Source organism: Bos grunniens, chromosome 3 (assembly GCF_055505025.1).
Source record: "Bos grunniens cultivar Pamir isolate PY7600 chromosome 3, Bosgru_T2T1.0, whole genome shotgun sequence".
NCBI lineage: Eukaryota > Metazoa > Chordata > Mammalia > Artiodactyla > Bovidae > Bos > Bos grunniens.
Window position 1 is genome coordinate 7,629,736 of NC_141167.1, and position 72,089 is coordinate 7,701,824.

The 72,089-nt window shown below is 44.4% G+C and overlaps 1 protein-coding gene across 1 annotated transcript; it reads right to left on the reverse strand.

Annotated features, from left to right (window-relative positions):
- Positions 1-27,008: 27,008 nt before the first annotated feature.
- SPP2 (secreted phosphoprotein 2) lies at positions 27,009-54,895 on the reverse strand. The gene is made up of 8 exons (XM_086394203.1): positions 54,578-54,895; positions 54,354-54,478; positions 46,449-46,571; positions 45,240-45,347; positions 38,296-38,350; positions 37,036-37,086; positions 34,562-34,654; positions 27,009-27,121 (listed from the first exon to the last, which is right to left on the reverse strand). Exons 1-7 carry the CDS (start codon positions 54,633-54,635, stop codon positions 34,572-34,574), a joined length of 603 nt encoding a protein of 200 aa, XP_086250329.1. The 5' UTR covers positions 54,636-54,895; the 3' UTR covers positions 27,009-27,121; positions 34,562-34,571.
- Between the last annotated feature and the right edge of the window lie 17,194 nt (positions 54,896-72,089).

Below are 72,089 nucleotides of genomic sequence, written 5' to 3' on the forward strand. Positions count from 1 at the left end.
CTCGGGCTGAGTGTTGACCAGTGGGGGCTTCGCAGGTGGCGCTAGTGCTAAGAACCTGCCTGATGTGGGAGATGTAAAAGACGTGGGTTCCATCCCTGGGTTGTGAAGGTCCCCCGGAGGAAGGCATGGCAACCCACTCCAGTATTCTTGCCTGGAGAATCCCATGGACAGAGGAGCCTGGTGGGCTACAGTCCATAAGGGCACAAAGAGTTGAACACGACTAAAGTGTTCAACGCTCGCACGTTGACCTGTGAATATGGGAGAAGAAACTGTGTCCAGAATAAGAATCACCAAAAGTGGAGGCAGGAGGATTCCCCAAGTCCACAGAGTTGGGACTAGCTTTGTTCCCCTCCCCCACCCCACCCCCTCACCATGCAGAATGGGAAGACTTTGTGACGTATGGGGCCGTGGGTAAAATCCTCACAGTGTTGCTTTAGTATTTAGTAAAGTTTATACTTTACTAAAGTATATGCTTTAGTATTTAGTAAAGTTTCCTGGATGACCCCTAACAAAGCTTAAAAGCAAGCTCAGAAATATCTAACCAATCCCAAGCAATCTAACCAACTGATAGAATAAAACGCAGCACTAATAATAGAATACAGAAAAAAATCTAGCACTCAAGAACAAAAAAATGATAATGCCCTGTGTCCATCAGAAGCTAACAAAGAGCACGAGAAAACGTAATCAGTAGAAACTGAGCCAGAAATGAGAGCCATATTAAAACTAGCAAAAAGGATGATAACGTGGCTATCATCAATAGTCTACACATGTTCAAGAAGGTATTAGAAAACAAGAGTGTGATGAGGCAAGAACTATAACATATCAAAAGACCCAAATAGAACATCTGGAGATGAAAAATAAAATATCTGAAATGAAAAATGCACTAGACAGAATTAATATCAAATAGGTGCTACAGAAGAAAGGATAAGTGAATGTGAATGCAAAGCAACAAAAACTATTTAAAGTGAAACAAAAAGAAAAGGGACAGGAAAAAAAAGTTCAGGCCATCATTTACTATGGAACAAATTAGCTGGTTTAATACACAGGCATGGAATCCCAAAAGAAAATGGCAGAGGGCAGAAAAGATATTTGAAGAAAAAATGGCTATCTATAATGTTTTCCAAATTTGATGAATGGTATAAACCTTCAAATTGATAAAAGCCAAGCAAAATTAACTTGAAGAAAATCATAACAAGGTATATAATAATATAATTTCTAATGACAAAGAAAAATACATATTAAAAAACTGCCTAAGAGAAAAGATAGGACTTCCCAGGGGGCCCAGTGTTAAAGAATCTGCCTGCTGATGCAGGAAACACAAGAGACACAGGTTCAATCCCTGGGTCAGGAAGATCCTCTGGAGGAGGAAATGGCAACCCACTCCGGTATTCTTGCCTGTAAAATTTCATGGACAGCAGAGCCTGGCAGGCTACAGACCATGGGGTCAAAAAGAGTCAGACACAACTGAGTAACTGAGCTCTACCACCAAGTGGAAAGATACTTTTTATGATCAGAGAGAAACAGATAATAATGACATCAGACTTCCCATCTGAAGTTATACAAGCCAGATGACAGTGAGGCAGTATTTTTATAAAGCACTGTAAGAAAAAAATTTTTTTTCAACCCAGAATTTTTCACTCAGTAAAAAAATAAATAAAAAATGTATTTTCAGAAAAACAAATGCTAAGTGAATATATTTCTATCAGAATTCTATTGCAAGATATATTATAGGAAGTCGTTTGTGCAGAAGGTACCAGGTGAACACTTGGTTTTATCAAAAGGAGGACAGAGCACTGAATATGATCATTACTTGAGTAAGCATAAAAGGCATTTTTCTATCTTTAAAATATAATTACCCATTTATTAAAATTAATGACATGCTATTGGCTTGGTAGCATATCTGAGAGTAAAGTGGGTGGAAATGACAACACAAAGTGTAAGAAAGGGACTTCCCTGGTGGCCCACTGCCTAAGAATCCGTCTTTTCACGTAGGGGACATGAGTTCTATCCCAGGATGGGGAACTAGGATCCCACGTGCCATTGGGGAACTAAGCCCATGCCCCACAACTACAGAGAAGCCTGCGCACCGCAACTGGAGGAGCCCAGGCCCTGCAACAAGCGCATGCGTAGCAAAACAAAAGATCTCACACGATGCACCGAGGTCCCTCACGCCGCAGCTAAGACCCAACGCAGCCAAATAAATCCGTGTTTGTAAATGAAAAAAAAGTGCAAGAGACAATGGAAATATACTGTTGTAGGTTCCTGCATTATATGTAAAGAGCATGAGCGCATGCTAAGCAGCTTCAGTCGTGTCCGACTCTACGACCCCATGGACTGTAGCCTGTCTGGCTCCTCTCTCTCCATGGGGATTCTCCCGGCAAGAACAGTGGAATAGGTTGTCATGCCCTCCTCCTGGGGATGTTCCCGACCCAGGGATCGAACCAAGGTCTCCCACATTGGCAGGGAGGTTCTTTAAAACTAGCGCCACCTGGGAAGCCTCATATGTAAAGAGGTATAATATTACACATATTTACCAGTATTACATATTTTTATATGTGTATAAATGTATACATATATATTTTTACATAAGAGAGTAGGCATGTGTATCAGAGTTCATCAGAAAGGGAGAACTACTGCAAGTCTATATATCTGCATGTCTGTATTTGTTTCCATGTATTTCTAAGGATGCGATATTTGTGTTTGGTACTGAAGACTGAGCCAGAAAGGTCGACTGACTTAAAATGGAGGTGATCAAGGCTGCAACCACACAAAGGTAGACAGATGGCAAGTCCTCAGAGAGCAGCGGAAGTCTGCAAGTCATAGACTCACAACATTCTTGATGCCACCAACCTTGTTAGAAGCAGGAATCCTGCAAAAACCAGAGCCCTAACTGAACATGCACCCAGCCAAGGGATCAGAGAAGCTGAAGGAGGATCTCCGGGAAGGTGAAGGGCTTGCAGCCCAGCATCCCTCATGCGGACCAAGTGAGAGGTGAGCCTGCTGCTCAGGGAGGACACACAGGACCTGCAGGATGACTGCTGCATCCTTCTGCCTTCAGAGCCTCCCAAGAACGTCCTCTGTGGTCCTCCCTAATCAGAAACCTGTAGGAAAGGGAATTCTGGGAAATACAGATCAACCTAGCCAAGTTGACACGTTACAAAGCCCCGGTTCCAAATTGTTTTTTAAATTTTACCTTTTTACCTCTAAATACTTCAACTTTTATCCCAAATTCCATTCCTAAATGGTAAGAGAAAACAGCCATATGAGGAATTATCATGACAAATGCTCAGCTTCCCTGTGTCATATGGATTTAAATGTCTGAAACAAGCCCCCATGAACTGATGCAGTCTGATTTTACTCTTATTTAATAAAATATCTGTGCTTTTAAAAAAAGAGTTTGTTCAATTTATCTGGCCCAGTCTAGCATTGAATTTTATTTTGCTCCATCAAACACAGATTAAGATTATCAGGACCATTTTGACAACAGCTAACCTTTTTTCTTCAGGGAAAAAAAAAAACCAAGTTAACATATAATTTCTAATGGGGAGACTGCCACCCAGCTAACAGCTTGAGTTTTAAAATGAATCCATTGACAAATGGCTTTTTCTTTCACTCTCAAGCTGTTACGACAAAAATTTCCATCCCTTACAGAGAAAGCATTCCAAATCATTCTTCTTAAAGATCTGTGTTGGTTCACGTACGAGATAGCTCTGTTTCCAGTTTTGTTTTCATATCTTGGCACTCCTTGGGTAGGCCCTGCTATAGTGAAGATTAAAACCATTAAAAAAATTTTCGTATGGTTGCCTTGTCTCTCAGTAAAGTCAGAATATCCCTTCAGCCTCTGAAATCTCAGCTGAATTAGGAGCAGCAGATGAAGAATTTATAAGCAAGCAAAACTTCATAGCAACAAGTAATTAAAGTTGGTTCTAACTGTAAGACATTTACTTGGTGGTGGTGGTTGTTGTTCTTCTTAAGAAAAATACAGCATGAAAGAATGTCTCAGAGTTTGGAGGCACCCAAGGGGGCGATAAGTAAGACACATTCATGTTACATTCAGTCATTCAAAAAGTGGGTGCATGTGTTATATCTGATTAAAAACTTTGCTTTGAGAATGACAGTAGAATCAGCTCTTCGGTTAAGCCTGGGTTGAACTCCACACATGTGCATCTAATCTGCATGCACCCCGGGTGGATTCTCCCCTAATGATCCTCTCCTCTATCTCTGGGGGTGTGGTTTCCGGAATAGATCACAAAAGCTTGTTTTACCCCCAAACATCCAAATTACAGCTGTAATCATACTGTTTCAACTACATTTAGCTGTGTTGTTTTGCAGCAAGTGAATTCTGAATTCCAAGTTGGATGCCAGGAACACATCTTCCCCAAACCCAAAAGCCAAACAGGCAACTGTAGAGGGTTTAAATTTTACTTAGTAAAATACAACTCTAGGTTAGCACTTCCCAACGCTTCCTCTGTGAAGCCTCGCAAATGAGTGGGGGAAGGTGAAGACTGATCAGATAAACTTGGGAAATTGAGGAGAAGGAAAAATCATTTCTCCTCTACTCATCTGAGTTGAGACCCCTGTAATAAAAGATCAACAAGGGAAGAACAAACTGAAGTCTATTAACATATATATCTCATATACATCGGGTTAGCCAAAAAGTTGGGGTTTTTCCATCAGTTCAGTTCACTCACTCAGTCGTGTCTGACTCTTTGTGACCCCAAGGACTGCAGCACACCTGGCTTCCCTGTCCATCACCAACTCCCAGAGCTTGCTCAAACTCATGTCCATTGAGTCAGTGATGCCATCCAACCATCTCATCCTCTGTTGTCTCCTTCTCCTCCTGCCTTCAATCTTTCCCAGCTTCAGGGTCTTTTCAAATGAGTCAGTTCTTCACATCAGCTGACCAAACTATTAGAGCTTCAGCATCAGTCCTTCCAATGAATATTCAAGACTGATTTCATTTAGGATGGACTGGTTGGATCTCCTTGCAGTCCAAGGGACTCTCAAGAGTCTTCTCCAACACCACAGTTCAAAAGCATCCATTCTTAGGCACTCAGCTTTCTTTAGAGTCCAACTCTCCCATCCATACATGACTACAGGAAAAACCACAGCTTTGACTAGACAGACCTTTGTCAGCAAAATAATGTCTCTGCTTTTTAACACGCTATCTGGGTTGGTCATAACTTCTTCCAAGGTGCAAGCGTCTTTTAACTTCATGGCTGCAGTCACCATCTGCAGTGATTTTGTAGCCCAAGAAAATAAAGTCTTTCATTGTTTCCATTGTTTCCCCATCTATTTGCCATGAAGTGATGGGACCAGATGCCATGATCTTGTTTTCTGAATGTTGAGTTTTAAGCCAACTTTTTCACTCTCCTCTTTCATGTTCATCAAGAGGCCCTTTAGTTCCTCTTCACTTTCTGCCGTACGAGTGGTGTCATCTGCATATCTGAGGTTATTGATATTTCTCCCGGCAATCTTGATTCCAGCTTGTGTTTCATCCAGCCCCGCGTTTCTCATGGTGTACTCTGCATATAAGTTAAATAAGCAGGGTAACAATTTACATCCTCAACATACTCCTTTCCCAATTTGGAAACAGTCTGTTGTTCCATGTCCGTTTCTAGCTGTTGCTTCTTGACCTGCATACAGATTTCTCAGGAGCCAGGTAAGGTGGTCTGGTATTCCTATCTCTTTAAGAATTTTCCTGTTTGTTGTGATCCACACAGTCAAAGACTTTAGTGCAGTCAATGAAGCAGAAGTAGATGTTTTTCTGGAATTCTCTTGCTTTTCCTATGATCCAACAGATGTTGGCAATTTGCTCTCTGGTTCCTCTGCTTTTTCTAAATCCAGCTTGAACATCTTCAAGTTCTCAGTTCATGTACTGTTGAAGCCGAGTTTGGAGAATTTTGAGCATTACTTTGCTAGCTTGTGAGATGAGTGTAATTGTGTGGTAGTTTGAGCATTCTTTGGCATTGCCTTTCTTTGAGACTGGAATGAAAACTGACCTTTTCCAGTCCTGTGGCCACTGCTGAGTTTTCCAAATTTGCTGGCATATTGAGTTCAGCACTTTCACAGCATAAGCTGTTGCAGAAATATAGATGTATATATGAGATGTGCGTGTGCTCGGTTGCTCAGCCGTGTCCAACTCTTTGCAACCCCAGGGACTCTAGCCCACCAGGCGCCTCTGTCCATGAGATTTTTCAGGCAAGAATACTGGAGCAGGTTGCTGTTTCCTCCTCCAGGGGATCTTCCCAAACCAGGGATCAAGCCCGAATCTCGTGCGTCTTCTGCATTGGCAGGTGGATTCTTTATCTCTGAGCCACCTGGGAAGCCTCATAGGTGAGATTTTTGTTCTTGTTGTTCAGTCTCAAAGTCGTGTCCGACTCTCTGCAGCCCCATGTACTACACCAGGCCTCCTTGTCCCTCACTGTCTCCTGGGGTTTGCTCAATGTTCATTGAGTCAGTGACGCTATCTAACCATCTCATCCCCTGCCACCTTCTTCCCCCTCTGCCCTCAATCTTTCTCAGCATCAGGGAATAAATCAGCTGTTCACATCAGGTTGCCAAATATTGGAGCTTCAGCTTCAGCATCAGTCCTTCCAATGAATAGTCAGGGTTGATTTCATTTAGAAGTATGAGATATACATGTTACATATACACACTCAGGGAAAAGTAAGTAATTTCTGAAGGTGGCCTAAGCCACCAGCTTCAATACCATCTGTAGCTAAAGAAAGGGTATGTGGGGTGGGAAAGGCTAGTTACAGAGAAGATCCTTGTTATTTTGAATATTCGGCTCAGAGCCTTCTCCACTGATAGAAGTTTCCTGTGAAAGATTTAAAGCCATCTCTCTCTTCCTGGTAGAGAAAGCGAGACAAATTTATAAATAGCAATTTCCTTTATACATGGAAATTTCCCTTTCAAAAGGATAACTTCCATTCCATTTTCAGAACTTCTGCTGTATCTGCTCTTTCTCAAAATACTCAACTCAAAATAATCCTTATGCCAAAGAGGAATATTTTGGGGTAGAATATTTTGCTACTCTTCAAAATGCTGCATACCCTCTCTTAGGAAATTTCAGTTCATATTAGTAAGTGGTAAAAAGTGATTAAAGAGGACAGTTATGTGATACCAGCAAACTTTATTCATGATGTGGACAGTTTCCTTTTGGAGAACTGCAAAATGAGCAGAAGGCAGGAAGCTTTTACGGGATAAATGATAAAGAACAAGAAAGAGGAAATTAGATAATATCTGATTGACGAAGACCATATAGTAACCTTGTCTGAGGTAAGAAGTTACAAGAAAATTAGAGTTAAGAATGTGCTTGGCTTTGGGGGAATACTGACCAGATACATTGCTCTCTGGTCCAGTGGGGGGACTTATAGAGATGCTAAACTTATCGAAATTTCGGTTTGCTGATGTGGCACCCTGGACTGGAGTGGCTGTATCTTGGACCTAGAAATTTATTTCAACAAATATCAATTCTCCCAGGCATCCCACAATAAAGGCAACTGCTTTACTTTTATTTTTATGTTTCCCGAATATATTTGACTCCAGAATCCCTTTTTTCTAGGGAAAATCTTTCAACGAGCCTTGGCAGGGTCAAAGTTTGAGGAACCAGGGCTCTGTGGAGTGAACCCTGTGAAACAAGGCCCTACAGTCTCTCCCTGGGGGAAACTGAACCGCTGGGTCTCAAACTTGGCCGCACCTTGGAATCATGAAGGGAATTTTCAACACCCAGCTGATGCCCACGAGTCCTGGCTGCCCGGGCATGGGTGTGGTCTGGGCATCAGGACTTGTTCTGGCTCCCAGGCCATTCTTAGGAACAGCAAGCCTTCTCACTTGCTCCATGGGGCAGAGTTGTTGACTTTGGCTCTGACCATCAGTGTTGACAGCCCATGGGCTGCTCCTAAGTGCGTCCAGGCTGCATGAGATGCCTGTCGGGGTTACAAGCAACACTGGCAGATGATGGTTTGTAAACCAAGTCTTTGCTGTTGTTTAGTCGCTAAGTCTTGTCAGACTCTTTGAGACCCCACAGACTGTAGCCCACCAGGCTCCTCTGTCCATGGGAATCTCCAGGCCAGAATACTGGCCTGAGTTGCCATTTCCTTCTCCAGGGTATCTTCCCAACCCAGGGATCATCACACCACATCTTCAGCATCAGCAGTCAGTTTCTTTACTACTGAGCCCCCAGGAAGCCCAAAACCAACTCTGTCAACCAACTAAGTTTTAAATCTCACAAAAAGTACCATTGTTTTGCTTTCTATGATGTCATCTACTAATTCATGACCTTTAGAATGTGACCAAGGCCACATTATGATTTTCATTGGCCTTTACTCCATTAAAGTATTAAAATTCATATTTTACAGCTCCACTGAAATGTGTTAGTCACTCAGTTGTGTCTGACTCTGTGACCCCATGGACTGTAGTCCGCAAGGCTCCTCTGTCCTTGGGGTTTCCTCCAGGCAAGAATACTAGAGTGGATTGTAACGCCCTCCTCCAGGGGATCTTCCCAACCGAGGGATCGAACCCAGGTCTCCTGCATCTCAGGTGGGTTCTTTACCATCTGAGCTACCAGGGAAGTCCCCGATATATTTGAAGTGTTTATTTAATGCTGGAAATTCACCCTAGGGGACAGAAGGATGTGAAAGGAAAAGGCACTGCAATTAAGCCGTCCTTGGAAATGATGAGGTTTCTGGTTTTTTTTTTTTTTTCCTCTCTCTCTCAAATACCTTTACTTTAATGTAACTGAACAGTCTGGTGGCTATGAAGGACGAGAGGCAGGATGCGCCCAGGAGGAGCGGGGCCCTGGGATCTGGCCACTCCACTGACTATAGCAAGGCCTCCAACACAAGAGCCCGAAGCAGCTAGAAGGCAAAGGTCTCCTGAGGTTCCCACATGAAGGCACCATGTGCGTCACTAAAGGGCTCCCCTGAGAGCATCTCTGAACAGGGCTGGGCAGAGCCACTCCAGAGTCTGGCTCAAGACAGTGACCCAGAGAAGCAGTGCCCAGGTCTCGAGGCCAGAGGGGTCCCTCTCGCCCAGCCCAGCACTGACTCCACACAAGTAAGACACGTGGTCGGTCTCAGAGAAAGAGGGACTTGCCACTGAAATAAAGACAACTGTTAATACAATCGTGGCTGAATTAAAAACTAAAACATTTTATCCAACACTAAAAGTTCGTTTTAAATATTTTTTTTCTTCTGGTTTTAACAGAAATGTAAACATTTTCCTGGGTCCCTAAAGTGTCGCGTGCCCTGTGCCCTCTATTGTCTAATGAAGAAACCAAGCCTGATACAACTTCACTGAAGGAATGGGGAAACCACATGTTAGATTATGCGCGGTACATCAGTAATGTGTAACCAGATACGTAACAGCTTATCATTAGGTTGAGTAAACAGGACTCAAAGTCACCATCAATCTGAATTGCAGACTCATCCACTGACCCAAAGGAGGGGCAGAAGACCAGAGCAATACGAACTGGTGTCTTAAATACTAAGAAGTAGAGGCCTTGTTTTGCTTTAGGTGAAGTCATTTAATGAGGGTTTTGCTACTGTTGTTGTGGTGTTAGTGCTTCACTCGCGTCCAACTCTTTGTGACCCCAGGGACGGTAGCCCACCAGGCTCCTCCGTCCATGGGATTCTCCAGGCAAGAATTCTGGAGTGGGTTGCCATTTCCTGCTCCAGGGCATCTTCCTGAGCCAGGGATTGGAACTGCCTCTTTTGTGTCCCCTGCATTGGCAGGCGGATTCTTTACCACAAGTGCCACCTGGTGGAATGGTAGAGATTCCTGGCACTCAAAACGTGGTTTTCCTCCCAGGAGTACCTGGACTCATCATTTGGAAACTTGTCAAAAGTGCAGATCGATGGGGTGAAGGACACGCTACCCTAAAATACGGAACCTTGGCATATTGAGATTTTTTTTTTAGCTGGAGGAGCTTGAGAAAGCAGCAGAAATGGCAAGGTCACTTTGACCTTCCCTCTCACCCGTCTGCCCTGGACACAGAACCTTTATGTGAGAGATGATTTCCCTATGCCTGGAGCAAAGAACATACCTGTCTCCAAAGGCACAGAAACACTGAGAAGAATCTGAACCAAAAGATTTTGCCAAGTTTCTCCTAGTTTGTGTCGTGGTCTGTGTGTGGCTTGGAAAAGAATTTCCAGACAGGAGACAGAATGAAAGGAGAATAAGCTTATTAGAGTGGAGGAGGGGACAGTCGCTGCCAGTATAGTGGGCCAGCTTCCTGACAGTCAGGGAGAACCGACCTTGGATGTGGGTTCTTGGTTTGTTTCTATAGCCAGGGGATAAGGAGTGGGGTAGGGGTCTTGCGAGTCATTTGCTGATTGGAGGAGCTATGTGCACTGGGCGGGAGAAGAGTAAGGCAAATACCTTTCCCTTATATGGGGATCTGGGGTAGAAGGGGAGACAGGCCATACTACTCAGGAGGGTCCAAAAATTCCTCAATAGTTACCACGTGGCGTGGGGCCGGGGGGAGAGCGATAGAATCTGGTTTTCTCTGTTCCTACATTCCAAGACCCTTCTCATTCACCTTGTTCTTTCGTCCTTGGGACACCACAGTTGGTACACTTGCCTCACACTTTTTGATTTATTTCTACACGACTGTCCACTCTTCACCAAACCCAGAAAAAAAAAAGATTCAGGTTTAACTGTCTCTTCGGGTCTTTGCTTCCTCATGAAATTTCCCATGTTACATAAAATTTATAATAAATATATTTGTGTGCTTCCCTCCTGATCATCTGTCTTTTTCAGACCCAGTCAAGAACCCCAAGAGGGTCAACATTTTCCTCCTCACAAAAGAATCTCAAGTGCAAGCTCAGACCTACATGAAACAGGTTTTACATTTTAATAAGAACCCTGGGGTGGTTTGTATGCACATCAAAGTTTGAGATGCACCCTATGAATGAAAAATATTGCTTGCCACATCAGTAAACAAAGGATGTTGTAGCCCAAGTCATCCCATTATAGCCGCCCCAGTGGTGAGCCCTATGGGAACGCGGGATGCAGGCAGTATACCTCCCTCCATCTAGCAATTAGCGGCTGCTGCCATGCCGCATCCCTCCCTTGGTGCATCTGAAGAAATTCAGGATGAGAAAACACAGGATGCTGGCCCCAGATAGCTGAGGTACATATCAATGAAATGATTTCAAAGAGACCAGACTCTTGCATCTTCACATACACAAAAAAGCACTAAGTACCTTAACCTGGGATGTCTGGTTTTCCTTAATTAATAGTAACCTTTTGATGTTCCAACCACCTGGTCTTTGTTGCAAAAACTCCTATGTATCCTGGCTTCTCGCTTACCTCTTCGGAACAGTCTCTTCAAGCTGAGATGCTATGTCCAGGCTTAAACCCTCAGGTTTGTCTGCCAAATAAAAGACAGTTCTCCACTTTTAGGTTGGGCATTTTTTCAGTCAACAACTCTGTGAATAAACCATTTAATGAGGCATAAGAATTGGTGATTTCTTGTTCTAACAGAAAGCAAGAAGAGGAAGAGGAGGGGGAATTTCAGAGACAGAAAACCTATTCATTCAAGTCAGAAGGCTGTAAGGTTAACTTGGCTCACGGAGGAGCTTTGGGTGGTCAAGGGAGTTTTCAATCAGTATCAACCAGAAACATAATGTGAAAATAGCACAAAAACTGTAAAAGAAGGTTGAGGTGTCCCAGTAGGGGATTTTGACCCAATGAGGGGCAAGACATCGTCTCTTCCAAAGGTCTTGACCTCCAGGCTGGGATTCCAGGAGGAGGCCATGATTCCTTGGTTGAGGGGCTAGAAGGAGTCAGAGCAAAACAAACCAACACAGAAGCCCCAGGCAGGGAGCTAAGGGCACAGACGTCACCCAGGCTGCAGCACAGGATACGGCAGGCTCCAAGGGCGGAGAAGGCATCCAGGGCTGAGGCACTGCAGGTCTGGATATGGCAGGCTCCAAGGGTGGAGAAGGCATCCAGGGCTGAGGCACTGCAGGCCTGGATATGGCAGGCTCCAAGGGCAGAGAAGGCACCCAGGGCTGAGGCACTGCAAGTCCTCCCTGAGGCTCAGATGCTATCTGAAACACCCCAGAACCAGGACTAGGGCAGAACTATCAGGAAATGGGCAAGGAAGGCTGGCGTGCTGCAGTCCATGGGGTCACAGAGGGTTGAACAACAACAACAACTTCTACTTGGTTTTCAGAGCTTTTGCTACGTCTGTTGTTTCTGAAAAAATAACCACATTTTGGGGAGACAAACTCTGCTCCCCTTCACCGGCCATGAGGATACACAGGAGACAGGGGTCAAAACCACAAGTCCATAGTAGATGCCACTTGGACCTGAAAAGTCTCCTCAGCCACCACTTCCTCTTAAAAAAAAAAAAAAAAACACCACTACACATTGACATAGTATGCTGAACTTGCAAAAGGATCTTTTGAATGTTTGCCACAAGAAAAGTACCAGGCTAATAGTTACGCCCAATACAAAATTTTACACTTCCTTTGCTTTTCCTTCTCTGCCTTCTTTTCTGGTTTTGTGAGCAATTAGATGGCTTCTCTCCACCCCCATCGGTTGTGGCTGAGATGGTACAAAACTCTGCCTCATCATTTGGCTTCTAGTTGACAGAATAGTAAAGTCGCAAATGTTGGCCCATTTCATGCTATTTTTTTAAATGCATTACTTATTTTTTGTGTATGTCAATGCACCTGGGATGAAATTAAAAGAAAACCAGAAAATGTTATCTAAAAAAGAGTATATCCCTCCTTCACTTTCTCCAGCTACACAGTTCCCATCTTTGTCTCCTGGTTTTCATTGATTCTATAATTTCTAATGCCCGTAACCAAGTGCTTTGGTCTTAACCCCAGAGTGTAATGAATTCAGCCCTCACGGGTGGTCTTTTTGCTGTATTTTTTCCCATTGACCTTTCAAGTAGCTGAATGTCATCTAGTAGTTTCTTTAAAAGCAACTCATGGGAACGCTATTCTCTAAGCTCTTGCAGTTCAAAGATGCTTTTCTGCTGCTTTCATTTGTGACATAAGGCACAGGAGGCTATAAATTCTTGTGTCATGGGGTTTTTCTTTACGACTTTGTAGGCTTTGCTCTGTCACTTCAAGGATTAATTGAGGCTGTGAGTTCTCTGAGCAAGACTGATTTTCCCCACCAAGAGGTCATTTGATCTCTTGGTCTAAGTGTCCAAAGGGTTCTTTCTTTCTAAAGTTCAGTAACTTCACTAAGATGAGCCTCCACATTGATGGTGCAATGTAAATGTTTTCCTCTAGGACAAATGCTGTGATCTTTTGACCTGAAGACCCACTTCTTTCTTTAATTCTGGAAATTGAGCTTGAATTGCAACTTTAAATATCCTTCCTGTCCATTATTTTGTTATCTTCTTTTGAGGCATCAGTTACGTGTGTGTTTGATCTCCTTTGTCTGTCTTGCTTATTTCTCACTTCTCTCCAATTCTTTACAACTCTTGGCTCATGTTGGTTTCATTTTTCCTGTCTTTCTCAATCCTGTCACCGTAAGCTTTGGTCTGCTTTCATTGGCAATGCTTTCTTTCTGTGTGGCTCCCAGTTTGCTTTTCTTTTCTATTGTCAGGTGGAAAAGCTTTCCTTTCTTTTCTTCTAGGTTCTTTGGCTGGTCTAATAATTAAACTGATGTGAGACAGAGTAATGGGGGAAAAAGCAAATTTAATTTCATACACACAGGTTCTAAAAATATAAGAACTAAGGCAATGTGCCATCCTGAGCTAATGAAACAGAACAGAGCCCATGGTCCTTCCCCCACCAGCTGTCCCATGTCCTCAGCCTGCCTTTGTCTGTGGAGAAACTTTCACCAAAGAGTAAGTTTGATCAGAGAAGTGAGAAAATGCAGAAACAAAGGAAAATAGCCAAAGGAGACCAAATAATAATAGCTTAGTCTTTAAGTATAGTCAAGGACCTCCTCAAGGACTATAGATAACATTCTGAGCCATATTCTGTGAGCTCTCCTGAAGGTAATGAAACCCCCACCAGATGAAGGAAGTTAACTACATGATGACCAGACTGTAGCCATAATGGAAGCTGCCATAATTCCGAGAACGGGCCTCACGGAAACGGGAACAAACCAAGTCTGGAACTGAAGATTGATTGCACTTAAAGCAATCAAGATGACATTGGTCAGACCACCAATGATCAATTTCAAGATGACTGTCAGAGCTGACTGTGCTGTTTCTGCATATAGCTCCCTCCCTCTGTCTATAAAAGTTCTTTCCCACGGATTGTCAGTTGCAGGGAGGGGTGCCAGCCTTTGGACAGGAGTCTACTCCTGCCTCCTCACCCCAGTCACTGGCATCCAAAATTAAGCAAACTTTCCTTTCCACCACCCTGGCCTCTCTATTGGCTTTTGGGCAGCGAACAGCCAGATCCCTCTTTCAGTTACACAAAGGAATGGGATCCGGGCCTGGGGCTCCGAAGGGGACGAAGGCCATTCAAAGGAGAGGAGAGGAGCAGACATAATTAGATGTTGCTCTGCCATACACACAGGCCATTCAGATAAGAGAAATGTCCCCATCGATGAACCAAACAGGAGGCCCTCTCCTCCAATGTTCCCCACAGAGACCCACAGCTCTGATGCAATATTAACCAGGAGCCAAACCTGCAACAACCACCCAGCTGGGCCCTGCCCACCTCACTGGCCCCCTGGAAGGTAGGAGGGCATAGTCTTCAAGTAAGACATTCTCTCTCTGTTCCTCTCTGTCTCTCTCTCTCTCCTTCTTCCCCCTCCCTGTCCCTTCCTTCTCCTGCACACAGACCACAGAGATTCTCCCATCTGTTGCTGCCCTGGGCAGAAATGTTCACCAGGGTCTCCACTACAATTTGGTGGACAACCAGGAAGATAATTTTTCCAATCCATCGGTAACAAGACAGGAGCTTCGATTCCTAGTCGATACTTGTGTTTCTAAGTGAAACTATTTCACTCAGAGTACAGAGCACTGAATCATTTGTGCCATTTAAAGCTCAACCGAAAACTGGTTTCTCACTATCTTTGTATCCCCAGTGCCAGGCACCTGACATACGGTAGATGTCCAATAGGTATTTTAAAGGCTGTTTAAATATATGCATGAATGAGTTTCCTCTGGAAAAGTAATGGAGTAGGTCACACAGGGCAGTTGTGTAATAAATATGTCCTAAATGTCAGGTCTGCTGTTGCTTTCCTTTTCCCTTCAGTTCCAGGATTTGAGAGGACAGAGATCTCACCACTGATTTCCCCAAGATACCACAAAAGGAAGTCATAAGATAGCTTAATGTCTTTAATCTTTCATCAAACCTATTTTGGCATAGTTAAAAACATCACATTTCCAAAAATACAGGTGCTCCAGAAAAAGATAACCAAACATGTATTCTTTAATATATATATTAAAGAGAGAGAACATTTTATATATATATTTATATAACTTCTTATTTTGTATTGGGGTATAGCCAATTAACAATGTTGTGATAATTTCAGGTGAAATTATCACAAAGGGACTCAGCCATACATATACATGTATCCATTCTGCCCCAAACTCCCCTCCTATCCAGGCTGCCATACAGCATTGAGCAGAGTTCCATATGGTATACAGTGGGTCCTTGTCAGTTATCCATTTTAAATACAGCAGTGTGTACACGCCCATCCCAAACTCCCTATCTCTTGCCCTCATCTTTCCCCCGGCAACCATGAATTTGTCCTCTAAGTCTGTGAGTCTCTTTCTGTATTGTAAGTTCATTTGTATCATTTCTTTTTAGATTCTACATATAAGGGAAGTCATGTGATATTTCTCCTTTTCTGTCTGACTTAGTTCACTCGGTATGACAGTCTCCAGGTCCATTAATGTTGCAGCAAATAGCATTTTTTCATTCTTTTTTAATAACTGACTAATATCCCATTGTACCAAACATGTAGTCCTAATGGAGGTAACAGTTGGCATCAAGAAATAGGTTTTCCAGGTCCTAGTGGTGTGCTTTTCCCTGTTGTGGCAAAACGCACATCTCAAAAGAGCAGAAGGTAAGAGTTGTGAGAATATTCACACAACGTAGTAAGAAAAATTCCATGTTATGAGTGTCTTTCTGAGGGAAGACAGGCATTCCCTGCTTCCCAAGTATTTCCCCTAGAAATAATTTGGAATATACTGAGGAATTCAGCACAATGATGATATGAGGCATTTAACTCTGAGAAGAGAAAAACTGACTGAGATGAGAACATTTTAAGCTGTGTTCAAGAGTAGTTTCATTATGTAAATAAACTATACCCAGCCCATATTTGGTTCAAAACAATATTCTTTTAAGAAAACACGAATTCTTAATATATAATTGTATTTTTAAGACTCTGGTAACTCAATTGTCAAAACTGTTTTCCTTTACCAAATAAAGGTCAATACCTATAGTTGAAAAAAAAATACACTTTTCATTGCTTGTGTCTGAAAAAATCGCTCGTTTTATTATGATGAGCCCTCGCTCCTTCTTGAGTACCTGAAGCCAGCATCACTGGTCTCCGGAGCTTACCTGAGACCCTCCTGCTGCCCACACACTACCTGCAGCTGGGACCTTGAACCACCATCAGTTCACGATGGACCCTGCCTCAGTGAGCCTTCAGGTGAGACCCCAGCCCCGGCCGACACCCTGAGCGCAGCCTGCGCGGGACAGGTCGAGCCACACTCGGGTTCCTGACTCACAGAAGCTATGAGATGACAAAGGTGTGTTAAGTTGCCAAGCTTAGGTAGTCTGTTTCCCAGAAATAGAGAACAATACAGCATCATTTGGAAGCTCTCTTTTCCCCACATGTCTTATACACTGTATTCATTTTCTAAGATTGTCCTAACAAAGTTCCACAAGCTGGATGGCTTCAAACAGCAAAAGTGTATCCTCTCACAGTTCTGGGGGCTGGAAGTCTGAGATCAGTGTGTCAGTAGGGCCAGGATCTCTCTGAAATATGTAAGGAAATCCTTCTTTCCTTCTGCCTGCCTCCTGGCAGTTGCTGCAAAGCTCAGTGTTCTCTGGCTCGAAGCTGCGTTGCCCAGTCTGGGCTTCCGTTGTCGCGTGGCTTTCTCTCTGTGTGTCTCCGCCTTCACATAGGAATCTTCTTATAAGGACCCCGATCACACTGGACTCGAGCCCACTCTTCTCCTGGATAACCTCACCTCATCTTAACTAATCACATCTGCTGTGACCCTCTTTCCCAAACCACACTACATTCTGAGTCACCAGGGCTTCAGACCTCATGTATCTTTCTTTTGGAGAGGGGGAAACAGACAAAATTCAACCCATAACCTAGAAAAGGATGTTTCTAACTAGCATGATGCCATTTTCAGAGTTAAACAACTCAGAAGCAGCTTAGTCTCTTTTGACTACCACCTTACACAGAAAGTAAAGGTTTGTGTTTTTTCTGGTCTGTGTCTGACTTATTAAGTAGAAAACAAAAATTGAGAATTATCGGGGACAACAACCCCTTATAATATTTGATGACACTCAAAAAAAGAATACCCAGTGATGCAGGGCTGCAGAATAAACGTTTCAGCCAGTGACCTTTCTGATGTTTCCAGTTGACACGGTTATTGCTCAGTGAGGAAGGTGACAGGGCATGAAAGGATGGCATTTTGTCTTTACCACTAATGTGGGTAATAGAAGAGCTGGGGGGTTTATGGATGTGGAAGATGACAGTAGTTGAAGAAGAAATAAAATGTTTGATGTAGTTTCCAGATGAGTGTTTTTATAATGGTACCAAGACCTGACATTTAGATAATGCTGTACACTTTACATTTGTATCTCCCTCCTGGCACTGTGCCTTTTACGTACTGGACACTCAACTAATCTAACTGGTCCCCCGTAACAAGCTGGGGCGCAGCTCAGGCAGAAAATGTGCTGGATGGGGGTTACTGCCTTCATTTTCAGATGAGTGAGCAAAGGCCTGGGGACACCAAGTTTTTCAGAGTGACATTGAAATGACCTGATCAAACCTGTATAGATAATATGGAGAAACAACAAAGCTCTACTGTGTAGTATAGGAAGCTCTATTCAATATACTGTGATAAACCATAGTGGAAAATAACAGGAAAAAGAATATATACATTTATAACTGAAATACTTTTTTGTACAGCAGAAATTAACACAACATTGTAAATCAACCCTACAATAAAATTAAGAAAAAAAAAAAAAAAGAAATGACCTGCTCAAGATCATTTCCAGGTGTTAAAACCAGGTTGTCTGATTCATGACTTAGTAACTTTGTTTGTTAATGTCCAGAACAACAACAAAAAGAGGTGTGTTCATGTAGGAAGGAATCGCGGGTTCCCTGAAAATGAGACAAAAAAAGAGTGGTCTACACTCTTGGAGAAAAGTCTAGGCATGTGGCTGGGAGGGGAGGGGAGAGACCACAGCTTTCTCTTATCTCTTTATTTTCTTCCCTATAATGCACAGGATGGGTTTCCCAAGTATCGCTAGTGGTAAAGAAACTGCTTCCCAGTGCAGGAGATGTGGGTTTGATCCCTGGGTTGGAAAGATCCCCTGGAGGAGGAAATGGCAACCCACTCCAGTGTTCTTGACTGGGAAATCCCATGGACAGAGGAGCCTGGTGGGCTCCAGTTCATGGGGTCGCAAAGAGTAGGACAAGACTTAGTGACTAAATGACAAAATAGTAACATAATATTAAGGAAAAATAAATTTAAGTAATTTAGGTAAATTGTCCCTGGGTCTTAGGATTACAGTGGGCAACTTGAGGACCAATGTGTACTGGCTGTTCATTAACTTCAAAAGGATGTTATGTGGAAATGTCATCTTTATTGATGATAGTTTTACTGCATCAGACCTTTCCTCCCAATATACAGCGCTGTTAACTTTTCCCAAAAAGGGGATGGTGGCACAAAGATGCCAAGAAGAAGCAAGCAGGGATGTTACTCTGCATCCATCATAGTTTTTGGTGTGTGTGCCTTCGAGTGCTGATACATTGTGTTGTACATATGTGTATCAGTTCAGTTCAGTTCAGTCGCTCAGTCGTGTCCGACTCTGCGACCCCATGAACCACAGCACGCCAGGCCTCCTTGCCTGTCACCAACTCCCAGAGTTTACCCAAACTCGTGTCCATTGAGTTGGGGATGCCATCCAACCAACTCATCCTCTGTCGTCCCCTTCTCCTCCTGCCTTCAACTTTTCCCAACATCAGGGTCTTTTCAAATGAGTCAGCTCTTCGCATCAGGTGGCCAAAGTATTGGAGTTTTAGCTTCAGCATCAGTCCTTCCAATGAACATCCAGAAACGATTTCCCTTAGGATGGACTGGTTGGATCTCCTTGCAGTCCAAGGGACTCTCAAGAGTCTTCTCCAACATTACTGTTCAAAAGCATGAATTCTTTGGTGCTCAGCTTTCTTTATAGTCCAACTCTCACATCCATAGATGACCACTGGAAAAACCATAGCTTTGACTAGATGGACCTTTGTTGACAAAGTAATGTCTCTGCTTTTGAATATGCTGTCTAGGTTGGTCATATCTTTCCTTCCAAGGAGTAAGCATCTTTTAATTTCATGGCTGCAGTGATTTTGGAGCCCCAATAAATAAAGCCTGTCACTGTTTCCACTGTTTCCCCATCTATTTGCCATTAAGTGGTTGGACTAGATGCCATGATCTTAGTTTTCTGAATGTTGAGCTTTAAGCCAACTTTTTCACTCTCCTCTTTCACTTTGATCAAGAGGCTCTTTAGTTCTTCTTCACTTTCTGCCATAAGGGTGGTGTCATCTGCATATCTGAGGTTATTGATATTTCTCCCAGCAATCTTGATTCCAGCTTGTGCTTCCTCCAGCTCAGCATTTCTCATGATGTACTCTGCATATAAGTTAAATAAGCAGGGTGACAATATACAGCCTTGATGTACTCCTTTTCTTATTTGGAACCAGTCTATTGTTCCATGTCCAGTTCTAACTGTTGCTTCCTGACCTGCATACAGGTTTCTCAAGAGGCAGGTAAGATGGTCTGGTATTCTCATCTCTTTCAAGTTCTAATTATTCAATAGCTAATAACAAGCTGATAACAAACTTCTAATGTATCTCCTATTTGCACTGATCAGTTTCTTTCTACATTAAATTTTCAAATCATTTTCAGATCCCAAGTCAGAATTATATAGACATGTTTTGTAAGCTTATGACAGGCCACAGTCTCTTATAAACTCACAAATGACACACCACAGCTAGTAGGGTAATGATTCCATGGTTTACTTTATTGTCTCTAAATTATAATCTTGTGTATCAAGATAGCCGTTCAAATACAAATCAAATGTTTTAGTCAACTGAAAAAAAAAAAATGAGACTCCTGGTACGATTGCATTAGTTTAATTTGGTTGTGATCTTTGTAGTTGTTATTCTGGCAAGGTCTTGACTCCAAAGACCATCTCCAAATGATGTATGGAGACTTCATGTGGTTCAGACACGTTTTCCTCAATCCTTAGAAATAAACGTGCAAATGAGTTTCAAATGGGTCATCTAAACAATAGCATGAGGGTAGGGTCTTGGCAATCTTGGAGTTTGTTTAGCCCACTACCCTCATGATTCAGAATGTGTCACCAAGGTTAAGTGACGCAAGCATTTCTAAGGTAAAAATAATTATTGCTGTTGTTTAGTCACTACGTCATGTCTGACTCTTGCGACCCCATGACCGTAGCCTGCCAGGCTCCTCTGTCCATGGGATTCTCCAGGCAAGAATACTGGAGTGGGTTGCCAGTTCCTTCTCCAAGGGATCTTCCCGACCCAGGGATCAAACCTGAGTCTCCTGCATTGGCAGGTGGGTTCTTTATCACTGTACCACCAGGGAAGCAACCAAAAAATAATAATAATTATATGCTAGCAAAATGCAAGTTGAATCCCAGATCCTTTGAGTCTAGATGAATACAGTTTTCAGTTATTTTTTTTCTACGCTGATCTCCTCAAGGCAGAGATGCCCATAGACTTTTTGTGCTAACATTACTTCCGGCCTCTGTTATTTTGATGTTTTTAAGCATTCAGGACGGAGCAGGAACCTGACCCAAGGCACATTTGTTCTGGGTGCTTAAGGATGACTTGCTATGTTTCAGGGTTTGCTTTTAGAGTTGAGACCAATAAAAGACAAGGCACAAAGAAACACATTTTGATATATATCTGGTGGCAAAACTGAGGGATGTGTACTAATTGTGACTAAAATATATCAGATGGGTGACCCAGGGAGGTAAGTACTAGCTGGTGCCTTGTTTACAGAAGGTTGTGTTTCAAGCTCACAGGGACAACATTTGTGAGCATTGTTATATAAGTAAGTCACAGGGTTACTGAAAGTTTTGTACCAACTAGCATAAAATAATATTTGCAGAAATTACAGGCCTTGAGTGACAGGCTTCCTGCAAAACAGGCTTATGCAGACTGAAAGATGTATGCAGTCCAACCCCCAGAAGTCCCACCCCACCCCCCACAGTCCCATCCCTAGGAAACCCTCCTACAGGAATGATCACACACTCAAAATGAATGTTCACGTGCATGTAATGCTTTTTATTTAGTTAGCTCAATTTTCAAATATTAAATATTTTACAACAGAGAATTGATTGGCTTCCTTATACTACAGAATAGTGTGCTGTCATTAAAAACAATTATCACAAGATCTAATAGCATGGGAAAATGTTTATAATATAATTAGTGTCAGTTTTCTCAGGCTGTCGTGACAAATTACCCCAAGTGGGCGGCTTAAAACCACAGACATTTATCCTTGCACACTCGTGGAGGCTGGAAAGAAGGAGGTCATCCAATCTGTTGGCAGGGCCGGCTCCCACCCAAGGCTCTAAGGGAGAACCACTCCCAGCAGCTGGAGGTTCAACACATTTGCTGGCTTGGGACTATATGGCTCCAGTCTCAGCCTTGTCTCCACATCACCTGCACCTCTGTTTCACCTCATCCTTCTTATAAGGCCACCTGTCACCAGGATTAGTTGTTGTTTAGTCACTAAGTCATATTCAACTCTTTGCAACCCCATGGACTGCAGCACCCCGGGCTTCCCTGTCCTCCACTATCTCCCAGAGCTTGCTCAAATTCATGTCCATTGAGTCAGTGATGCTATCTAACCATCTCATCCTCTGCTGCCCCCTTCCCCTCCTTCCCTCAATCTTTCCCTGCATCAGGGTCCCTTCTCCAGTAAGTCAGCTCTTCCCATCAGATGGGCAAAGTATTGGAGCTTCAGCTTCAGCATCAGTCCTTCCAATGAATATTCAGGGTTGATTTCCTTTAGGATGGACTGGTTTGATCTCCTTGTAATACACCAGGTTTAGGGCCCATCCTCAATTTATGGCAATCTCATTTTGAGAAACTTACATGAATAATGCCAGCAAAGATATTTTTCCCAAATAAGATTATATTCATGGGTTCTGGGAGGACATGTCTTTTGCGGGGTGGATGGGAGCATAATTCAACCTATTACAATTAGAAAAGCAGTATATAAACTTTATATCCCTTCCCCTGTGGCTCAGGGGTAAAGAATCCATCTGCTAATGCAGAAGATGCAGGTTTGATCCCTGGGTCTGGAAGGTCCCCTGGAGAAGGAAATGGCAATCCATACCAGTATTCTTGTCTGGGAAATCCCATGGACAGAGTGGGCTACAGTCCATCAGGTTGCAGAGTTGAACACGACTGAACAACTAAACAACAACAACAACTACAAACTTTATACAGTCCCCCCTGAACAACATAAAAATATTTATATACATACATACGTATTGTGTGTATATAGATATACACACACCTGTAATAGGATGTTAGAAGGGAACTGGGGGACCAAATGACCACGAAAAACCCCCAAACTGCCCCCAGATGCACAACTTCAAAGGGATTGAAGGAACCTGTGGCCCAACACCTGGGCCTTTTAGCAAGGAGGGGTTTTTTAAGCATCAGAGAGAGGCCTTGTGGAGGAGACTGGGGAGAGGTCTCTTTGGAGAGAAGGGTGGCCTTGCTATGGGCACCCACCCTTGGGTCAGGGGAGAGAGGATGCTAATTCTCAGCCCAGAGCCCAGGGAGAGAGTCAAGCTGAGGCCCGAAGTGAAGAGAAGGAACCAGACTTTGGACTGGGTCCTATTGCCCCCAGGAGGTGAAGAGAGCAGAAGAGCTGACCCAAGGCTTTGGGGGCAGGGTCAAGGGAGGGCTGCCCTGGGGGTCATTCCGCCCTGCAGGGTTGACAGGGCAAACAATGTGTGGGTGTTTCCCGGGACCGATATAGACTAAGGGGGGAGGCCGGGGCTGCCACAGCACAGCTCCGCACTTGGGTGGCCTCACACAGCCGCGGTTTACTCGCTCACAGTCTGGAAGCGTCTCAGGGCGGCTCCCTGTGCAGGCTCTAAGGGGGCTCTGTCCATCCTCCCTCCTGCCTCCTGGACTCCAGCGATCCTGGGAGATCCTGGGAGATCCTTGTGGAGAGATCACTGCAATCTCTGGTGCATCATCACGTGGACGTCTCCCCTCTGTCTCTGGACACCAGTCACTGGACTAGGACTGTTACCGAGTAACAGCTCAGTCTGCTCGCTGCAAGATAAGTCAATGAATCCAAGACAAATGTGCTGGGATCAGGAAGGGACTTTATTCCGGAGCCGACTACCGAGAAGATGGCAGGCTAGCGCCTCAAAATAACCCTCTTTAAGGGGCCTCGTTGCCAGGTTCTTTTATGGATTAGAGATGGGGGAGGTGAGGAAACAAAGTAAAAAGTCTATTCAATTCTTCTAAATGTCTCCTAGAGAATGGCAGGCCTCAGGCAAGGGATGTGTTAGTTTCACTTCCTTCACGGGTGGGCTCAGGTTATCTCCCTGAGGCATGCCATTATGTATGTTTATAATAACAAAAAAGAGTTAAAGTCACAGAAGCTCAGTTCAGTTCAGTCTCTCAGTTGTGTCCAACTCTTGCTACCCCATGGACCACAACACCCCAGGCCTCCCTGTCCATCACCAACTCCCAGAGTCTACTCAAACTCATCTCCATTGAGTCGGTGATGCCATCCAACCATTCCATCCTCTGTCGCCCCCTTCTCCTCCTGCCTTTAATCTTTCCCAGAATCAGGGTCTTTTCAAATGAGTCAGCTCTTTGCATTAGGTGGCCCAAGGACTGGAGCTTCAGCTTCAACATCAGTCCTTCCAATGAACACCCAGGACTGATCTCCTTTAGAATGGACTGGTTGGATCTCCTTGCAGTCCAAGGGACTCTCAAGAGTCCTCCAACACCACAGTTCAAAAGCATCAGTTCTTCGGTGCTCAGCTTTCTTTATATATATATATATATATATATATATATATATATATATACAGAAGCTGATCCATCATAAATTCAAAATTAACCCTTCCTGGTTACAAGAGACTAACCTAACCCTGAACATTCATAGGAAGGACTGATGCAGAAGCTGAAGCTCCAATACTTTGGCCACCTGATGCGAAGAGCCAACTCATTGGAAAAGACCCTGATGCTGGGAAAGATTGAAGGCAGGAGGAGACAGGGGCAACAGAGAATGAGATGGTTAGATACCATAACAGACACAATGAACATGAGTTTGAGCTAACTCTCAGAGACAGCGAAGGACAGGGAAGCCTGGCATGTTGCAGTTGGTTGTTTCACAAAGAGTTGGACACGACTTAGCGACTGAACAACAACACATCCAGCATGACTTCATCTTAACTGTTTACATCTGCAAAGACCTCATGTCAGAGTAGAATCCATTCTGAGGCTCTGGGTGGACATGTATTTTCAGGGGACACGATTTCAACCCAGCACAGCTGGCCCAGGGCTCATTTGGCTCCTTCTCTAAGTCTGTGAGTCCTTTTCTGTTTTGTAAGTTCGTTTGCATCATTTCTTTTAGATTCCCTATATGAGGGATGTCATACAGTGTTTCTCCTTCTCTGTCTGACTTACTTCACTCAGTATGACAGTCTCTAGATCCGTCTATATTGCTGCAAGTGGCATTATTTCATTCTTGTTTTATTTTTTAACGTGATGCTTCTTTTAACAAAGCTATGCACTTTCTTGAAAATGTGGATTCTGCTACCACAAAAGCTGTTTTAAAGCAGAGTGTGCGTAGATTGGAATGGGAGGCAGGAACCACACCATCTGAGCCACCAGTGTTGAACTGGGTGACGTCCCAGCAGGTCCTGGCCCAGCAGGAGACGAAGGAGAGAGAAGGAGAGAGAACGAGAACCCTCATGGCACAGCAGAGCAGAGAAAATAGGAAGGAAAGGGGACAGCAGGCCGCCTGCAGCAGCTGCCGGCCATGCACAGCCCTGCCTTTGAAGAAGCAGCAACAGCCCCTGAGCTTCTGTCCACAGGACAACACACGTTTCCCAATTTAACTGTGACCTAGTTACGGGGCCCGGGCAACAACACCAAGCCAGTCCCAGCTGGTGGCCCGCAGAGCTGTGCTGAGCAAATTCTGCCACCTAGTGCTTTGGGGAGCCTAGAGAGATGGCTTGATTTTCTTTCCTTTCTCCTCTGCTTTATTCAGGCTTCTCTTATGGCTCAACTGGTAAAGAATCCGCCCCCAGTGTGGGAGGCCTGGGCTTGATCCCGGGGTTGGGAAGGTCCCCTGGAGAAGGGAAAGGCTACCCACTCCAGTATTCTGGCCTGGAGAATTCCACGGACTGTTATAGTCCATGGGGCTGCAAAGAGGCAGACATGACTGAGCAACTACTTTATTCACCAAACTGTGTGTGTGTGTGTGTGTGTGTGTGTGTGTGTGTGCGTGCACGCGCGTGCTCAGTCATGTCCAACTCTTTGCAAGCCCGTGGACTGTAGCCCACAAGGCTCCTCTGTCCATGGGATTTCCCAGGCAAGAATACTGAAGTGGGTTGCCATTTTATTTTTCAGGGGATCTTCCAGACCCAGGAGTCAAACCTGTGTACCTGAGATTGCCAAGAATACTCCATAATTCTTGCCTAAAAAATTCTGTGGACAGAGGAGCCTGGAGGGCTACAGTCCATGGGGTTGCAAAGAGTCGGACACGACTGAGCAACTGATCTCACACACACAGATGTGATTTAATTAAGATCTCGAGATAGGGGTATCCTGAAATATCTATTTCACAATGTGTGTGGAAGTGGCACAATGATGTTTGACTGACGGGTTGGTCTTGTACCGGGTTCCCGCAGAGGTCAGAGCTGGGAGGGAGGCTAGTGGTGGCCACACCCCTCCACCCGCGGTTGAGGACAGGGCCATGCCAAAGCAAAGCCACGAGGTCACTTTGTTCTCAGGAACAGACTTGGCGAGCGAGCGGAACACACGGGTCCCACACTCAGCCCCCATCTTTCATGAAGTCCCCATTGCTGCCAAGAGCTAGTGAGCTCTCTTGCCTGCTGAGCAAAGTGAGCTTTCTGCCAACACAGGAATCACCAAGAAAGAACCCAAGGGACTGAGGTCTTTGTCCCACAAGCTGCTTACTTAGAAAGAGGCCCCAGTTTGGTGCCTTTCCTGGAGCCAGGCTTCTTTGCAACCAGCGTGCTGTAGTTTTAAACCAACACTACACCGGAAATGTCCAGTCCTTGCCTAGCAGTAGTCTCGGACCCTGAGGCAGGAGTATGTCAGGTCGTGTCTCCGGCACCAGAAACGCTCTGATTTGTGCTGTCAGCGTGCACGTGGGAATGGTTCAGCCCTCCCCCTGCTTGAGCACAGCCACACGCGCGAGCTCAGCCCAGGTGGCCTCCAAGTGTCACCTTCCTTTGGGGCTCAGCAAGCCCATGGGAAGAGACACACACTGAGTGAACCATCCTCATGACATTAGCTTCTCCTCTAAACACATGGTGATAGATAGTGTTAGCTGCTCAGTCATGTCCCACCCTTTGTGACCCCATGAACTGTAGCTCACCAGGCTCATTTGCCCTTGGGATTCTCCAGGCAGGCAAGAATACTAGAGTGGTTTGCCATTCCCTTCTCCAGGGGGTCTTCCCAACCCAAGGATCAAACCCAGTTCTCTCACATTGCAGGCAGTCTTTACCATCTGAGCTGCCAGGGAAGCAAATACATGACAGTTACTTGGGAAAAAAAAAAAGCAATGAAAGAGGAAAAGTAAGCCATTTATTAGGGACTGCAATTGATCAAAAGAAAATTACACAATTCATAAGGTATCTTTCTTCATTGGAACTTCTATTCCTTCCAGTGCATTTTGCTGTTAAAAGAGACAAAAAGAGGAGGGTTAGACCGTGTGGCACACATTTCACACTCTTACTATGGAGGCACAGGACGCAGCATTCCTGGGTGCTGTTTGAAAAGGGATCCAAGATGGACCAGAGACTAGAGAAACTATGCAAAGAAGCCAGTTCCCTGAACAACAAAAAAAGAGGAGGGGTGCAGCATGAAAGACACCTGCTGGGAGAAGACAAGATCATGGAGTCTATGCAACAGAAATGCAGTCCCATAAAGGAAAGTCAAGTCTCAGAGAGGGAAGGCTCCCCGAGGAAAGGCTGCAACCAGATCCTGGACTCAGTCTGAACTAAGGAGGTGCTGGTGATGAGAAAGGGAGGGAACCAGTCAAGTCAGGTAAGGAGGAGACTGGCTGAAGCCGTGGCCATGTGAGGACCTGGCTCATCTGAGACGGGACTATTCATTCATTCATCTGCCATTCATCCATTCGATAAACATGTATGCACTGAGTATCCACTGAGGGTTGTGGCCAAGAGGAGGGCCAAGGAGGCCACGTCTCAGGAGCCAGAGGATTTCAGGGAAGAAGGGAGTGCTCGTCAGCATGAAATTCAGCTGCGAGGCTCAGCCGGAAATGGATGGACGACGGCCAGATGGAGCCAAAGGGTGGACACAGAGCCAATGCCTGAGAGAGGTGCTGGGGACAGCAGGTGCAGACACCAGGTGGGAAGGAACAAGAGAGATTACAGAGAAACTAGGGATAAGCTGGGGTGGGGAGCCCACTGTACTCACAGAGATCTGTCTCCTGGCTGGTATTTACTTGTAAATGAAACTGAAAGTGTTAGTTTCTCAGTCGTGTCTGACTCTTTGCGAGCCCATGGACTGTAGCCCACCAGGCTCCTCTGTCCATGGGATTCTCCAGGCAAGGATTCTGGAGTGCGTAACCACTCCCTTCTCCAGGGGATCTTTCTTACCCAGGGATTGAAACCAGGTCTCCTGAATTGCAGGTAGAGTCTTTACCTTCTGGGCCACTTTTTTAGTCATTCTAGAATATTCAGAGTAAGAAAAACTGCACCCATTCCCAAGTGAGCTCGTACGAGGCCATTTGCCCGGGTTTGGCTCTCATGCTATAAACGAGTGTCCTCTTGGGTTGATTTGGTGCCATGTCTCCTGTTTTCCTTTGATTTTTGTTGGCGATTTTGCCATTTAAAATGGCCCCCACATATAGTCCTCAAGTGCGGTCTAGGGCCCTGAGCATGAGAAGACCGTGCTGTGCCTGGTGGGAGATGTACACCCATGAGATAAGCGTCCTTCAGGCAAGAGTAACAGTGCCGTGGCTGTGAGTCCCATATTAATAAACCAACCATATGTATTAAATAAGACGCCTTTCAACAGAAACACACATGAAGGATGCGTACAGATTACCAGACAAAATGTGACCCAAGGCTCATAGGAACTTAACCCTGTATTTCCCGCAGGAGAGATGGTTCGGTGTTCACTGATGCAACTCTGCGGCATCTTTGTAGCACATCGCTACTGCAAGTAGTGGGAACACACTGCGCTCAGTGGGGCAGTCAGCAAGCATGTGCAGGGGACGAGTGTCACAGCAGAGGGTGAGGAAATCTAGTTTTCCGCCTCCAGACACTGACTCGGCTCTTCTATCTTATATGGGAGTCTGCTTCTCCCGATGGGCAGGCTATCTTGGAAGATCATGACAAGAGGTTGGTTATGACTAATAAGCCTGACTCCTGAACATTGAAATCACTCAGCAGGCTCACCGTGATGGCTCAGGTTTTTGGGTTGCCCTCCATATGTGCTTCACCCAGCGCATCACAAATATTTCCTAAACAAATGATCCTTGAGGTTTTGCTCCTTCATGCTATTTTCTAAGTGTATAGATATTGACATGAGTTCGAGTATCGCAGGAAGAAAAGGAGGCACTTTGGAGACAGACAGACAGACAGACATTGGGAACTAAATCTCAATTCAGCACCTGCTCTGAGAGGAGGGGCCTCCAAGGCCTCAGTTTTGTCATCTGCAAAATGGAGGTAATAATGATGAGGCTTCACGTGGACAGTTGCAGGATTTAAACAAGGCAGTGTAGGTGGAAAGCTACAAACAAAACACAGACCCAGGCACCTTGAGAGTTCTGATCGCTGGTGTAGGGCCAGGCACGAAGCGGGCATTTGGTGAATATTTGTTGGACAAAACTCAGGAGGCTGATTCCTTCTTACCAGTTATTGACAAAAGATCCCACCAATAACTGCCTCCTCTGCTGCTCTTGGCCATATAGGATAGGTGGTGGTGGTGGTGGGTTAGTCGCTTAGTCATGTCCATCTCTACACTCTCACAAATTGTAGCCCACCAGGCTCCTCTGTCCATAGGATTTCCCAGGCAAGAATACTGGAGTGGGCTGCCATTTCCTCCTCCAGGGGATATTCCTGACCCCGGGATGGAACCCAGGACTCCTGCATTGCAGGAGGATTCTTTTACCTCTGAGCTACCAAGGAAGCCATAGGGTAGGAATTCATGCTAATCCACACTGCAACCTTAAGACATGCTCATCGCTCACGTGACCGTGGTTTGAGCACAGGCAGTATGGTTTGTAGACTTTGGACCACTGCCTTGTGCAGAAGTCAGAACTAGGTCAGCTGTGGAGATCAAGACAGTGTGAGCCTCTCAAACAGATTCCTTTCAACATGAGAGCTGGGACCTGCTTTCCCCAATTCCTATTTCAAAGTAGCAGATAAGAAAAAGAATCTCAGACCTCTTTGTTGAAACACTCTCTTTCACTACCCACTCCTACATATTAAATAAATCTTCTAGCAGTCTGAAAGAATCCCAAAACAGTGGTTATTAAATTACAAAAATATTTCCTCAGCTCCTCATTTGTTCCAGAAACTAAGCCAGGCTCCGAGGATTCTGATTCTAGATGAACCAAAGGCTCTGCCTCTGGAGCCCTTTCCCCACCGGAAGCATATCATTCACAATTTGAAAAGAGTACTGTATTTGATCCTGCATTGGTTCATTCCTTTCTTTCAACCTGAGGGAACTCATTGTATTACAGAAATTATTTTTAACATTAGAAATTAGACATAGGATACTGTTATTAATAACAGTACAGGCATATTATTAATCATATTATCTTGTTACTAAACTAAAATAATAAGGATAACAAGGTAACACATCCTCAAGGAGCTCATGATCTAGCAGGGACAAAAGTAAAAATAATAATAATCATAAATCTTTGAAAAACTGAGCCTGAGGGGTTGAAGGAGTACATCATCCTCACCCCTCCTAAAGCAGCAGAGAAAGCTTGGAACCAGACTCCAGACACGGTGGACTGGCCTCCTCTCTGGGCCCCCTACGAAGGCCTTATCTTAGGACTGTAGGGATCCTGCCCTGCGGAGGGTCATGGGAGTGCAGGGTCATAACTGGGACGATAGGCAAGGTCAATGTCCAGGCCAGGACAGCAGTATTTGTCCTTTGGTGTGTATTGCCTTTAAAGAAACATTTCTTAAGTGATCAATTTCTTTACAGAAATCAAATCATTACATATACGGCTCCCAGGTGGCACAGTGGTGAACAATCTGCCTGTTAGTGCAGGAGATGTAAGAGACCTGGGTTTGATCCTTGGGTCAGGAAGATCCCCAGGAGTAGAAAATGTCAATCCTCTCCAGTATTCTTGCCCGGAGAATCCCATGGACAGAAGAGCCTAGTGGACTGCAGTCCATGAGGTCATTCAAAGAATTGGACATAACTGAGCATGTGCACACACACACATATATACATCCAGTATAATCATTATTAGTCATTATATATATAATATAATCATTATATATATTGTATAATATGTATAATACAATATATAATATAATTATTAAATATATACATCCAGTATAATCATTAATAAATAACATATAGTCAACCCATTGAGAATTGTATTTTCTCCCCTTGAGAATGTTCTGTAAAGCAAACGACATGATTTAAGTTTATAAAAAAGGAATCTGATGAGTCTGTTTCTTTGTAATGAGTACTCTCCTGATCTCAGCCTGAAGTTAGTTGTTATTTTTAGGGTGTACATAGATTCAAAAAAAATCTACCATTTGCACCTTTCATCCTATACAGCTTCGCTGGTAAATTTCTTTTCAATTTTAGTTATAATGTCAGTTGACCTCTTTCAAATTCCGGTGGTTAAAAATTAATCACACTAAGCTCAGCTGACTTTTTTGATAACAGAAGCTCAATATCCAAAATGAAAGATTCTGTCATCCACTCAAAAAAAAAAAAAAAAGTACTTTCTGCTGCTTGCTGGGTGCCTGGCTCTGTGTGGGGCCGTGGGACATGCTGGCAACAGAAGTTATTTCAGCCCTTCCCTGGGGGACCTAGAGGAGTCAGATGAAGCAGAGAAGAAATGGGTAATTGCAGCACCCTGTCATGGGGACTTCAGTTCAGTTCAGTTGCTCAGTCATGCCCGACTCCTTGCGAACCCATGGACTGCAGCAAGCCAGGCTTCCCTGTCCATCACCAACTCCCAGAGATAACTCAAACTCACGTCCATTGAGTCAGTGATGCCATCCAACCATCTCATCCTCTGTTGTCCCCTTCTCCTTCCACCTTCAATCTTTCCCAGCATCAGGGTCTTTTCAAATGAGTCAGTTCTTCACATTAGATGGCCAAAGTATTGGAGCTTCAGCTTTAGCATCAGTCCTTCCAATGAACATTTAGGATTGATTTCCTTTAGGATGGACTGGTTGGATCTCCTTGCAGTCCAAGGGACTCTAAAGAGTCTTTTCCAACACCACAGTTCAAAAGCATCAATTCTTTGGCACTCAGCTTTCTTTATAGTCCAACTCTCACATCCATACATGACTACTGGAAATACCATAGCTTTGATTAGATGGACCTTTGTTGGCAAAGTGATGTCTCTGCTCTTTAATATGCTGTCTAGTTTGCTTATGAGCAAGCTATGGCTTTTCTTCCAAGTAGCAAGCATCTTTTAATTTCATGGCTGCAGTCACCATCTGCAGTGATTTTGGAACCCAAGAAAATTAAGTCTCTCACTGTTTCCATTGTTTCCCCATCTATTTCTCATGATGTCATGGGGCCTGATGCCATGATCTTTCTTTTTTGAATACTGAGTTTTCAGCCAGCTTTTGCACTCTCCTCTTTCACTTTCATCAAGAGGCTCTTTAGTTCCTCTTCACTTTCTCCCATAAGGGTGGTGTCATCTGCGTATCTGATGTTATTGGTAATTCTCCCAGCAATAGTGGAGCCCATAAAGGGACATTACTCTGACCTGGGGAGACCCTTAAGGGGAAGTAACGCTGAGCTGAGCTGAGCTGAAATGTAAGTGAGGAGAAGGAATTAGCCAGGTGGATGTTCCAGGTAGGTCTTCCCTGGCAGCTCAGATGGTAAAGAATCTGCGTGCAATGCATGAGACCCAGGTTTGATCCTTGGGTTGGGAAGGTCCCCTAGAGAAGGGAATGGCAACCCACTCTAGTATTCTTGCCTGGAGAATCTCATGGACAGAGGAGCCTGATGGGCTACAGTCCATGGGGTCACAGAAGAATAGGACATGACTGACCGCCTAACACTTTCACTTCACTTTTTCATGTTCCAGAGAGAGGTCTCAGCAGAAGAAACTGCAGGCACTTCAGGTCACCAGAGCTTCAGGGCTGGTAGCCTTGGCAGCGATGAGGCTGGAGAAGCAGGCAAGGGATGGACCTTTGTGGGCCGCACTAGGGAATTTGGACTTTATCCTGAAAGCATACAGTGTTATGTAAACTTAAAATCTGTGACAGCCCAGGCTTCATGATTAACTTATGAGTGTCTGTGTGTGAGAATGAATGTTCTCTGAGCCTATAAGTATAATTTTATCCAAAAATCCCTTTTAAATGTACCTTCATCACATTCCTTTAGTACTTGGGAGGCTTTAAAAAGACAAAACTGCCTTTGCTCCAGGCCCTGGTAACTGGGAGTTTATTATGCACACGCATGAGGCCCAGTGGTGCCCAGTGTGGGTTTGCAGAACCAGGGCTCAGCCTCCAGCACAAGGGCAAGTGGGCTGTCCTTCCTCTCGGCTCACCGTCTGTCTCTACTTTGTCCTATAAGTGAATTGAGTGCGTGGCATTTGCATGGAGAAGGGTCAGAGTCTCTGCACTTCCCGAGGGCCACGTGCAGGGTGGACAGTGTGGAATCAGGAGCTGAGGCAAGATGGCATGATGTGAATGGTGATGGTGATGCAATGATGGGCTAAAGCCAGAGAAAACGTGTGGGCAAAATCCATAGGATCAGACCCCTGTGGATATTGGGAGGAGATGAAGGGTAAAGAAGAGCCAAGATTGTATAACCTATGATGGGAAAGAATCTTTGAAAAAATAGATACACATGTATATAATTGAATTACTTTGCTATACATCTGAAACTATAATAACACACACTGTAAACTGACTATACTTCAACAAAAATTTTAAAGAGCAAATGACACTATAAAATTTTGAACAGGAGAAAATGCAGTGGGTGGTGATGTCTCTACTAAGACTGAAGAGGAGGCCATTTGAGTGTCAAGGGCTCAAGGATGCTTACCACAACTGCATGCGGTGGGCAGCTGATGTAAGAGCCTGGTTGTCAGGATACAGCGAGGTGAGCAGCGTGTGTTTGGAAAGCAGGCACATGGAAGAGGTAACAGAGAAGGGGAGAGCGGGGTGAAGGAGATCGCAAGAACGGGCGTCAGGGTTTAAACGACTGATCAAGAAAAGGAAGGCAGATTAGACATCGGAGATTTGAAGGGCTAATATTCAGTTGGCAAAAAGCCCAAAAGTGAATGGAGGTGGGCAGGTAACAGCAGCAGCCTTGGGCCACAATTTTGTCAAGAAGCTTAGGGCTTTCCCAGTGGCTCAGTGGGTAAAGAATCCGCTTGCAATGCAGGAGACAGAGGAGACATCTCACAGGTTCCATCCCTGGCTCAGGAAAATCCCGTGGAGAAGGAAATGGCAACCCACTCCAGTATTCCTGCCTGGGAAATCCCATGGACACAGGAGCCTGGTGGGCTACAGTCCATGGTGGGGGTTGCAAAGAGCCTGATACGACTGAGTGACTAAGTACAAATAACACACATCATCAGAAAACTTATCTGACAAGGAACGAGGGAGAGAAGGAAGCAGCTGTTAGGGTGAAGAGGCCGGGTCAAAGAAAGGGGCTGTTCTGTTTGATTGCTGTTTAATTTTTGCTCTTAAAGTGGAGAAATATGAACACATTGACAGCAGCACATGCAAAAGCCACAGGAAAAAGAGTGAAGAGACAGTTGAGGATCAGGATCCAGGAGGAGAGAAGAGAAGGTGGGAGGTGAGATGGGAGCTGATGAGTGGACTGCAGACATTTGGAGGTGCAGTGGCTGCAGCTATAAGGCATTCCTTCCAGTAGCTTCTATTTCTAATTACACGTGATTTTAGCCATGTTCCCTTACCTCAAGGCTGTCACTCAAAGCCAGGGTTTACTCTTGCTCTGGGCCACGGGTTCGAGTACCTTCTATTTCCAAGAGGAAAGTTTCTTCTCCTCTCTGAAGACAGAAAGGGGATATACAGGCTCTGTCATTCACATCTAGACCTCAGACAACGCAGACTGTGTGACTATGCGTTAATGAGAAGGACTGTGACCGGCACCACCTGAGCCCCTACTGCCAAGAGGCTCCCCAGGAACACGATGACCTCATCTTCCTTGTCAAGCCTCCCTCACTCTCATCCGCCTGGCGTTAAAGCTGAACGCGTCTCTGTACGCCCTCGAGGGCAGGGACTGTCACAGTGATCCCTCCGTTCTCCGTGGGATCTGCCCAGGGCCCGTCACACACGTTTGTTGAATTAAATTGAATTGTCATGTTCAAAGCAATCTCCGAGATGGCTGCACATCTGAGTCAATGATGGTCCCAAAGCCCAGAATGTTTTTAGAATTCAGCTCTGGGATTATCTTCCAAGGAATATAAAAAGGATCTGTCACATTAATTTATATCCATATATATGGCAATCCACTCCAGTACTATTGCCTGGAAAATCTGATGGACAGAGGAGCCTGGTAGGCTACAGTCCATGGGGTCGCAAAGAGTCGGACATGACTGAGCGACTTCACTTACTTACTTACTTAAATATATTTGTCCCAAATGACATTTTCCCAGTGTGGTAGCCAGCCCCCAAGATGGACACGTGGTGGTATTCACAGTCTTGAGTATTATCCCACATCGGACCAGGGTCAGTGTGTGTGGCTAATGAACTATGCAGAAGTGATGCTATATCACGTGCAAAATCAGGAAATAAAAGACTGTGTGTCTTGGACGCTCTGTTGCTTGTTTATTGCTCTCTCTCCCTCTCTTTCTCATCATGCTCTCTGGCAGAAGTTGGTTTTCATGCTTTAAGAACACTCAGACAGCCGTGGAAAGGCCCATATGCTAAGAAACCAAAGCTCCCAGTCCAATAGCCCCAAAGAACTGAGCCCTGCCAACCACCACCTGAGTAACCTTGGCAGTGGGTCCCTCAGGCCCAGTCAAGCCTTCAGATGAGGTCTCAGCCATGGTCAATATTTTCCCTGCCACCTTCTAGACACTCTGAGCCAGAAACACCCAGCTAAGCTACTGCTGGGTTCCTGACCCAGAAACTATGAGACAATAAATGTGTGCTGTTTTAAGCTGCTAGGCTGTATGGTCATTTGACACACCGCAACAGATGGACATGAATTTGAGCAAAACTCCAGGAGTTAGTGGAGGACAGAGGAGCCTGGCGTGTTGCAGTCCACGGTGTCACAAAGAGTTGGACACGACTTAGCGACTGAACAACCACAGACGACTCATGCACCCAAGTTGGTTATTAATCTAATTAACTGAATTTATTTCCAAAAGTAAATCCAAGAGCACGTGCTTTCCACTACTATCGACACTCAAAAGAACGGGCCCTAGAATCTGCGGATAATTCCAAAAACAAGTGTTCAAAACTGTTCTCAGTAGAGGTCACGTTGTTAGAATAACTGTATTTCTTTCGAAACGGCACACTGAAGGAGGCTAAACTTAGGCACTTCTTGTAAGCAAGCCTCATGCTGTAAGCTTTAGAACTTCAGACAAATTGGGAGTAAGCTGAAGGGTGGTCAGACATTGAGTGCAATGAAACATTAATACCTGTGTTATTGTAATAGAGAACTGTGATCAGAGAGTACATTTCACAATTTTTCTGGCACGTGGCCTGGGAAAAACAGAAGCTTCAGAGCCTGACGGATATCTCTCTCTAGGTCCTGTGTCTGCCACTCCCCACCGGAATCAAAGTTCTACATTGGCCGTGAAGCCTTGAACAAGTTACAGAAGCTCTCTAAGCCTCAGTTCGCTCATCTGCGAAATGGGAAGGAACGTAGTGCTCCCTGTCGAGATGGTTGTGAAGCTGAAGGAGGAAACTGTCAAACAATTAGTAGAGGGTGAGCATTTTGTGTCACAACAAACATCATGAGTTGTTACTCACCTCTTCTGTGTAAACAGATAATACTCCCGGTTTATAGCGCCATCATGATGATTAAATGAGAACACTTATTTTAAAAGGGAGAAACTAAATAACTGATAGCTCTGTCTGCTGCTGAAAAGTACAGCTGAAGGGGGAGGGTAACGAGGAGCTCATAAGAGCTTGGGATTTTTAGAAAACGTTGCAGACTGGGACAGGAGGGAGGTCAGTGCTAATTTTCTCAGCCAGATTGGATGCTTTGAATCCTGATAAATTTCAAGTGAGTTTTAATGCCTCAAAGTCAGCTTTTCAGTGATGTGCAAAACAAGTTTATGCAGGACTGTTCCTCTCATTTTCCTTTAAAATATTTTGTATTTCAGGGGTTTATCTCCTATGACATGGCTTCAGTGCATTCTGGCTTGATCAGAAGAGGATGTGTTGGTATCTGGCAAAAGAAAACGGGACCACTTACCACGTGATGGTTCATAAAGCGGTTCACCTCTGGATCTGTCAGGAGTGAGGCCTGTAATACAGTAATAGTCATAAGGCAATTATGATTGCCCACTTCTGGAAGGTTCTATGATTTTATTACTGAAGCCACAAATACACCTTTCCCACAAGGAAGCGGTGGAAGATCACCAAAGAGTTTCTCTGCCTTCAGCTCCAATAGGGAAAATCCTCCCATTTACCTATTTTATCAATAGGTGAAAATGGTTTCTGCTTCCCTTTATGGCTCAGCAGTAAAGCATCTGCCTGCAATGCAAGAGATGCAGGAGATTTAGGAGGCTCTGGGTAGATCCCTGAGTCAGGAAGCTCCCCTGGAGGGAGAAACGGCAGCCCACTCCAGTATTCTTGCCTGGAAAATTCCATGGACCGAGTTACCTGGCAGGTTACAGCCCAGGGGGCCACAAAGAGTTGGACGCAACTAAGCACATATCAAAAATGCTCCCTAAGCCAGAGAACACTAACCTGACCCGCCTTCAAACGAGAGGCTGCTTATGAAGCGGAAGCGGAGAGCCCTCCCTCTCCCAAGCAAGATTCTTAAAGGGATGGCCAGCTCCGGTGACATGGCTGGAGGGTTACAGCCCCTGCCAGTCAGATGAGGCCTAGTCCAGAGCTTTCCACGTGTGCACTGCTGCATGTGCGTTCATGCTCAGTCGCGTCCAACTGTTTGTGACTCCACGTAGTGTAGCCCACAGGGCACCTCTGCCCATGGGATTTTCCAGGCAAGAACACTGGAGTGGGTTGCCATTTCCTCTTCCAAGGGATCGTCCCCACACAAGGATCAAATCTGCATTTCTTGCATCCCATATTGGCAGGCGGGTTCTTTACCACTAAGCCATCTGGGAAGCCCATGTTTCATTGCATACCTGAGTCCTAAAATTGGTCTTGCACCCAGGAAGGAACAAGCATGTTCAAGTTCGGGGACCTTCTTAGGGTGAAAACCAGCAACTGTCCTGCCTAACTGGCAGAGATGTTAGAGCCGTGAAATGGAAATATGTCTGCAAAGTCTCTGCATAAATGAAGAGTTGCTTAAATGAAGAGCTGTGTTGCCTACTGTTAAGATAGGGGCAAAAGCAAATGTTTATTTTCCATAATTTCTGTCATCGTACAAAGCTTATATAGAGCTATTTCCAGTTTTAAATGATTCCCTGATACAGAGCTTCAATATGAAGTTAATTCATGAAAAAAATATTAAAAAGATCTTAATATTAAAAAGGTCTCAACTTACCAAGCAGGTAACTGTTTCTTGATGTAGAGGATCCCAAGATATCCCCAAAAAACATCTAATTCAGGCATTGGTATATATCAGCACATGAAAGAGAAAAAGGAAAGACACTGCGAAATATGCAGCTATTAACTGGAAGACTCATATAACTTTTTAATGAAATAAGGTGATAAGCTATATTAAATAACTTTAATTAATGTATGGTTTTGAACGTATTGGTGTTTAGTCACTGAGTCATATCTGACCCTTTGTGACCCCGTGAACGGTAGGCCTCCAAGCTCCTCTGTCCTTGGGATTTCCCAGGCAAGAACACTGGACTGGGTTGCCATTTCCTTATCCAGGGGGAGCTTCCCATCCAGGGGTTGAACCCAAGTCTCCTGCTTTGGGAGTGCTGAGTCTTAACTATACTGGGCCACCAGGGAGGTCTGATGAACCCCTGGGCTTATGAAGCAAACTCAAGGATACAAATAGAGGCCTGTCCCCCTCTCCCTAACTCCACTGAACTCCACCCCAAACCTCCTGCATTGGCAGGCAGGTTCTTTACCCTTGAGCCACCAGGGAAGCCACGTGTGTCTAAAAAAGGATACAGGGAAGAGCAACTTATATGAAGTTTAAATCATCTAAAAAGATTTCCACTAGACTCAAAATGACTCCTAGATGCGGACCAGAAAGAAGGAACTCTGTTACATGGACTTGCAGATAGACTGTGTTCAGGTCAAATTTGGGAGTTTCCTTTCTATGAAGTCCCCATATGTGTTCAATAGGAAACGGTGTGCACGAGAAGTCTTCATGAAGCCACTGAAAGCCCGGTGAAGTGAAAGTTGCTCAGTCATGTCTGACTCTTTGCAATCCCATGGACTTAGTCCATGGAATTCTCCAGGCCAGAATACTGGAATGGGTAGCCTTTCTCTTCTTCAGGGGATCTTCCTGACCCAGGGATCGAACCCAGGTCTCCGGCACTGCAGGTGGATTCTATCCCAGCTGAGCCACAAGGGAAGCCCATGAAAGCCCAGAGTCACAAAGTAAGGTAGCAGTTTGGCTCACAACTTTTCTTCCAATTGTCTGGGCCGCCTACCTGTCACCCTCTCCATTCTTAACAGCCAGTAAGCCTGCTGACCTTTTTCAGAGTGACTGGTCTAGGAGGTGGCACAGTTCAGTGGGAGAAAGAATAACTTTTCAATCAATGGTGCTGAGACAACTGGACATCCACATGCAAAAGGATGAAGCTGGATCCCTTCCTAATCAAAGTGGGCCATGAATCTCAATGAAAGACTCATACAAACAACAAGAGAAAAAAGTAGATCAATTTGACTTCATTAAACTTTAAAACTTTTGTTCTTCAAAGGGCACCATCAAGAAAGGAAAAAACCTTACAGATGGGAGAAAACATTGGCACTGTTTTTTGAACTTATATACAAAATATACAAAGAACTCTTCCTACTCAACAACAAGAAGACAAATAACCCAATTTAAAATTGAAAAAGGATTCAAGTAGACATTTCTCCAAAAAAGATATACAAATAGCTGATCATTACTTATTAGTGAAGTGAAGTCACTCAGTCGTGTTCGACTATTTGGAACTCCATGGACTGTTGCCCACCAGGCTCCTCCATCCATGGAATTTTCCAGACAAGAGTACTGGAGTAGGTGGCTATTTCCTTCTCCAGAGTATTACTCATTAGGATAATGCAAATCAAAATCTTAATGAGATACCACTTCACATCCACTAGAATGACTCAAAAAAAAGACAATAACGAGTGTTGATGCGGATGTATAGAAACTAGAACTCTCATGTATTTCTGGTGGAAATATAACATGGTATGGCTATTATGGAAAACTGCTTGGCAGTTTCTCTAAAATTAACACAAAAATTTAGTTTATGCTCCAAAAATTTCACTTGTAGGTGAATATCCAAGATAGACAAAAATACATGCCTGCACAAAAGCTTGTACATGAATGTTCACAGAATCATTATTTAAAACAGCCAAAAAGTAGAAACAGCCCCAATTTTGATCAACTAATAAATGGATAAATCAAATGTGGTTTATCTATACAATGGATTGTTATTCCACCACAGAAGAAGTACTGATACATGCTACAACATGTATGAACCTCCAAACATGCTGAGATAAACCAGTCACAAAAGAACACATATTGCATGCTTCTATTTATATTAAATGGCCAGAAAAGTAACTTCATAGACAAAGAAAATATCAATAGATTAGTGGTTACTGCGGAGAAGGCAATGGCACCCCACTCCAGTACTCTTGCCTGGAAAGTCCCATGGATGGAGGAGCCTGGTGGGCTGCAGTCCATGGGGTCCCTGGGAGTCGGACACGCCTGAGCGACTTCACTTTCACTTTTCACTTTCATGCATTGGAGAAGGAAATGGCAACCCGCTACAGTGTTCTTGCCTGGAGAATCCCAGGGACGGGGGAGCCTGGTGGGCTGCCGTCTGTGGGGTCGCACAGAGTTGGACACGACTGAGGCGACTTAGCAGCAGCAGCAGCAGTGGTTACTGAGTGTTGGAAAGAATAGGGTAGGAGGAAGGGGTATTGGAATTTCTTTTGGAGATGATGAAACATTCAGGATTTAGACAGCAGCGACAGTTGTGCAATCCTATACTCAGAACCACTGGGTGAATTGTACACATTAAATGGGTGAATTGTATGGTCTGTGAATTATGTTTCAGTAACAGCACTATTTCTTTTCAATGAGACACATGACCCAAGCCAGGCTAATGGTAGGCATGTCAAGAAGTTGGAGAGAAAGCCTCAGTTTCCTCCTCGGTACGGAGGATATGACTCTGGAGTGGCTTGTGGCCTTGCCTCCTGCTGCAAGGAGAACACTCACGAGCAGTAAGAGGAGGGCAGAAGGAAAAGATGAAGTTGGCGCTAGTATTGTCGACGGTCCCTAAATGGAGTCATCCGCGAGCACAGCTCCTCCCATTTGTTCTGGGAACGTGGGCCAGAGAACCCTCTCATTTTGGCTTAGACCACTTCCAGCTGAAGTCCTATCATGTGAAATGGAAGAGAGTAAATAAATGAAACGCTTGCAACTCTCCTCCCCCGAGTTCAGAATTCCTGCTCATTCTTTCTCAGTTTCTCCTTTTGGACTGTGTTGGGTCTCAAGGCTGAACTCTAGTCAAACTTCATCCCACCCACTCCAAATCAGAAAGATTTGCCCAAAGTCGAGTCATTCACCAAGTTACAGATGTTAGCATTGCAATCGGATGGTTGACTGACGTGCCATATAGAAATTGTTTACCGTCTACATACTTCTCTTACAAATTTAAAAACTATAAAAATACATAAATATATTTAAATATAAAAATAATATTGAAATATTTAAAACTACCCATAATTTAAATATTTATTTTAAATATTAAAATATAACAATATAAAATATTTAAATATTAAAATATTTTATAAAATACTAAAACTATAAAAATAATTAAAACTACCCATAATTTAAATATTTATTTGGTTAAGAGAGAATATTAGCAATTTTAGAAATTTATTTTTTCAAACATTTTAACAAAGCTTTTATACTTATTATAACTATATAGTGGAAAACCCAAGTTTTTTATATTAGAGACACTTTCTTTTACTGTATTCTTGCCAGATAATTTCCATTTGAGCTAAGTCTTATTTCATAATAAAAACTTATTTGTTATATAAAATAAGTTATTTACTTATATAAATGAGACATTTCATAACAATATTTCATAATAATTGGGATTTCAGTCTTATTCTCTATTTTTGGCTTCCATCTTTCTTTACATTATATTCCTTTCTCTGGAAATTCTCTTACTATCTACATATGTTTTTCAAGTGGTCTTTATATTCATTACTCTGAGGGTTTATTTTTTTTTTCAGTTTTCTTTTATTCCCTACTTCCAACAATGATTTATTTGTTCTTTGTCTAAATTCATCCCAGTCAATTGTCTTTTCGTGTTTGCAGTACCACCATTTATTTCACTGAAAATGGTTAACAGCTGTCATCTAATTTTTCTTTCTCTTTCATATAAGAAACCTATTTTAGAGTTTCCAGGAATTACTTTAAACCTCCATCTGCTTTCTCCTCTTTCTTTCAAGTTGCAGAATCCTTTAATTTAAGGAATTTTTTACTTCCTCATAATTTTTTACAGTTTCCTAATCTTTGAGGGAAAGAAAGCTGGGAGTTTGTTTTTAAAATTGTGTTTGTTTCAGCGACTAACTTTCTATCAGAGCCTTCATACAAAAGTTAGGATCGGAAGAAAAGTGAGTAGTTTTCAGTCTGCGATGAGAAAGTTGCTACAGGTTTGTGGGCTGTGCAAGAATCAACTTCGCAAATCAGAGATGGAGGAGGGATTAAACTGGGGCCCACTGTTAAAGGCCGCAGAAGAACTGGCATCCTTTCTCGGGACTTTCACCACTACCTCCCAGCTCTCCTTAGCATCCTGCCTCACCTACCTACCAGCCTCCCAGTGCTCCGTTCTTACCGAGTGCCAGTCTGTTCTCCATCTATTCTGCATCCCCCTACTTATAATTCTCAAGTAGCCCCAAGCCAAGGATCCTGACAAGACGCATGAGGCCCACCCTGAATGGGCTCGGGTCCTCTCCAGCCCCACCTTCTGCCTCTCTTCTCACATTCTGCTCCCAGTTACAACGGATCTCTGTCCATTTCAACCCTTCAGCTTGGCTTCTCTCACACTCCGGGAACTCCGTCGTGTTCTCCCTCATGCTTGAAATCTCCCTCCCGCCCCTCCACACCCTGTGCCCTTCATCCTGAGGTCACCCACCCTCTAGTTTCCCTGGAAAACCTGCTCTGCCCACATGTACCCATCCTCCCACTGTGTGTTCCCAAAAGCCTGTCTGGTAGTCAGGGTAACCCCTGCATAACGGATATCCCAGACTGGTCTACAGACTCCACAAGGGCCAGAGATGTGTCTTTCTTGCTCTTGGCTGTTTCCTGGCTTCCCCCACATAAACCACAAACTCAACACAAAATGCTTGTGACTTGATGCTTAGTCCTTGTCACTTCTGGCTTACTTAGCTTGGCCAGCCATCCACCAGTGTGTCAGCTGTGAAGCTGACATCACTTCCTGAATTCTTTACTGGAGTCAAACAGGAGGCCCTGGGTACCTGAACTAGCAGCAAGGAGACAGGAAATCACCCAGAAATCACCCGGAGATTGACCCCCAAACATTGCCAATGAGAACGAGATCGATCAACAAGGTTATGCTCGACTGAACATTTTTGCACAATTCTCCTTCTAATGGTAAAGCCACCCCTGTGGTGTCAGAGAAGACTCTTGAGAGTCCCTTGGACTGCAAGGAGATCCAACCAGTCCATCCTAAAGGAAATCAGTCCTGAATATTCATTGGAAGAGCTAATGCTGAAGCTGATCAGCCAATCCTTTGGCCACCTGATGCAAAGAACTGACTCATTTGAAAAGACCCTGATGCTGGGAAAGATTGAAAGCGGGAAGGCGAGGGAATGACAGAGGATCAGATGGTTGGATGGCATCACTGACTCGATGGACATGAGTTTGAGCAAGCTCCAGGAGTTGGTGATGGACAGGGAAGCCTGGCGTGCTGCAGTCCATGGGGTCGCAGAGAGTCGAACACGACTGAGCGACTGAACTGAACTGTAACAGGAGTTCCTCAGTCGTGAGTGTCACTCCTTCCTAGCTCTAAAATGGACTTCCATATAAAATATGTAAGGCCCAGGTCTTCCCTGGCAGTCCAGTGGCTAAGACTCCACGTTCCCAGTGCTGGGGTCATGGGTTCATTCTCTGGTCTGGGAATTAAGATCCCACATGCCAAACTATGAGGCAACAAATAAACAAACAAACAAACAAATAGGTAGGGCCTGGGTATGTTCATAATACAGCAACATTACTTTTATGTATAATTCTTGAAGTTGAAATTTTATACTCTTCTCATGTAATTTTCACTACAGATCTAAACCTTGGAAAAAATGAATAAAAGTATCAGCAGAGAAAGACGTTGCTGTTCAGGTTTGGCTTTGTAATGGTAGAAACATTTTTAAATAGCAGTGAAGGACAGATTATCCCATTATGAATAAACAAACATGTTTATGTTTTTATTCAGTTATGCTTTTATTCCTCATACTATATGTATCATACCACTATAATTTCTTCCCCAGCTTTATTGTATGTGTTTAATTATTGACTAAACTTCTACCCTGTATCAAACACTGTCCTAGATGATAAAACTGGAGAAGGAAATGGCAACCAACTCCAGTGTTCTTGCCTGGAGAATCCCATGGATGGAGAAGCCTGGTAGGCTGCAGTCCATGGAGTTGCACAGAGTCGGACATGACTGAAGCGACTTAGCAGTAGCAGACGATAAAACAAACATTCCCTGCCCTCATGAGATATATACTTCAGTAAGAAAATCAGACACTAAGTAATATAATTCCAAGTCAGAACTTTACATGTTATTGATTCCTCAGTATTATTGCAGATGATTATCAATGCAATTGAGGGGGAAAAGATGTGTTCTTTCATTTACTGAGCATCTGTTATGTGCTAGACCCTGGACCAGATCTTTTATATCCATGAACTTACTTGGTTTCCTTAACATACTATTGGGTGATCTTTATTACTGGTACGTAACAGATGGAGAAGCCTCAGATTCATGGAGATTAAATATCCTAACCTAAGTTGCAGTGCTGGTAAATGAACACTGATCTATCCAAAATGGCCCCCTTCATTCCACTACACTAGAGAGGCAGTGAATTGCACACTTAAATCTAGAACTTTTGCTCATTGTTTTCTTAAGCTCATGTTCAAAATCTTAGAGAGGTGGGATTGGAAGAAGCAAGGGACAATGAATGTGAGTTTGCAGATCCAGACACTTGCCCAGGCACCTGAAGGTCCAGCTGCTCTATCACCCCTCGAAGGATGGGGTGCACACCTGTGCAAGCCCCCGTGCATACCTCTTCACTGCTGCTGGACCCGGAGCTGGAGGACCAGTGGCAGCGGACCCACACGTTCTGCACCTGTTCAGCAGACATCCGCACAGTGCTTCTGCAAACGGCCACGGGCTGGAAAAGAAAAAATGGTGAGCTCCATGCCCAGCAGCTTGGGTAAACAGCTAGGACCTCCCCAAGAAATCAGGCAACATCATAGGGCTTGGCACAATGGTGCACACAGAAAGGAGGAATTTGGTCATTTCATTTTTCCCATTTCATTTTCATTTCTCAAAACCTAAGCCAAAGCAAACAGTGGCTGAAGCATCTCTTGAGCCTTTGCTACATTACAAGTCCCCTGGAAAGCAAACATTCCCTCACTGAGCACTGAGCTGGTTACCTTGCATGGTTCCCCATGAGAACAAGAATTGGGAAGATCCCCAAAGGCCTCTGCTCTGCTCTCCCTTGGTCTCAGATTTCCTTCAGATGCTAGTGACACTCGGGTTTGGGGTGTTTGTGAAACAATCATGGCGAAAATTTCCACGGAACAACAAAACAAAAGGTCTTCTTTTCAGAATTGATACTGCTATGCAGCAACAGACGTCATCACACCAGTAAAATGACAAAACCCTGACACCCATGGAACACCTCGGAGAGTGAGTCTGGGGTGGTGGTGCTGGCCTGTGCAGGCGGGCTCCTACCCTTGGGGATAACCAAGCCTGGGGCCATGTGCTGGTCACTGGAGAAGCAGAACTGACCAGGCTACAGTCCTGACCCCCGTGGACCACAAGCTGGTGGGGGAGATGGATTTTTGCATGACAGTCAACTATAAAACATGCACCTCACCCCAGGAACACAGCTGGCATTTTGAATTCATTTAAGATAGAATTTGAAATGTCTCAGGGATTTTTCTTTGTTATTGGCCACTTTGTATTCACTTTGCCTGGCACCATCATTATGCCCATTTTGAAGAGCAGAAAACTGAGGCAACAGGGGTTAACTGACTTGCCAGGATTACTCAGGATGGCAGACTTCAGAGCTTAAGTCCTTGACCACAGAGTCACACCGCCCCCACCCAGGGAACAGCGTGGACACAGTTAATGGTGCCTCCGAGGGTGGCCGGACACCAGACACAGCCAAGACCTCGGTGTGACTTTGCATTGGCTCCGGGTGATGCAGGAAGGCAGAGCTCTCTTGCGTTTGTTTCCAGGCTGGTGGCCTTTGCCCCACACTCACCACTTGGTAGCCCCTCTGGAAGTCACAGGTGGCGGGGTCTGCCTCAGATTCCCTCCTGCACGTCGTCTCTTGAATCCTGAACTCTAAGTCCATGGTCAAGCTGTCCTCGTCCAGGGCGTTGACCTTCAGAAAAACAAGGGGCAAGGGGCGTTGACCTTCAGAAAAACAAGCAAGCAAGGGGCAGCTTGCTACAGATGTGCTTCTGAAGGTCACGTGCTAGGAATGTTTCTCCCTGCACAAGAAGAAAAGGTGCCAGAATCTCCCCCCACTAAAGCTTTCGACTGTCACCCTCATTCTGAAGACCAGGGCAGGAAGCGCTCTACGAAGGTTCACAGGACTTCACTGAGACAACGAAACCTGGACGTGGGTGTCCTGACTCCAAGCTTATTCTAATGACTTCTCTGTATAGTGGCTCCTCATTATTTACCAATTCCATACTTGCAAATTTCCTTAAATGTATACTCAACCCCAAGTCACTCCTGGGTGCTGTCACAGCCGCTCATGGACATTCGCTGAGCAGCAAAGAACTTGAGTGGCCCGATGCACACGCTCCTGCCCAGGGGCAGACAAGGTGATGCTCTCCTCCTTGTCCCGGCTCCCAGACTGAATGCAAGTCATTTTTATGGTCCATTTTGTGGCATGTTTTTCTCATTTTTGTGCTTTTCCTGGGTGATCTTGCTACTGAAATTGGCCCCCAAGCCTAGTTTCCCAAGTGCAGAAAGGCTGTGATGTGCCTGCTGGAGAAAATACATGTGTTAACTGAGCCCCGTGCAGGCCCGAAATATAGCGCTGTTACAGTGTGTGTGTGTGTGTGTGTGTGTGTGTGTGTGAGTGCACGCACCTGTGCTCAGTCATGTCCAACTTTTTGCAACCCCATGGACTGTAGCCTGCCAGGCTCCTCTGTCCATGGAATTTCCCAGGCAAGAATACTGGAATAGGTTGCCATTTCCTCCTCCAGGGGATCTTCCCGACTCAGAAACCGAACCTGCAGCTCTTGCATTGGCAGGCAGATTCTTTACCACTAACGCCACCTGGGTAGCCCCTACAGACCACTTACAGATGGAGAACAAAGGGATGCTTTGCTTTGGAAACAGGTAACAGGCTCCAAGCTTGAGATGGTGCTGGGGGTCCTCGTGTCTCTTTCTGATACAGAATGAGGAAGGCTGATACAAGCAGAGTTCTCTGAAAACAAGTAGGACTAAAAACTCAGTCTTGCCATTATTTCCCACCTTCTTTATTGGTAATTTTTAAATATCAGATACTAAATATGAGTCTCATTAAACAAGTAAAACCTCATTTATCAGCTGGAGCGCACTGTTCAGTTTCTCTGCTCCCTCTGCCCCTACCTGCCCCCTGCTCCTCACATCGTCCCCTCCTGCATTATGCTTCCACAGTTTTCCTTAAAGCAATCTGATGAAAGCTGGCAGGACAAAGGCATAGTTCAAAAGATGCAAATGTGGGGGGTCTGAATACTGATCATTTTGTTGAACTATGAGATTATTTTGCAGGCTTTTTTGCATCTCTAAGCATAACTCCAGAATATGGAGAAAAGCCTAATAGCTCTGCTTTTTCATTTGAATTCACTTTCAGCCAATTTCTTCTCTGTGTTTTTTGAAAAAGGTAGGACAACCCAAATACTCAACAGTAAGAAATCAATTGGAGAAAATCCCAAACCCAGCATTATGGCTGAAATTAAAATGCAGTGCTTTATAATCAGCGTTACAGTGTGGTCCTGTTTTTCTTTAAAAATGTATTTTATACCACATATGAAGAGAAAAAGATCCAAAAGACATCTACCACGTGTCTGTAGTGGGCGTCTCAGAGGACTGAATGGTAGATGTTACTTTTAGTTTTTTCCTTCTTGTTGAGTCTTGTGACTCTTTATACTAAGTATATTCTGATTTTTTTACTCTTCAAAAAGAAATAAAAATATATAAGCCATAAAAGGCCCATAACAATTCCTTTTTGAGATTATAATGTTTAATGTTATGTGTCCACTTAGCTGGGCCACAGTGTCCAGATCTGTGGTCAAATATTAGTCTGGATGTTTCTGTGAAGGTGTTTTGGGATGAAATTAAAGTGGTGGGCTTTGAGAAAAGCGGATTACCCTTCTTCCTGTGTGTGGGCCTCGTCCAATCGCTTGAAGGCCCAAATAGAGCAAAGACTGACCTTTTCCTCAGCAGGAAGGAACTCTGCCAGTGGACGGCCTTCAGACTTTACCTGCGGTGTCAGTTCCCTGGATCTCCAGCCTGCTCGCTCATCCTGCAGACTTTGGCAGCACCAAGCCTCTGCAACAGTGTGGGCCTATTCTTTAAAATCAATCTCCCTGTCTGTCTGTCTCTCTCTCTCAGTTCTGTTTCTCTGGAGAAGCCCGACTAACACAGAGATCACTTGGGTTTTTCAAACTAAGCCTTAAGATTGGACAAAGAGTAAATGTCAGGTATATCTGCCTAGAATAATGTATGAAGACAAAAAGCAAAAAATGCAAAGAGAAGGAAAGGTAAAAGCGGACAGGAACGGGCACACACACAGAAAGGATCCCCAAGCTTCCGTGGCTTTGCCCCAGTGTCCCAGAATCCATCCACTCCCCACCCTCCTGGCGCCAAGGGGCTCGGTGCCATCATTGGTCATCGCCTGCTTCCCATGGTCGCTGTCTGGGCCTCCTCCCTCGCATTCCACTTCAGAGGTCTTTGAAGGGCTTCTCTCACTTTATTTAAAGCCCCACCCCTACCCCCTCCAGGGGGTAGTTCCACAGCTGGAGGTTCTCCTCCCTGAGTCCTAGCTCAAATCTGGTGTCTCCGTGGATACGTCTGTCCATCTGACAGCTGCCCCAGCCCAGATCCATCCATCCATCCTCCTGTTTTATTTTCTCTACAGGACTCTCCACTCTCTGAGACTTCCTTCACTTTTTTATGTATTTTCACCCCATTCTCCTTCATCGCCTTCTTCCCTCTCCCTCCCTTTTCTCTTCCTCTCTCTCTGCAATGGACTCTGAGCTCCATGGAAGTGTCAACTACAACTTGGCACTTGCCATCTACCTGTGGACTGTAGCCCCCCAGGCTCCTCTGTCCATGGGATTCTCCAGGCAAGAATACTGGAGTGAGTTGCCGTGCCCTCCTTCAGGGGATCTTCCCAACCCAAGGACTGAACCCAAGTCTCTTAAGTCTCCTGCATTGGCAGGCAGGTTCTTTGCCACTAGCGCCACCTGGGAGCCCATTATCTACCTCTACAAAGATTAAATCAAGTGCTGCTGCAGCTGCTGGCCTTCAACACCTCTTGTAGGAGTTCAAGGTGGAGAGCAGAAAGGAGGCACTCTGTACTCAGGATAAAACCGGCAGGACACGTCTTCAGAGAGTCAGATATTCTCAGGAGCTGATTTTACGAGCCCAATTCTTGTATCTCCCTGTTTCTAGGAAAGCACTAAAATTCTTCATGGTTTTCATGAGAAAATCCTGTTTCTCCTGACTAGAAGAAGCTTCATGAGACCAGCAGAAACTTTCTAAAAAATAAATGTGCTTGACTGCATGTATTCCCCCTTTACCAAAATCACATATATACTGTCCTTCCCGGCTATCTCTTTGGAGCAGTTTCTCAAAGCTTTCGAGGTACTGTCTCCAGGGCTGCCGTCCTCTTTTTGCCCCAAATAAAACTTAACTCACAGCTCTCATGTTGTGCATCTTTTCAAGTCAACACAAGCCCCATCTGGTCCATCCTGTCTTCCTCGTCCCCAGTACAGGGTCCATGTCCACCTTGTCTTTCTCTGCTTGTGTCCACTGAGGGAACAGTCTGAATGAGCCTGATGTCGAGGAGCAAGGAAATCTTCATGACTGAAGTCCCATTTCCCCAAGTTTCCGCATTCTTTTCTAAACTTGGAGTCCAAGGGATAAGTTATTCAAAGTCAATTGCCAGAGTATTTAATCCAGGTCTGCTGGGCAAACCCAGTGGTTCTTAACCCTGACTACACATCGAATGACCAGGAAGCATGTGAGAAGATGAGCTCCACCCTCAGAGACTGGGGCTTAATTAGCCACCTTCCCTCTTGGATGTCGAGTATATTTCTTTCTTTTTTTGAATTTAGATTCTTTTCCCATATAAGCTACCAAGAGGCATCAGGAATAGTTCAGCCTCTCAGGTGATGCTGACATGTAGCCAGATCAAGAATCGCTGGGTTTTTGAGATATTTTGTTTTTAAGCCACACCACGTGGCAAGCAGGATTAGTCCCCCCACCAGGGATTGAACCAGTGCCCCATGTGTTGGGGGTATGGAGTCTTAACCACTGGACCAGCAGGGAAATCTCATGAAGCACTGGACTTATGAAGCAGACTCAGGGATAAATATCGAGGTCGGACCCCTCTCCCTGAGTCCACTGAACTCTATCCCAAACCTACCACATATACACAAACATGACAAAACCACTTATTTCCTTTGGACGTATTCCTAGAAATGAAACTATGAGATCAAAAGTTATATTTGCTATTTTTAATGTTTAACATGTTTATAAATATGCTTAATGCATGTTTCCAAATTGTTTCCCACTTATTTCCTTTAGACGTAGTCCTAGAAATGAAACTATAAGATGAAAAATTATATTTGCTGTTTTTAATGTTTAACGTGTTTATAAACATTCTTAACGCTTATTTCCAAACTGCTTCCCAAAGATAATCTTACCAACTTACCCTCTCTCTAGCGATGTTTGAGATTTCCCTTTTTCTCTTCTCCTTCCTTTTCACCTTGGTATTTTAATTGTGATTTTGTTGGCTGTTAGAGAGGTGATGTACTTTCTCCAATGCTTCGGGTGCATTTGTATTCCTTCTTTTGTGAGTTGTTTTGTACCCTCAGTGCCAGAGATCTGTTCCTTCATCTCTTTCCTGAGCTCTTTGCTTGACTCTGAGTGGATCTCTCAGGTCTACTGTTATGGGGGCGGGGGGAAAGCTGGCATATTTGGGGCCACGTTTAGGTCATTTGTAGAAAGCATGACTAACACATACTCCTTTCCCTGTTTGGAACCAGGCATGCAGATGACACCACCCTTATGGCAGAAAGCAAAGAACTAAAAGAGCCTCTTGATGAAAGTGAAAGAGGAGAGTGAAAAAGTTGGCTTAAAGCTCAATATTCAGAAAACTTAGATCATGGCATCCAGTCCCACAACTTCATGGCAAATAGATGGGGAAACAGTGGCAGACTTTTTTGGGGGGGAGCTCCAAAATCACTGCAGATGGTGACTGCAGCCGTGAAATTAAAAGCCACTTACTCCTTGGAAGAAAAGCTAGGGCAAACCTAGATAGCATATTAAAAACGCAGAGACATTACTTTGCTAACAAAGGTCCATCTAGTCAAGGCTATGGTTTTTCCAGTAGTCATGTATACATATGAGAGTTGGACTATAAAGAAAACTGAATCCCAAAGAACTGATGCTTTTGAACTGTGGTGTTGGACAAGACACTTGAGGGTCCCTTGGACTGCAAGGAGATCCAACCAGTCCATCCTAAAGGAAATCAGTCCTGAATATTCATTGGAAGGACTGATGCTGAAGCTGAAACTCTAATACTTTGTCTATGTGAAGAACTGACTCATTAGAAAAGGTCCTGATGCTGGGAAAGATTGAAGGTGGGAGGAGAAGGAGACGACAGAGGATGAGATGGTTGGATAGCATCACAAACTCAATGGACATGAGTTTGAGTAAACTCTGGAAGTTGGTAATGGACAGGGAGGGCTGGCGTGCTGGGGTTTATGGGGTCACAAAGAGTCGGACACAACTGAGCGACTGAACTGAACTGAACACGTACAATTAAAAGCAAAATGTGAACCACTTCTAAAAAGAAAGATGCATCACCAGGACAGATCAAAAGGGGAGAGTTTTCCTTCCACTGGGAGAAGAAGGGAAGTTTTCATGGCAGAGACATGGTGATGGAACTTGGCCAGTGAATTTGAATAATGAGAAAAGGCTGGAAAGAAACAAAATCAGGCAGAATTCCAGAGAGAAGGCAGCCTACTGGGGGTGGAGGGGCATCTCCTGCTTGTGTTCTCATCAAGGATCCCACACAGGTATGTTTATTTGCAGGTGCCTGTGTGTCTGGGCTCAGATGGCAAATAGATGGGGAAACAGTGGCAGACTTTTTTGGGGGGGAGCTCCAAAATCACTGCAGATGGTGACTGCAGCCGTGAAATCCAGCACAAGATGGCCCATGTGCTGGAATGTGCTCTGGATGATGACACCTCATGCAAGCTCATCTCCACTGGCCAGATTTCCACGGTGTCAGTAACTGGTTCTCTCGGGAGCTGTCCTCAGGCTCTTATTCACTTAATTAACTACTAACTTTCTTCTGTAGCAAGCACTAGCTAAATTACAAGTAAATCTAAACTGTCTATTTGCAAGCTTGGCAAAAGGACACAGATACCCACCCTGCCACGTACATGGATTTCATTAAATGTGAAAGATGGAAGCCAATACAGCCAGTGTGGGAGGGAGAGGTTCTTTATTCCATCCAGTACCCCTCCAGAAGGAACTCTCCCTTTGGCTTGGCAGCTGACCACATTTATCTTCCAGGGTCTCCGCCCTGTGACAGCCAGGCCAAGTGACTGACTGTCTACAGCAGCCCAGTTCTGGGCAGGGTGCCTTGCTGAAGCATCATCTTCATGACCTATGACCCAATTAGAAAAGACAACTGGGACAATTCGATACATTTCCCAGGAATATGGAATGAGAAACTGAGCCATTTCCTGAAGAAGCAGGGTCAAGATGAATGTATTGATATTTTATCTGGAAACTGGAGCTGTGGGGCCAGCAGCTGTGTGCCCTTCACAGGAGGAGAGGGGCAAATGAGGTGAGAGCCAAGGCAGTACCCAGGGCTTCCCCAAGAGCTCAGAGGTAAAGAATCTGCCTGCAAGGCAGGAGGCACAAGAGAAGCTGGTTGGATCTCTAGATTGGGAAGATCCCCTGGAGGAGGAAATGGCAAACCACTCCAGTATTCTTGCCTGAAAAATCCTATGGACAGAGGTACCTGGTGGGCTATAGCCCAAAGAGCCACAAAGAGTTGAACACGACTGAGCTATCACGCATACAAGGTGGTACCCTGCAGGGATGGGAGACGTGAGCACGAAGGTGGAGAGGACGCAATGGCCCTCTGACCTCTGTGAGGAAGCAGGCATTGCTTGGACCCCTGGTCATTTCTCCTTGGTTCTCAACTTCCTGGGTGGCCTGGCTCTAACGAGTTCTCACTCTTAAGACCTGGAACCTTATAGACGCTCCCCACCTCTCATCTTAATCTTAACTCTGCTGGAGGATATTTCTGCTCCCCCTCGCTGAAGACAACATGCAGGCGGTGGAGTCACCCGGGGCCCAGCGAAGGGACAGACGACCGCTGTCTAGTTTCTCATTTCCTTTGAAAGATAATTCTGTGTTTCTTTCTTTGCCAATCATGGTCTTAGTCATTGGAAGCCCATGAAAATTCGTCTTTTCCCCATTTCCCCAAGCTAACAGGAAACAGATGATTACCAAATTGACAAAGGAAAGTGGATTTCTTTGGCTCAAAAGCCAGAATTTATTTCCTATAAGTATTAGCAGCAGAACTGCTAAACTTGAAAAGACCTCATTTCTAATAAACAAGCAGTTTTTAATAAACGTCTCAGAAAGAACCATGGGGACTTTCAGTCTAGAAGCAGAGGGTAACATCTGGAAACAGGAAATGAGGCCAGAGGGAAGAAAACTGAAAGAAGGATCAGGCATCTGAGGTAGCTTTGAGAGCTTTATGACCATTGTAATTAAATCCTTTCTCTCTCAAAAAAATAATGTGAAGAGATGAGTAGCTGTTATCTTTTTAAACTGGAAAAATTTTAATGTGTACCCCCAAAAAATGACAAGAGGAAAAAAAGCAGAACAGTATAGAGATGTAACAGGCACTTACTCTTTTAACTGAGCTTCTAAATGCCCGAAACAGATAGGGGCTCAGTGACTGGGAATTCACTTTTGCCACAGAGGCGCTGAGAGCCTCCTTCAGGGAAGCCGGGTCATAGTCATACACTGGGAAACCTGGGTACACAGGCACACAGGGACACAGTGAGTCAGGATCTGGGTCCAAACAGAGCCACATCATCAAGGGCAGGCAGCCCCGGTCCCCAGGCTCCTTACCTGTACAAGTCCAGTGGTTCATTCCAAGGACAAATATCACCAACATCTTCATCGCCATCTTCTCCGTTATGGGAAGAACAATTTCCGTGCAGAGACGGGAGATTGTCTGTGTGCCTTTGGGGCTGACCAGTTGTCCTGAAAGCAGCTGTTTATCAGCGTGACCTGGCTTGGTCTTTCCAACTGGAGCAGACGGCGGCTTCAACAGAGACTCTAATTGATCCTGGGATCAATATTTACTTCTGGCTTTTCCAATGGACAAGGTCCAGTTGGAGGCCACTTTTGGAGTTTGGACCTCAACACAGGACTTCAGCCCACAGCAAAAGCCATCAAGAGGCGGGGACTCTGTGTGCACTTTTTGTTTTTCTCTATTTTAATTTCACCCAGATGGACTATCTATTTCTCTTTATTTCATTTCATTTTTAGAGGGAGAGATGTAATCTTTCAACAGAATGGTTAATTTTTTGTTTTTTTATTCTTTTTTTAAGATTTTTTTAAATTTTATTTTATTTAACTTTACAATATTGTATTGGTTTTGCCATATATCAAAATGAATCTGCCACAGATATACATGTGTTCCCCATCCTGAACACTCCTCCCTCCTCCCTCCCCATACCATCCCTCTGGGTCGTCCCAGTGCACCAGCCCCAAGCATCCAGTATCGTGCATTGAACCTGGACTGGCGACTTGTTTCATATATGATATTATAAATATTTCAATGCCATTCTCCCAAATCATCCCACCCTCTCCCTCTCCCACAGAGTCTAAAAGACTGTTCTATACATCAGTGTCTCTTTTGCTGTCTCATATACAGGGTTATTGTTACCATCTTTCTAAATTCCATATATATGCGTTAGTATACTGTATTGGTGTTTTTCTTTCTGGCTTACTTCACTCTGTATAATAGGCTCCAGTTTCATCCACCTCATTAGAACTGATTCAAATGTATTCTTTTTAATGGCTGAGTAATACTCCATTGTGTATGTGTACCACAGCTTTCTTATCCATTCATCTGCTGGTGGACATCTAGGTTGCTTCCATGTTAATTTTTTAAATTTATTCATTTGTAATAGAAGGATAATTGCTTTACAATATTGTATTGGTTTCTGCCATCAGAGATCAGATCAGATCAGATCAGTTGCTCAGTCGTGTCCAACTCTTTGCGAGCCCATGAATCCCAGCACCCCAGGCCTCCCTGTCCATCACCAACTCCCGGAGTTCACTGAGACTCATGTCCATCGAGTCGGTGATGCCATCCAGCCATCTCATCCTCTGTCATCCCCTTCTCCTCCTGCCTCCAATCCCTCCCAGCATCAGTCTTTTCCAACAGTCAACTCTTCGCATTAGGTGGCCAAAGTACTGGAGTTTCAGCTTTAGCATCATTCCTTCCAAAGAAATCCCAGGGCTGATCTCCTTTTAGAATGGACTGGTTGGATCTCCTTGCAGTCCAAGGGACTCTCAAGAGTCTTCTCCAACACCACAGTTCAAAAGCATCAATTCTTTGGTGCTCAGCCTTCTTCATAGTCCAACTCTCACATCCATACATGACCACTGGAAAAACCATAGCCTTGACTAGACGAACCTTTGTTGGCAAAGTAATATCTCTGCTTTTGAATATGGTATCTAGTTTGGTCATAACTTTCCTTCCAAGGAGTAAGCGTCTTTTAATTTCATGGCTGCAGTCACCATCTGCAGTGATTTTGGAGCCCAGAAAAATCAAGTCTGACACTGTTTCCACTGTTTCCCCATCTATTTCCCATGAAGTGATGGGACCGGATGCCATGATCTTCGTTTTCTGAATGTTGAGCTTTAAGCCAACTTTTTCACTCTCCACTTTCACTTTCATCAAGAGTCCTTTGAGTTCCTCTTCACTTTCTGCCATAAGGGTGGTGTCATCTGCATATCTGAGGTTATTTATATTTCTCCTGGCAATCTTGATGCCAGCTTGTGTTTCTTCCAGTCCAGCGTTTCTCATGATGTACTCTGCATAGAAGTTAAATAAACAGGGTGACAATATATAGCCTTGATGAACTCCTTTTCCTATTTGGAACCAGTATGTTGTTCCATGTCCAGTTCTTACTGTTGCTTCCTGACCTGCCGTACATCACTGTAAATCAACCACATGTGTACATATGAAACTCTCCCTCTTGAAACTCCTCCCACTTCCCATTCCATCCCACACCTCTAGGTTGTTACAGAGCCCCAATTTGTGTTCCCTGAGTCCTACAGCAAATTCCCATTGGTTGTCTATTTTACATATGGTAGTATACATGTTTCCATGCTACTGTCTCCATTCACCCCACCCTCTCCTTCCCCCTACCATGTCCATAAGTCTGTTCTCTATGTTTGCATCTCCACAAAGTGGTTAATTTTAAAATGTTATCTGTTTCGTTCCCTCTCATATTCCTAAAGATGACTGTTCGTAAAAAATGTGTGGTTATTTCACAATCTCACTGGAAATTATGACTTTAAAGGAGAGAACTTAGCCTTCAGAATGTAAATATGCCCAGCAAGTTCACATGCAGTAAAAAGCAGTGATGTCCACCAGACTTCTCTGCTAACGGTTGTTTTCGCATCTCACCTGGATGACAAGGTATTTGCATACTGATGAGTCTCATGCACTGTAAGATTTCAAGGTAGTTTGTGAATCATTAAAAAGAAGAGACTTTTTACAGTAAATACATGTTGTGTTACTTGTAATTCATGGTATTCTCAGTCCTTGAATTCACGCTTTAGAAGCTGTACTGTTCTGGGGCTCAGAAACACCTGGACCAGAATCCTGGTTCCATGCTTGTCAGATACGTATCCTCAGGCATGAACTCAGCACCTCTGAACCTCAGCTTCTTCATCCATAAAATGGGTATAAATGTTTAGATGTAAAGGTGTGTTATTATTCAGGAAGGCACAGAGAGAGATTGATTTTAAGGAGTTGGCACATGCAATGGTGGGAGTGTTGCAAATTCAAAACCTGCAGGATGGGTGGCAGGCTAAAGACCTAGGAAAATTACAGCTCAACTCCAAAAGCCATCTGTTGTCATGATTCCTTTCTGTTCGTGGGGAGAACAGTCTTTGTTTATTCAGGCCTTCAACTGATTGGATGAGGCCCCCACACAATACAGAGAGCAATCTGACTTCTTCAGAGTCCACTGATTTAAGAGTTAATCTCACTAAAAATTATCACAGAAACATCCATAATAATGCTTGGTCAAATATCTGGGCACCATGGCCAAGGTGACACACAAAATCAATCATCACATAAAAATTAAATAACAAACCCTAGAGAGAATGCTTGGCCAATTAATTGCTCAATAAATAGGAACTGCTGGCAAGAATTTAATTCGACAAATTGTTCTTTAGAATCTGCTATGTAAAAGACTTTTCCAGTAGTCATGTATGGATGTGAGAGTTGGACTCTAAAGAAAGCTGAGCGCTGAAGAATTGATGCTATTGAACTGTGATGTTGGAGAGGACTCTTGAGAGTCCCTTGGACTGCAAGGAGATCCAACCAGTCCATCCTAAAGGAAATCAGTTCTGCGTGTTCATTGGAAGGACTGATGTCGAATCTGAAGCTCCAATACTTTGGCCATCTGATGCGAAGCTGGGAAAGATTGAGGGCAGGAGGAGAAGGGGACAATAGAGGATGAGATGGCTGGATGGCATCACCGACTCGATGGACATGAGTTTGAGTAAACTCCAGGTGTTGGTGATGGACAGGGAGGCCTGGCATGCTGTGGTTCATGGGTCGCAAAGAGTCGGACAAGACTGATTGACTGAACTGATGACTGACTGATGTAAAAGAAACATCTATAATAATGCTTGATCAAATACCTGGGCACCATGGCCAAGGTGACACACAAAATCAATCATCACATAAAAATTAAATAACAAACCCTAGAGAGAATGCTTGGCCAAATTAATTGCTCAATAAATAGGAACTGCTGACAAGAATTTAATTTGATAAATATTTTTTTAGAATCTGCTATGTAAAAGACTTTTCCAGTAGTCATATATGGATGTGAGAGTTGGACTATAAAGAAAGCTGAGCACTGAAGAATTATCGGCATCCAGAGAACATCTAAATAAATGAATCATCTAGCTCACCCTGCTTAAACAAGGCACATGTCAGTGCCAACAGGGAAACATAAATTGCTATGAGGGTTCTTAGAGATACTGGGGTCTTTGGCAATTTGCTCAGTCTTCCTGACTTTGGTTCCCAGATGGTTGTGTGTCACTTTGGTTGACAGATGCAGAAGTATCCAACAGGAGAGATGGAGACTCAGGCCAAGAAGAAAAAGAACAGACAGGAAACCACGGGGAGAATGCTGCAGCCATTTTCCAAAGGTGTAATTGATGTGGGGAGGTGACGTTTGCCAGAGGCAGGCCAGGCCTTGTTACCAACACAGAGGAGGAAAGGGGGCGGGGGGACGGAAGCAGGAACACTGGGTAGATTCAACAGGAAAGATGTGCCTTAAAGGGAAGTGCAGAGATGCAAAATCCTAATTGTTGCTACTACACAAGGCAAATTTATTAACCAAAATGTTCCCTCTGCTTTCCCTGCCCTCTGTACAAAGGGTTAAACTCGCACTTCTGACTTTACGTACCGTCTGGATCATGAATACTTATTGCCCTCACCCAAAAGGTGTTCTTCCTGTAAGTCTTAGTCATCAGCACATTGGCACAAAGCCTGTGTCTAAAATCCCCAGAAAATCCCAGCGCCTAAATACCCATTGCCCTCCACCCTCCCCACACACACATCATCCTTGAGTCCCCCAGCTCCTGGCCTCCTGTTGGGCCACCCTCCTTCCTGCACTAGGTTCCAGCCACACCGGTATCCTTGAAGTTCCTCCAGGACAAGCGACTTCCATTCCTTGACCTTTGCTTGTGCCATTCCTTCCACAGGACATGGACATTTCTCTTGCTTCCTCACCTGCACATCTTCCTATCATGTGGGTTTCAGCTTAAATAGCACCTCCCAGGAGAAGGTCACACATCCTTTCCCCCTACTTCAGCTGTCTGCTTCTTCCCTCCTAGCACTTAACACAAGGGGTAGTAATTTTGCTTGTTTGTTTGATATTTTCTTTCTCCTATAGACCTAAATCAAATTCCTTATGACTGTACAGTGGGAGTGAGAAATAGATTCAAGAGACTAGATCTGATAGACAGAGTGCCTGATAAACTATGGACAGAGGTTCGTGACATTGTACATGAGACAAAGAGCAAGACCATCTCCAAGAAAAAGAAATGCAAAAAAGCAAAATGGCTGTCTGGGGAGGCCTTACAAATAGCTGTGAAAAGAAGAGAAGTGAAAAGCAAAGGAGAAAAGGAAAGATATACCCATTTGAATGCAGAGTTCCGAAGAATAGCAAGGAGAGATAAGAAAGTCTTCCTCAGCAATCAATGCAAAGAAATAGAAGAAAACAATTGAATGGGAAAGATTAGAGATGTCTTCAAGAAAATTAGAGATACCAAGGGAACATTTCATGCAAAGATGGGCTCGATGAAGGACAGAAATGGTATGGACCTAACAGAAGCCGAAGATATTAAGAAGAGGTGGCAAGAATACACAGAAGAACTGTACAAAAAAGATCTTCACGACCCAGATAATCACGAAAGTGTGATCGTTCACACTCACCCAGAGCCGGACATCCTGGAATGTGAAGTCAGGTGGGCCTTAGGAAGCATCACTACGAACAAAGCTAGTGGAGTGATGGAATTCCAGTTGAGCTATTTCAAATCCTGAAAGATGATGCTGTGAAGGTGCTGCACTTAATATGCCAGCAAATTTGGAGAACACAGCAGTGGCCACAGGACTGGAAAAGGTCAGTTTTCATTCCAATCCCAAAGAAAGGCAATGCCAAAGAATGCTCAAACTACCACACAATTGCACTCATCTCACACGCTAGTAAAGTAATGCTCAAAATTCTCCAAGCCAGGCTTCAGCAATATGTGAACCGTGAACTTCCAGATGTTCAAGCTGGTTTTAGAAAAGGCAGAGGAACCAGAGACCAAATTGCCAACATGCGCTGGATCATTGAAAAAGCAAGAGAGTTCCACCAAAATATCTATTTCTCCTTTATTAACTATGCCAAAGCCTTTGACTGTGTGGATCACAATAAACTGTGGAAAATTCTGAAAGAGATGGGAATACCAGACCACCTGACCTGCCTCTTGAGAAATCTGTTTACAGGTCAGGAAGCAACAGTTAGAACTTGACATGGAACAACAGACTAGTTCCAAATAGGAAAAGGAGTACGTCAAGGCTGTATATTGTCACCCTGCTTATTTAACTTACATGCAGAGTACATCACGAGAAACGCTGGGCTGGAGGAAGCACAAGCTGGAATCAAGATTGCTGGGAGAAATATCAATAACCTCAGATATGCAGATGACACCACCCTTATGGCAGAAAGTGAAGAAGAACTAAAGAGCCTGTTGATGAAAGTGAAAGAGGAGAGTGAAAAAGTTGGCTTAAAGCTCAACATTCAGAAAACTTAGATTGTGGCATCTGGTCTCACCACTTCATGGGAAATAGATGGGGAAACAGTGGAAACAGTGGCTGACTTTATTTTTCTGGGCTCCAAAAATCACTGCGGATGGTGATTGCAGCCATGAAATTAAAAGACACTTGCTCCTTGGAAGGAAAGTTATGACCAACCTAGATAGCATATTAAAAAGCAGAGACTACTTTGCCAACAAAGGCCCGTCTAGTCAAGGCTATGGTTTTTCCAGTGGTCATGTATGGATATGAGAGTTGGACTGTGAAGAAAGCTGAGTGCAGAAGAATTGATGTTTTGAACTGTAGTGTTGGAGAAGACTCTTGACAGTCCCTTGGTCTGAAAGGAGATCCAACCAGTCCACCCTAAAGGAGATCAGTCCTGGGTGTTCTTTGGAGGGCCTGATGTTGAAGCTGAAACTCCAATACTTTGGCCACCTGATGAGAAGAGCTGACTCATTTGAAAAGACCCTGATGCTGGCAAAGATTGAGGGCAGGAGGAGAAGGGGACAATGGAGGATGAGATGATTGGATGGCATCACCAACTCAATGGACATGGGTTTGGGTGGACTCGGGGAGTTGGTGATAGACAGGGAGGCCTGGAGTGCTGAGGTTCATGGGGTCACAAAGAATCGGACACGACTGAGTGACTGAACTGAACTGAACTGGCTGATAGACTGTGAGCTTCCCTGATAGCTCCGTTAGTAAAGAATCCACCCACAATGCAGGAGGCCCCGGTTCAATTCCCAGGTTGGGAAGATCCCCTGGAGAAGGGAAGGGCTACCCACTCCAGTATCCTGGCCTGGCGAATTCGATGGACTACAGTCCATGGGGTCGAAAAGAGTAGGCCACGACTGAGCGACTTTCACTTTCACAGTAGACTGTAAGTTCCACAGGGCAGGATCCACACCTGTCTTGTTGATGTCAAAGTGCAGCACCCAGGTAGCTCAGTTCAGTTCAGTTCAGTCGCTCAGTCGTGTCTGATGCTTTGCGACCCCATGAATCGTGATGCTAAAGCACCCAGGTAGAAACATGATTAAATATTTGTTGAACGAATGCGTAAATGAATGAATGAGTGAGTGAGTGAGCCCCCTTGGTCTCTCTGAACCTCAATCCAAGTCTTTCTGTTTGAAGCCTGCACCGATTTCTGGTGCACAAAATGTACACAAAACCATTCCCTATGAGATGACGACCGCTAAGGTTTGTGATTCTGTTACTCTTAACCTGGTTTGAACTCAACTCTATTATGGCCTTCCAGATTTAACTGACTGCACCATCTGGCTCCAAACTCCAGGGTCTCATTAAATGAGCAGTAATAATAGAAGTAATTGCAAAAAGTAGAGGAGATTAAGGAGACAACAATAAAATAACATTGCCAGCACAGGGCTATTGATTTTGTTTGTATCCTGCTGGTGCGGAGGATAAATCATTTTATTTCTCAGATTCATTTGTTTACAATAAACATTGACACTGGGCATGCAGGGCAGCCGCTGATGAGTGCTAAAGAGCGATTACTACTAAAAATGTCTCTGCAGAGTTCCATCATGTCTGGTAAACCTAGAAGATTAAATAGAAGCCAACCACTTAAATTCAAGCCACAATGATTTCTTTCATTGTTCTTTTTCTGATTGGCAGAAATGTACACAGCAATAATTCCAGCAGTTTCCTGCTGTTCCAACAAAAAGGATTTAGTTAAGGTATTAAAAGTTCTGTGTCACTAAGGGAAAGAGTACAGTGTAACTTTTCTTATGTGGCCTCTGGAAATTTATATAAAACTTATCATTGGAAGCTTAATGAGAAATTTGGAAAAGATGAATAAAGATGTATGACATCCATCATAGACTAATAATTCATTGTTATTACCTTTATCATTTCTCTTGAGACAGTTTCTTTTCATTGTGGTCATCCTTCCAGTAATATTATTTGAGAAAAATCACTAAATTTAGAGCAAGCATAAGCCACGTGTGTACACGCTAAGTTGCTTCAATCACATTCAACTGCTTGTGACCCCATGGACTACAGCTCACCAGGCTTCTCTGTCCATGGGATTCTCCAAGCAAGAATATGGGAGTGAGTTGCCATGCCCTACTCCAGGGGATCTTCCTGACCCAGGGCTCGAACCCATGTCTCTTATGTCTCCTGCATCAGCAGGTGGGTTCTTTACCACTAGCACCGCCTGGGAAGACCAAGCATAAACCATATCTTCATCCAATCCATAAACCACAAATTTTGCAGCTGTCTTCCAATTTATTGTAATAGCCTGGTTTCTAAACTCCTGAACTTCGCTGTCTTTTTCCATGTTCTCAAAACGTCAATATTATTGTTACTTTTATTTTATAGGGGATGGCATGTTTATTTTCAATCAAAGTGGCAGAAATCAGAAGTTCTCAAAGGGTGTTCCCTGGGCCAGCAGTTTCAGCATCACATGGCAACTTACTGCAAATGTAAATTCTCAACCCCCAACCCAGACCTACTATGTCAGCCACCCTAGGGAGAAGAACCAGACATCAGTGTCCCACAAATCCTCCAGGGGATTCTGATGAGCACTCAAATGGTTCTCAGTTGGGAGTCAGCTTGCCCCCCTACCCCCAGGGCATTTCACAACATCTGGAGACATTTTTAGTTGTCAACAACTAGGGGAGAGGTTGTAGTGGGCATCTAGTGGGTAGAAGCAAAAGATTCTGTTGAACACCTTACAGGGCACAGGACAGATTCCCATAACAGAGAATGCAAGTCCAAAATGTCAATAGCTCCAAGGCTGAGAAATCGTGGTGAAAGGAAAGAACTCTGATGAGCAACTCCGAGTTTTAATGTTTCCTATTCATTTTTATTTATTATTTTATTTTTGGTGTTCCACGTATCACAAATGATTTTACTTTTCATTTCTTATTTTTATTTTAAACCCACTCAACATGATTTCTATTAGTGTCATCTTTAGACAGTCTTCCTCCAGCTTGGAATAACATCAATGTTTACCTATGTGTTAGATTTCCTTTTTTATACTTAGTTAATCCATTTGGAATTAACTTTCATAAAAGTTGTGAAGTTTTAACAGTTTCTTTACTGTATTAAAAGTCTTCATACATGATATGAATTGCTTCTATTTCCTGACTGAGCCACAGCTAAGAGGATGTGCTCCACAAAAACAATGGAATTAACTGAGCAAAAAGACCAGTTTGAATCAGCTTCAACCTCATGTGACCAAAAGCTTAATACTAGATTGAATGCCAGATGAAAGTATATTTCTCACACTAAAAAATAAAGATGTGGCAATGAACAGACTGGTGCTTGGTTTGTGGTGCTGTAATTATTAGGGGCTTAGACCTCTGCAAAATATCCTTGTCATTATGACCCAAAATGCCTGCTGAAGCTCCAGCCATCACATTCTATTATGTGCAGTGTGATGAGGAAAAAGACAGAAAAGGGTGAGCCTCTTTTCTTTAAGGACACTTTCCAAAGTTAACATACATTATTGTTTGTATCTCACTGGCCAAAAATAAGTTATAGAGCACACCTATTGCAAAGAAGGCCGGGAAATACAATCCACTAATTAGGACAATAGTTATAGAGGTAGGGATAATAATCTTTGCCAAGTTGAGTTGCAGGAACCAGGGGTTTAATGTGCCAAAGTTTTGAGATAAAGGGGATCTCCAGGATGACAATTCTGTGTGTGTTGGCAGTGGGGTGTGCTGGAGGGCAATCCTTTAATGGAGAGTCCCAAAGAGAAAGTGAAAGAAAGTGAAGTCTCTCAGTCGTGTCTGACTCTTTGTGACCCTGTGGACTGTAGCCTGCCAGGCTCCTCCATCCGTGGGATTTTCCAGGCCAGAGTACTGGAGTGGGTTGCCATGTTCTCCTCCATGTCATCTTTCTCTGCAGAAAAGGGAAGAGAGAGATGATTTGCATTACTGGCATCTTTGCCACACAACTCCAAGTGCTCAGCCCTGGAGCAAATCCTGAGTCTGTTTCCATTTTCACAACCAACACATAAGCATCACTTAAGAGCAAAGAAAACTAAAGAACTCAGTAACCCCCAACAAAGAATGATTTGCAAGCTTTTACCCTTCCATTTTTCCCGTGGTCAGGTATGGATGTGAGAGTTGGACTGTGAAGAAGGCTGAGCGCTGAAGAATTGATGCTTTTAAACTGTGGTGTTGGAGAAGACTCTTGAGAGTCCCTTGGACTGCAAGGAGATCCAACCAGTCCATTCTAAAGGAGATCAGTCCTGGGTGTTCATTGGAAGGACTGATGCTGAAGCTGAAACTCCAGTACTTTGGCCACCTCGTGTGAAGAGTTGACTCATTGGAAAAGACCCTGATGCTGGGAGGGATTGGGGGCAGGAGGAGAAGGGGACAACAGAGGATGAGATGGCTGGATGGCATCCCTGACTCGATGGACGTGAGTGTGAGTGAACTCCGGGAGTTGGTGATGGAAAGGGAGGCCAGGCGTGCTGCAATTCATGGGGTCGCAAAGAGTCAGACACAACTGAGTGACTGAACTGAACTGAACTGAACCCTTCCATTAACCACATCTAGCCATGTTCCAACCCCTTGGAAGCACAATGCCATTTCTATGAGACTGGAATAAAGCTAATTTTAAAATAGCACACTTTTATTTTAAAAATGTAAATCAGAGGACCTGTTTGCAGGCTCAATCACTGAATGCACTCCAAAGATTTATTTAAAAGCTTCTGTGATTTTTCCAAATTCTTGAGATTGTTTGTACCTCTCTGAAATGAATTAGAAATATTAATTTTTTTTCTACCTGATAAGATATGGATATTTTCATGACAGCCATTTTCCAAGCATATGCTTGTTTGAAGGACAGAAGGAATGGGACCTATTTGGGGCCAGCATGGCTCTGTCTCCCTGCTGGTTCCTGGCAGGTCAGCCAACGCCAGGTGACTGAGGCTATTAAACTCTTTCTATTGACTCACATAGATGTAAATAATACTGACAGTCTTTCATATTCTCACCAGATGCCCTGAATCACTCTTGTCTTCCTTCTAAAGACTGGTGGGGAGAAGACTCAGGACAGGAGAATAATAGAGTTTGTAAATTCCACCTCTAGACAATATTCTGCCTTCCAAGGCTAACTGCTTACTCCCTAATCCTATTATGCATGTTAGAAACTGGGAATTATCTCTGCCTCCCTGCAGGATGCTGATATGTTTCTGATCTGGGCTCCCTCCTCCCACCCCAGGCAGATGGAAATGCTAAGCCAACTGGGGAAATGTTTGTGTTCTCAAAGAGGCAAAAAAGAAAGTTGTTTTTGTTCAGTGGCCAAGTCCTGTCCAGCTCTTTGCAACCGCGTGGACTGCAGCATGCCAGGCTCCTCGTCCTCCCCCATCTCCCAGAGTTTGCTCAAATTTATGTCCATTGAGTCAGTGATGTTATCTGACCATCTCATCCTCTGTCGCCCCTTCTCTTCCTCCCCTCTATTTTTCCCATCATTAGGGTCTTTTCCAATAAGTCAGCTCTTTGCATCAGGTGGCAAAGTAGTGGAGCTTCAACTTCAGCATCAGTCCTTCCAGTGAATATTCAGGGTTGATTTTCTTTAGGATTGACTGGTTTGATCTCCTTGCAGTCCAAGGGACTCTCAAGAGTCATCTCCAGCAACAAAATTGGAAGGCATCAATTCCTCAGTGCTCAGTCTTCTTTATGGTCCAAATCTCACATCCATATATGACTACTATATAGTCAAACCTTAGCTTTGACTATACACACCTCTGTTGGTAAAGTGATATTTGTGCTTTTTAATATGCTGTCTAGGTTGGTCATAACTTTCCTTCCAAGAAGCAAACACCTTTTAATTTCATAGCTGCAGTCACCATCTGCAGTGATTTTGGAGCCCAAGAAAAGAAAATCTGTCACTGCTTCTATGATTCCTTGTTCTATTTGCCATGAAGTGATGGGACTAGAGGCCATGAATAATTTCCAAGTTTCCCTGCCCCCATCTGGATGCAGGCACTTGGATGCTTGCCTTTTGCCAAGGTCTGTGTCAAGCCCTCAGGTCCCACAACCACCGGTCGTGTGCGTGCTCAGTCTCTCAGTCATGTCCGACTCTCTCTTAACCCCGTGAACCGTATCCCACCAGTCTCCTAGGTTCATGGCAAGAATATTGGAGTGGGTTGCCATTTCCATCTCCAGAGCATCTTCCCAGACCAGGGATCAAACCTGCATCTCCTGTATTGCAGGTGAATTCTTTACGGCTGAGCTATGAGTGAAGCATGACCACCCCATGGGGGATGCTAATAGGATCCCCTTTAGGCAGACAAGAAGGCTGGGTCCAGACAGTAGGCTTATGGCGGAGGGGGGCTGGGCCCTTCACAGAAACCTCACACTGCTGTCCACGAGGTACACGTGGCCCTGGGGGTGATAAAGATTCTCCCCTGGAAGGGAGACTAGCACTAGAGGTTTGATCATAGAGCCAGAGCCTGGCAAGCAAGGATGATAAGGGAAAGACTCAGTAAAAATTGTAGGGACTGCTTCCTTTGACTAAAGCCCCTGTCCTGGCCTTCTTCATGGCCAGTCGCCCGAGCAGACTGGGCTCAGGCCCCGGCTCACTCTGACAGATCACCTTCCTCTGCCCACTGCAGGGCTCTGCAGTGGCTCTCCAGGATTTCCTTTGATGTCACACTGTTCACCGTGGGAAGATCTTGAGTTCTCCTGTCTGCCTCATTAGACAGTGAGTCTCTGAAGGCAGGAACAAAGTCATTTATTGCAAATAATTCAATAAGTGACTTGTTGAGTGAGGGAGGGAGTACAGATGAGGAAACAAGTTTTGCAACCTGCCCAGTTGCCCATAACCAATCACTCCTAATGAATGTAAAAGTTGTCTCCTAACTTCCGGCCCAGAGCTTTTTCTTTGATGCTTTATTAAACCCTGATTGTATGTCCTCTTTCAGAGTCCTCTATAAAATCTGGATAGCAGTGTGGGAGAAATTAGTTTAACCACTTGGAAGAGAATAGAGACTAAAGACCTAGGAGGGAAAAAATCGCAAAATTAGAAGGAGAAAAAGAAAACATATAAGAAAGAGATGAAAACCATTGGTGGCTTCAGAGGGTCTCAATTCAGAACAGTTCAATCGCTCAGTCATGTCCAACTCTTTGAGACCCCATGGACTACAGCATGCCAGGCCTCCCTGTCCATCGCCAACTCCCAGACTGACCCAGACTCATGTCCATTGAGTTGGGGATGCCATCCAACCATCTCATCCTCTGTTGTCCCCTTCTCTTCCTGCCTTCAGTCTTTCCCAGCATCAGAGTCTTTTCCATTGAGTCACTTCTTTGCATCAGGTGGCCAAAGTATTGGAGTTTCAGCTTCAGCATCAGTCCTTTCAATGAATATTCAGGACTGATTTCCTTTAGGATGGACTTTAGGATGGACTCTCAAGAGTCTTCTCCAACACCACAGTTCAAAAGCATCAATTCTTCGGTGCTCAGCTTTCTTTATAGTCCAACTCTCACATCCATACATGACTACTGGAAAAACCATAGCTTTGACTAGACGGACCTTTGTTGGCTCAGAGGGTATTTCAAGGATATTATTTGTATGGAAGGAATAAAGCGATGGCCCTCAAAGCATTCACATTTCATTTCTTCACATCTTGATACTGAAATCCAAGAAACATGCAAAATGGATAAAATAGAATTGCTTTTCATGTTCATTATGCCCAGAATAGGATATGCTTAGTTGTATCCAACTCTTTTGTGACCCCATGGACTGTAGCCTGTCAGGATCCTCTGTCCCCAGGATTTCCCAGGCAAGAATACTGGAGTGGGTTGACATTTCTTACTCCAGGAAATCTTCCCAATCCAGGGCTCAAACCTGTGTCTCCTGCATCTCCTGCAATGGCAGGCAGATTCTTTACTACTGCGCCACCTGGGATTCTAGTTAATGTCAGGCCCTGGGAAAAGTCTGAAATTTTTCCCAACATGTAGCTGACATGGATGCTGAGAGAAGACCCAATACTCCTGCGACAGAGATGAGGCTCCATCACTCACAGCAGTAGCCAGGGTATCTACATCTGTTGCTTTGGTTACCTGAGCCCTGATTCCCAAAGGCAACATGAAAAAGAGCCAGGTGATACCTGCACACATGGTCAACCACATTACAGAAGAAGATCTTAGAGAATCCTAGGCTTTTCTAAGGGGCAGTGAGCATGCCTGCCATTTTTTTTCCAGAGGAAGATATTATCTTTATTATATGGAGTGTTAGTGGGCCTGTTCTTTTTTCTAAAGGGAGAAATGACTTCTATCTCCAAGGCTGTTCCTCATGCGAAAATCCTTGAACAAATAGAAACAGAGGCAAATGTGCAGACTCGTGAGAAACCAGTGTATCCATTGCTGTCTCCCAGAAATTACCTGATTTATCCATTCACTCACACGCTGGACATCACTTAGCAATTATGTGCCAGGCACTGAGCTCCTTGCTGGATATACATTGGGAGCAAACCTTGACATGGTTCCTGACTGCAGGGAGCTTACACTTTTAGCCAGGAAGATAATCATACCTTCAGGATCACATAAAGGCATGCAAAATGGCAACAGTGATGAAGACCCTTTGAGGAGGGCTCATGCCACCACAGAGACGCATCATAGTGGACACTACAAAAGTGTGATGTGGCAAGAAAGAGACTCCCAGACAGATGAGACACAACGAGCAAAGTCCCCGGAGTCAGAGGGCAGATGTCCCCTCTGAGTGGGTGAATAGTACAGTTTTCCCATGCCTATTGTCTCTTTCAAGCCAGTTGCTGCAGACAATTAACTGACCATTAATTGCATCCCTCTTCCCTCTAGAAAAATGCTACAGGTGAACCTATCTGCAAAGCAGAAATAGAGACAGAGATATAGAGAACAAATGTATGAACACTGAGGATGGAAAGGGGGGATGAGGGATTGACATATGCACACTATTATGTATATGTATAAAGTAGATAAGTAATAAGAACCTACTGCACAGCACAGGGAACTCTACTCAGTGCTCTGTGGTGACATAAATGGGAAGGAAATCCATAAAAAGAAGGGATATGTGTATACATATGGCTGATTCACTTTGTGGTAGAACAGAAAATAACACATTGTAAAGCAACTATACTCCAATATTTTTTTTAATAGTGCCTTCTGAGAATTTGAGAGGTTCAGAGTTCAGGGAGAGGGCAGCATGTTTCAGATGATGCTCTACAAAGATAAATGGGACCAGAGCACACTGAGCTTTGCAGGCACTGCTAACAACTTGGGTCATTATCCCAAGAACAATGGGGTGCTCTATGAGGGTTTTGAACAAGAGCATTACATGAGCAGATTTTCATTCTGAAGAGATCACTTTGGTGTCGATGCAGAGAAGGATTTAGAGGAGATGATCAGGTCATCAGAATCTATGACTGTGGTTCAGGAAGAGAAAACAGTGGCTTGGATGAGAATGGTAAAGTGAGAAGAAGTTGGATTTAAGTGGAGAAGAAGGCACATGGTTAGACTCCAGATACAAAGGACAGGCTTTGACTTGGGAGTAAATAGATCATCAGTGACGACGCTAGAATTTCTGTCCGGCACTATCACAGGAAATATTAGTGAAGGAAAGGAGAAATGCTAGCTAGGCAGTGGGATGAGCAGGTATGAGCTCAGGTGGGAAATACAGGCTGGAGCCATACACCTGGGCACTGACATCATGTGGATGCTAACTGAAGCCAGGGTGTGAAGGAGAGAACCCAAGTACAAGAGAGAGCCAAGGATGGAGCCTGGGAAAGCCAGCATGGACAGATGAGCAGAGCAGGGCAAGTCTCAAAGGCAACTGAGAGGGTGCTTATCAAGTCAGGGAGAAGCCCAGACTGGGGTTCCAGAAAGCCTGGAGGAGAGAGGTCACAGGAAGACTGGCAAACACCTGTGGACAGAAGACTGGAGCACACTGGTGGTCCACACAAGCAGAGGGGTGTGGAGATGGTTGGAGAAGACTCAGTCACCTGTGTGTGGCAGGGGGCGGGGAGGGGGGAATGGAGCCCGAGAGTCCTGGCACCTCTGTGAGGTTTCAGGTGGTAAGAGGGAGGAGACAGAAGGGCCGTGGAAGGTGGAGGGCAGCAGAGCTCGATTCTGAGGTTGGAAAATATGGAAGCAAGCAGAAACACTTCCAGTGGGGAGAATCCCCTTGAGAAGAGAAGGGATAAAAGGAAAGTGAGGAAGAAGAGTAACCAGCCCTAGAAGGTTCCTGAGAAGCACAAGCACAGGATGGAGTCCAAAGCACAGGAGGAAGGAACTGACTTGGAGAAGACAAAGGGCAGCGGGAAGGAAGGCCCCTCAGTGGGTGTCAGGGTGTCCGCAAATCTGGAAGAGGGTGGCCGAGTGAGCCCATGGGAATTCAGGTGGGAGGAGGAAGTAAGGTTATTGACCAAGGGCAAAGAAGGAGATGGAGTCAAGGGGGAGCCAGAGGTTTCCAGGAGAATGTGTCTGGAGGCAGCCACTGCAGAGAACAAGTGGGACAGAGGAAAACAAGGAGGGTGCCAGATGGTTTGTGTGTGCATGCACACACACACGCACACACACGTGTGTTCACACACACGCACGGGCATACCTACAAATGTGCATATGCACAAGCACATGTCTACACATGCATGAACACGTGCACATATGTATACATGTGTGCACATATGTTCACACATACACGTGTGTGCACATGTGGGTGTGTGTGCTCTCACACATACTCACACACGCATGTGTACATGTGTGTTCACACACACATGCACACGTTGCATGCATACATGTGCACATGGTGCCCACATACAGGCACACAGTCACACGTGTGTGCACATGCTTCACACACATGCACACACATACCTGCACACACGTGTGCAGACATACACACAAGCACACTCACATATGCACATGTTCACATGCACACACATATGCATACATATGCATTCACGCGCTTCACACACATTCGTACACACAAACACATACACCCAGGCCAGGACCTCAGTCTCTCCACACTCTGTAAACACTCCCTCACATCCGGGCTCCCTTCTCCCTTCCA

Coding starts and splice junctions, on each gene's coding strand:
- SPP2 (XM_086394203.1), bottom strand. CDS start 54,635: ATGGCGATGAAGATGTTGGTGATATTTGTCCTTGGAATGAACCACTGG. Junction 45,348..46,448: donor TCCAGAGGGGCTACCAAGTG/GTGAGTGTGGGG, acceptor TTTCTTTTCCAG/CCCGTGGCCGTTTGCAGAAG. Junction 38,351..45,239: donor GGTCCAGCAGCAGTGAAGAG/GTATGCACGGGG, acceptor TGCCTGAATTAG/ATGTTTTTTGGGGATATCTT.